The 72,089-nt window shown below is 45.2% G+C and overlaps 1 protein-coding gene and 1 long non-coding RNA gene across 2 annotated transcripts; both read right to left on the bottom strand.

Moving 5' to 3' along the window:
* Positions 1–12,250: 12,250 nt before the first annotated feature.
* LOC139543087 (uncharacterized) lies at positions 12,251–14,152 on the bottom strand. Its single transcript, XR_011668597.1, has 2 exons — positions 13,523–14,152; positions 12,251–13,357 (listed from the first exon to the last, which is right to left on the bottom strand). It is a non-coding gene; the product is annotated as an uncharacterized lncRNA (long non-coding RNA).
* A 4,404-nt stretch (positions 14,153–18,556) lies between these two features.
* Positions 18,557–63,938, bottom strand: LOC139543085 (sodium-dependent neutral amino acid transporter SLC6A17-like). The gene is made up of 12 exons (XM_071349237.1): positions 63,618–63,938; positions 50,744–51,160; positions 45,582–45,739; positions 36,732–36,861; positions 34,373–34,554; positions 28,970–29,080; positions 27,285–27,526; positions 23,795–23,987; positions 21,822–22,017; positions 21,450–21,609; positions 20,955–21,117; positions 18,557–19,595 (listed from the first exon to the last, which is right to left on the bottom strand). The coding sequence occupies exons 2-12, from the start codon at positions 51,039–51,041 to the stop codon at positions 19,221–19,223; spliced, it is 2,208 nt and encodes a 735-aa protein (XP_071205338.1). The 5' UTR covers positions 51,042–51,160; positions 63,618–63,938; the 3' UTR covers positions 18,557–19,220.
* Between the last annotated feature and the right edge of the window lie 8,151 nt (positions 63,939–72,089).

The raw sequence follows: 72,089 nt of genomic DNA, 5'->3' as shown, positions 1-72,089 counted from the left end.
TCAGGGAAGGAGCAGGATTATTTTCATTTCAACGGAAGTGGCCGTAGGCCAATGGCGGTTCTAGTGTTAAACCCCACTCCTAAATTTAACCAAAAACATGACCCGTTGTGTGTTCTCTGGAAATGGATGAGGCAATTTAATTATGGCTGTTTTGGAAGCAGTTATTGTCACATACAGGCTAATTTAGCCTCAGCAGATTCCCATTCAAAATCCTATTTTCCTTAACTCTAATTGTAACCCTAACCCTAAAGCTTAAAATAAAATGGTCCTTCTTGGGACCGGTGAAATGTCCCCGCTTGTTCAAATTTTTCTTGTTTTACTATGATTGTGAGGACTTCTGGTCCCCACAAGGACAATAAAAAACAAAAACCACACACTCACCCCACACACAGTCCTACATCCATCCATCGTAGAGCAGAGCTGTGTTATTATGTGGTGTTGTTGGACGGTGTCAGCAGCCATCCAATCTCCTGCTGCCTACTCACTTGTAGTAAGTGGCTGCTGGTTTACACAGGATCAGGAGGACACACACACACGCGCACACACATACATGCACGCAGGCACACATACACACACACACGCTCATGCACACACACACACACGCGCATGCACACACACACACACGCACACACGCACACACGCACACACACACACACACACACACACACACACACACACACACACACACACACACACACACACACACACACACACACACACACACACACACACACACACACACACACACACACACACGTACAGTATATACACACACACACTTAAATGACCTGATCTCGATATGATATGTAAACTAACAGCAGAGTACAACAAACCATATCAAGTATCTGTGAGGACAGAATCTGTCAGGTTGGAATAAGTCTGTGCCTCATGTGTCCTGTTGGCACTTTGAGTTATGAATTTAATCAAAACCTAACCTACACAATTTCCCCCTAGCAAGAGATGAGTCAACAGTGTGTGTGTGTTTTCTGTTATTGTGTAGATGTACGTAGAGTTCCTGCCAGAGCAGGAAGTGCTTCTGACACTGTTGACTTGGCAGACAGGTTGTGTGTGTAAATGTCAACAGTATTGTCCCCTCGTCGCTGCGTCACACTTCCATTCTTAATCCTCTGTGTTCCTCTGGGTCTTTGAACAGCAGCATGCCTCTTCTGGGGTTTCCATGTCAACAGAAATACTGACCTAACCATGACTGACACATACTACATGCACATACACACACCAGCGTACACATATATATACGCAGGCAGGCACACACACACTAATGGGATTCCCATCTTTATAGTTAATGATGGAGGACGATGTGCCGTCCTGCAGGTTCCAGTCCAGATCTTTATCTGGTCAGAGCACCAAGACAACACAATTACTGTGTGTGTGTGTGTGTGTGTCTGTGTGTATATATGTGTGTGTGTGTCTGTGTGTATGTGTGCCCGGAATACCAAGCCAAGAGGCCACTTCCCATCTTCCCAATGTCCGTCCACCTGACCTAGAATCTAGGAAGAGGCTCTTGGTAGTTACAAACATTTTTTTACACTCTTAGCCCCACTTCCTGTTAGGAAGGACAAGAAGACAGTGGATGTGGGGGTGGAAAGCCATCAGTCATATTCTCACGTCTGTTGCTGTTTCAATGTCAGCTAGCTTCCAGACCAAGGCCCCAGCTGGCCTCCAAGGCATAGTGATGCTGCTGTGTGCAGCAGAGTGTTACAGGGAAGTACTGACATCTCTCATTTCCCACACCTCACTTTGAATAGAAATCCCATTGTAGGATTTTAGATGAGGTTATTTTCTATAACATTGCATAAGTTTACGCATTAAAAGATTTTTTGAAAATCCTCAGAGCTAAAGCCTAGGTATCAGCAGAAGGAACTAAAGCCTAGGTATTAGCAGAAGGAGATAAAGCCTAGGTATTAGCAGAAGGAGATAAAGCCTAGGTATTAGCAGAAGGAGATAAAGCCTAGGTATTAGCAGAAGGAGCGAAAGCCTAGGTATTAGCAGAAGGAGATAAAGCCTAGGTATTAGCAGAAGGAGCTAAAGCCTAGGTATTAGCAGAAGGAGCTAAAGCCTGGGTATTAGCAGAAGGAGCTAAAGCCTAGGTATTAGCAGAAGGAGATAAAGCCTAGGTATTAGCAGAAGGAGTGAAAGCCTGGGTATTAGCAGAAGGAGCTAAAGCCTAGGTATTAGCAGAAGGAGCTAAAGCCTAGGTATTAGCGGAAGGAGATAAAGCCTAGGTATTAGCAGAAGGAGCTAAATCCTAGGTATTAGCAGAAGGAGATAAAGCCTAGGTATTAGCAGAAGGAGATAAAGCCTAGGTATTAGCAGAAGGAGATAAAGCCTAGGTATTAGCAGAAGGAGCTAAAGCAAGTTTTCAGGTCTCAGGCAAGGTTTCTCATTATGTCATCGTCATCAGTGAACAACCTCAGTTACAGAGATACAGTGTTTTCGGAAAGTATTCATGAAACTACACACAATACCCCATAATGACAAAGCAAAAACTGTTTTTTATTTTATTTTGCAAATGTATATAAAAACAACAACTGAAATATCACATTTACATAAGTATTCAGACCGTTTACTCAGTACTTTGTCGAAGCACTTTTGGCAGCAATTACAGTCTTGAGTCATCTTGGGTATAACGCTACAAGCTTGGCACACCTGTATTTGGGTATTGTGTGGTAGATTGATGAGGATTTTTTATTTATTTAATCCATTTTAGAACAAGGCTGTAACCTAACAAAATGTGTAAAAAGTCAAGGGGTCTGAATACTTTCTGAAAGCACTGTATGTGAAGAGTGAGAGACATAGGGTGAACTACAGGTACAGTAGAATAGGAAAGGAGATCCGGCTGCTATCCCTCAATCTTCTCCGGCTGCTATCCCTCAATCTGATCCGGCTGCTATCCCTCAATCTGATCCGGCTGCTATCCCTCAATCTGCTCCGGCTGCTATCCCTCAATCTGCTCTGGCTGCTATCCTTCAATCTTCTCCAGCTGCTATTCCTCAATCTTCTCCAGCTGCTATCCTTCAATCTTCTCTAGCTGCTATCCCTCAATCTGATCCAGCTGCTATCCCTCAATCTGATCCGGCTGCTATCCCTCAATCTGATCCGGCTGCAATCCCTCAATCTGTTCCGGCTGCTATCCCTCAATCTGATCCGGCTGCTATCCCTCAATCTGATCCGGCTGCTATCCCTCAATCTGATCCGGCTGCTATCCCTCAATCTGATCCGGCTGCTATCCCTCAATCTAATCCGGCTGCTATCCCTCAATCTGCTCCGGCTGCTATCCCTCAATCTCATCCGGCTGCTATCCCTCAATCTCATCCGGCTGCTATCCCTCAATCTGATCCGGCTGCTATCCCTCAATCTGCTCCGGCTGCTATCCTTCAATCTTCTCCAGCTGCTATTCCTCAATCTTCTCCAGCTGCTATCCTTCAATCTTCTCCAGCTGCTATCCCTCAATCTTCTCCGGCTGCTATCCCTCAATCTGATCCGGCTGCTATCCCTCAATCTCATCCGGCTGCTATCCCTCAATCTCATCCGGCTGCTATCCCTCAATCTCATCCGGCTGCTATCCCTCAATCTGCTCCGGCTGCTATCCCTCAATCTCATCCGGCTGCTATCCTACAATCTCATCCGGCTGCTATCCCTCAATCTCATCCGGCTGCTATCCCTCAATCTCATCCGGCTGCTATCCCTCAATCTCATCCGGCTGCTATCCTTCAATCTTCTCCGGCTGCTATCCTACAATCAGTTTTTTCAATCAGTGTTATGCATGACCCTTTTCTATAGGATGGTAGGAAATCTCTAGAGGACCTGGACCAATCGTCCGGTGATGAGTGGGTCAAACAATCCAGCAACTCATCCATTCTAATACAAAACATTTGTACTTAACATTTTATGGTTTTGCGATTAAAACCATCAGTGCATGTTGTCAACGCCAGTCAGACGAGGTCAACTCCAGTCAGACGAGGTTAACGCCAGTCAGACGAGATCAACTCCAGTCAGACGAGGTTAACGCCAGTCAGACGAGGTCAACTCCAGTCAGACGAGGTCAACTCCAGTCAGACGAGGTCAACTCCAGTCAGACGAGGTCAACTCCAGTCAGACGAGGTCAACTCCAGTCAGACGAAGTCAACTCCAGTCAGACGAGGTCAACTCCAGTCAGACGAGGTTAACTCCAGTCAGACGAAGTCAACTCCAGTCAGACGAGGTCAACTCCAGTCAGACGAGGTTAACACCAGTCAGACGAGGTCAACTCCAGTCAGACGAGGTTAACTCCAGTCAGACGAGGTTAACACCAGTCAGACGAGGTCAACTCCAGTCAGACGAGGTTAACGCCAGTCAGACGAGGTCAACTCCAGTCAGACGAGGTTAACTCCAGTCAGACGAGGTTAACTCCAGTCAGACGAGGTCAACTCCAGTCAGACGAGGTTAACTCCAGTCAGACGAGGTCAACTCCAGTCAGACGAGGTCAACTCCAGTCAGACGAGGTTAACTCCAGTCAGACGAGGTTAACTCCAGTCAGACGAGGTTAACTCCAGTCAGACGAGGTACCTCTCCAGTGTTTCTTTCAAAGGATGTAAATATTTAATGCCATGCACACACCTTGTCCCTGTCCCAATTCTCTGATGATTTTGTGTGAACACGCATGTATGTGTGAGTGCGTACATGGGTATTTACATGTGAGTCCCAAAGCCCTCTATATCGCTGCTGTGTCTTTCTGGTGGGCTTGTCAGTGACCTTTAACCCCAGTCAGTCAGCTGAGAGGAAAGGGATAATGGTTCTTTGTATGGTCCAAAGAAGAGGGTGGGTCTGTATGGTCCAGAGAAGAGGGTGGTCTGTGTACCCCAGAGGGTCCAGAGAAGAGGGTCATCATTAGGGTCGTATGTGGGTCAGATCTGGGCCAATTTGTGGCAGACCAGACCTGACCAGAGAGGTGTAACAATTAGCAATCAAGTAATAGCAAAATGATGGGATTTCTGAACAAACAACATTCTGATTTGATCTACCAACTAATCCTTATAACACTACTATATGCCATTCAGCAGATGTTTTCATCCTTACCGTCATGCACGCACACTTAGTATTGGTATGGGTAGCCCCAGCGGGAATCAAACCCACGATCCTGGGATTGGAAATGCTCTAGCAACTGAGACACACAGGACCATGAATCTGATATATAGTGAGCTGAAAGGGTGCGACATCTGTCTCAGACGGTGATGGGATGTGTTGAGTTATATTTCCACATCCAAGCATCACTGTTGTATCCACTTCTGTGAATCCAGGCATCCTTGACATCACTCAATAAAGCGGTAAATGTCCTAAGGGAACATCTCTCCCTACTGTAGCCTCGGCAAGGGAATAGAAAACCCCCAACAAGCTACTGTAGCTTCAGTTTCTGCTAGTTAACAAAACAGACATAGTGTTAGACTCCAAGTTGCTTGTTGACAGACAGATGACAGTGTTAGACTCCAAGCCATCTCTCTGCTGAAAAGATAAACAGAAAATGTGAATTCTACAACACTTTTCTTGAACCGATCAACATTCAGGGTAAGAGTCACTGTAACGATTGCGCTGAGAGTCAGGAAGCAAGTTCAGGAAGTGTTTTAATAAATAAACGCAACTAAATACAAAACAATAAACACAAACAGACATGACATTTACATTTACATTTAAGTCATTTAGCAGACGCTCTTATCCAGAGCGACTTACAAATTGGAACAGAAACAATAACGCCTGGGGAAGGAACCAACGGGAGTGACATATATAGGGAAGGTAATCAGGGAAGTGATGGGAGTCCAGGTGAGTCTGATGACGTGCAGATGCACGTAACGATGGTGACAGGTGTGCGCCATAACGAGCAGCCTGGTGACCTAGAGGCCGGAGAGGGAGAACACGTGACACTCCCATTCTAATGAAATAAAATGTATTAAAATAAATGACACTACCCACACACACTGTATAACGTGGTTCATAAAAGTGCTAACTTTTATTTCATTTTCCCTCAATATTTTGTCTAAGACAAAAAACATTGGTTGTTACAGTATTGATGCTCATGAATTCTCACACTATGTTATTCCATGTTCAAGTTGTAATTTCTGTGGAGAACAGAGAGTTGTCCCAAAGAGCAGCCGAAGAGACACAGAACACTTACACATTGCTTAAAGAAATCAGTGGCCCCAAGTCATTACAAGTGAGTCATATCTACTTGATTACAGTCAGTAAAGCTCACACAACACTGAAAGTGGAAATCAAGAAACACACAACACAGTTTTAACAATGACATCTACATGAACACAGAATCACACACTCATTCACACCAGACGTACACACACACACACACACACACACACACACACACACACACACACACACACACACACACACACACACACACACACACACACACACACACGTAAGCACACCACATACTCACTCACACACAAGAGCACGCACACAGACACACACACCAAAGTACAATCTCTCCAGTTATTTTGGATTGAAAACAACAATTTCACACTAATATCTTTTACGTCGTAAATCTACAGACACAATAAGGGTACATTACGTACAAAAATCGGAAATATCTCAAAATATACAATTATTATATACAGCTCAAGTATTCACCTTGTCACGTACACTATAGATATCTTCATTGTGAATTGACAGAATGTACATCGATGTCTACAGAGTAAATATACAGAGTAAAAGGGGGAGCTTCAGAAGTCTACACCTTGATGTTCCGTGGGGTTCCTCACCCTGAAAGTCATCTATGGGCCAGGAGAAACAGTTATCCATGGATCGGTTTTCTTCAAACAGCTAAACACAAACTACTACAGCTACTACTAGCTATAACACTCAATGGAAGTGAATGGGGCATAAAGACTACTTTCAAGGGTGAGCAATCCTCTAACATCTAAATGGTACATTCCTGAGCTTCCCCTGTAAGTACTGTAGTTTAGTTATTGATCAATCACAGAATAAAGCATTTTATCACTATTAAGTAAATTAATACACGATCGCTGTTATTTTGAGAGAAATCGGAGTTAGTCTACACATGATGAATTTATTGTACAAGGCAGTAATGAGACAGTGATAATACATACAGGCCATCTGGAGTTGACATTACATCATCTTAATAAGTGATTTAGGGAATTGAACGTCCTTTTAGGCAAATTGTCTAGTAAAAGCCATGGCCCCTATTTGGATTCACATCCGTGCTATTCACACACTACTCGTTTTGGGTGGAGATTGAATACATGAAGGAGCGTCTACAGATACATGCTATTCTGACCTTGACTTCATTCCCTCATCATTTCTACCACCTTTATGTGCAAGGAAACCATTCATAAAACGTGGGAAAAGTATCTCATAATTTTTTTTCTTCCCCAGATTGAAATAACACCAACTTGATAAGAGCTATCGACAAGAGTTAGGTATTTGAGTAATGCGTTTTTGGATTAGGAAAATGTCAATCTAATTGACGCTTGTTTTAGATCTATTGAACCATATAATTGCTGGAGACAAATGTGAAACCAGTCATATGGCAGCAATAAATAAATTAAGCATATCAATTTTCCCACAATAAATCTGTTGTGGTGGCAGGTAGCCTAGTGGTTAGAGTGTTGGACTAGTAACCAGCAGGTAGCCTAGTGGTTAGAGTGTTGGACTAGTAACCAGTAGGTAGCCTAGTGGTTAGAGTGTTGGACTAGTAACCAGTAGGTAGCCTAGTGGTTAGAGTGTTGGACTAGTAACCAGCAGGTAGCCTAGTGGTTAGAGTGTTGGACTAGTAACCAGCAGGTAGCCTAGTGGTTAGAGTGTTGGACTAGTAACCAGTAGGTAGCCTAGTGGTTAGAGTGTTGGACTAGTAACCAGCAGGTAGCCTAGTGGTTAGAGTGTTGGACTAGTAACCAGCAGGTAGCCTAGTGGTTAGAGTGTTGGACTAGTAACCAGCAGGTAGCCTAGTGGTTAGAGTGTTGGACTAGTAACCAGCAGGTAGCCTAGTGGTTAGAGTGTTGGACTAGTAACCAGCAGGTAGCCTAGTGGTTAGAGTGTTGGACTAGTAACCAGTAGGTAGCCTAGTGGTTAGAGTGTTGGACTAGTAACCAGCAGGTAGCCTAGTGGTTAGAGTGTTGGACTAGTAACCAGCAGGTAGCCTAGTGGTTAGAGTGTTGGACTAGTAACCAGCAGGTAGCCTAGTGGTTAGAGTGTTGGACTAGTAACCAGCAGGTAGCCTAGTGGTTAGAGTGTTGGACTAGTAACCAGCAGGTAGCCTAGTGGTTAGAGTGTTGGACTAGTAACCAGCAGGTAGCCTAGTGGTTAGAGTGTTGGACTAGTAACCAGCAGGTAGCCTAGTGGTTAGAGTGTTGGACTAGTAACCAGCAGGTAGCCTAGTGGTTAGAGTGTTGGACTAGTAACCAGCAGGTAGCCTAGTGGTTAGAGTGTTGGACTAGTAACCGGAAGGTTGCAAGATTGAATCCCTGAGCTGACAAGGAAAACATCTGTTGTTCCGTCCCTGAACAAGGCAGTTAACCCACTGTAGGCTGCCATTGAAAATAAGAATTTGTTTGTAACTGACTTGCCTAGTTAAATAAAGATAACATTTAAAAAAATACATTGTATGACATGCTGTGTCATTATGCAGGTTTGACATTGTACAGCCTTTTAACTTGCAGGTATGGGCACTCTGGAATGTTGTAATTGTAGGCTACCCCGACTTTCTCTGTCTCCTCGTTTCTATCATGTTAAAATACCACTGTCGACCGTCAGTAGGTCCTAATAACCACACATATTTAACTGCCAATTTAAACGGTTAGTTCCTTTCAGTTGGTGTAGCCTACATTATCATTCCATTTAATTACATTGTTTCATTTACCTTCATTTCCGTCCTCTGTAAACGCCGTCACGACCACGTCGTTGTTGCTGAGTATCATTAGTAATATATATATACAGTGGGGAGAACAAGTATTTGATACACTGCCGATTTTGCAGGTTTTCCTACTTACAAAGCATGTAGAGGTCTGTAATTTTTATCATAGGTACACTTCAACTGTGAGAGACGGAATCTAAAACAAAAATCCAGAAAATCACATTGTATGATTTTTAAGTAATTCATTTGCATTTTATTGCATGACATAAGTATTTGATCACCTACCAACCAGTAAGAATTCCGGCTCTCACAGACCTGTTAGTTTTTCTTTAAGAAGCCCTCCTGTTCTCCACTCATTACCTGTATTAACTGCACCTGTTTGAACTCGTTACCTGCATAAAAGACACCTGTCCACACACTCAATCAAACAGACTCCAACCTCTCCACAATGGCCAAGACCAGAGAGCTGTGTAAGGACATCAGGGATAAAATTGTAGACCTGCACAAGGCTGGGATGGGCTACAGGACAATAGGCAAGCAGCTTGGTGAGAAGGCAACAACTGTTGGCGCAATTATTAGAAAATAGAAGAAAATAGAAGAAGTTCAAGATGATGGTCAATCACCCTCGGTCTGGGGCTCCATGCAAGATCTCACCTCGTGGGGCATCAATGATCATGAGGAAGGTGAGGGATCAGCCCAGAACTACACGGCAGGACCTGGTCAATGACCTGAAGAGAGCTGGGACCACAGTCTCAAAGAAAACCATTAGTAACACACTACGCCGTCATGGATTAAAATCCTGCAGCGCACACAAGGTCCCCCTGCTCAAGCAGGCGCATGTCCAGGCCCGTCTGAAGTTTGCCAATGACCATCTGGATGATCCAGAGGAGGAATGGGAGAAGGTCATGTGGTCTGATGATTCAAAAATAGAGCTTTTTGGTCTAAACTCCACTCGCCGTGTTTGGAGGAAGAAGAAGGATGAGTACAACCCCAAGAACACCATCCCAACCGTGAAGCATGGAGGTGGAAACATCATTCTTTGGGGATGCTTTTCTGCAAAGGGGACAGGACGACTGCACCGTATTGAGGGGAGGATGGATGGGGCCATGTATTGCGAGATCTTAGCCAACAACCTCCTTCCCTCAGTAAGAGCATTGATGATGGGTCGTGGCTGGGTCTTCCAGCATGACAACGACCCGAAACACACAGCCAGGGCAACTAAGGAGTGGCTCCGTAAGAAGTATCTCAAGGTCCTGGAGTGGCCTAGCCAGTCTCCAGACCTGAACCCAATAGAAAATCTTTGGAGGGAGCTGAAAGTCCGTATTGCCCAGCGACAGCCCCGAAACCTGAAGGATCTGGAGAAGGTCTGTATGGAGGAGTGGGCCAAAATCCCTGCTGCAGTGTGTGCAAACCTGGTCAAGAACTACAGGAAACGTATGATCTCTGTAATTGCAAACAAAGGATTCAGTACCAAATATTAAGTTCTGCTTTTCTGATGTATCAAATACTTATGTCATGCAATAAAATGCTAATTAATTACTTAAAAATCATACAATGTGATTTTCGGGATTTTTGTTTTAGATTCCGTCTCTCACAGTTGAAGTGTACCTATGATAAAAATTACAGACCTCTACATGCTTTGTAAGTAGGAAAACCTGCAAAATCGGCAGTGTATCAAATACTTGTTCTCCCCACTGTATATATATATACAGTGGGGAGAACAAGTATTTGATACACTGCCGATTTTGCAGGTTTTCCTACTTACAAAGCATGTAGAGGTCTGTAATTTTTATCATAGGTACACTTCAACTGTGAGAGACGGAATCTAAAACAAAAATCCAGAAAATCACATTGTATGATTTTTAAGTAATTAATTTGCATTTTATTGCATGACATAAGTATTTGATCACCTACCAACCAGTAAGAATTCCGGCACTCACAGACCTGTTAGTTTTTCTTTAAGAAGCCCTCCTGTTCTCCACTCATTACCTGTATTAACTGCACCTGTTTGAACTCGTTACCTGTATAAAAGACACCTGTCCACAACCTCAATCAAACAGACTCCAACCTCTCCACAATGGCCAAGACCAGAGAGCTGTGTAAGGACATCAGGGATAAAATTGTAAACCTGCACAAGGCTGGGATGGGCTACAGGACAATAGGCAAGCAGCTTGGTGAGAAGGCAACAACTGTTGGCGCAATTATTAGAAAATGGAAGAAGTTCAAGATGATGGTCAATCACCCTCGGTCTGGGGCTCCATGCAAGATCTCACCTCGTGGGGCATCAATGATCATGAGGAAGGTGAGGGATCAGCCAGAACTACACGGCAGGACCTGGTCAATGACCTGAAGAGAGCTGGGACCACAGTCTCAAAGAAAACCATTAGTAACACACTACGCCGTCATGGATTAAAATCCTGCAGCGCACGCAAGGTCCCCCTGGCCCGTCTGAAGTTTGCCAATGACCATCTGGATGATCCAGAGGAGGAATGGGAGAAGGTCATGTGGTCTGTTGAGACAAAAATTGAGCTTTTTGGTCTAAACTTCACTCGCCGTGTTTGGAGGAAGAAGAAGGATGAGTACAACCCCAAGATCACCATCCCAACCGTGAAGCATGGAGGTGGAAACATCATTCTTTTGGGATGCTTTTCTGCAAAGGGGACAGGACGACTGCACCGTATTGAGGGGAAGATGGATGGGGCCATGTATCGCGAGATCTTGGCCAACAACCTCCTTCCCTCAGTAAGAGCATTGAAGATGGGTCGTGGCTGGGTCTTCCAGCATGACAACGACCCGAAACACACAGCCAGGGCAACTAAGGAGTGGCTCCGTAAGAAGCATCTCAAGGTCCTGGAGTGGCCTAGCCAGTCTCCAGACCTGAACCCAATAGAAAATCTTTGGAGGGAGCTGAAAGTCCATATTGCCCAGCGACAGCCCCGAAACCTGAAGGATCTGGAGAAGGTCTGTATGGAGGAGTGGGCCAAAATCCCTGCTGCAGTGTGTGCAAACCTGGTCAAGAACTACAGGAAACGTATGATCTCTGTAATTGCAAACAAAGGTTTCTGTACCAAATATTAAGTTCTGCTTTTCTGATGTATCAAATACTTACGTCATGCAATAAAATGCAAATTAATTACTTAAAAATCATACAATGTGATTTTCTGGATTTTTGTTTTAGATTCCGTCTCTCACAGTTGAAGTGTACCTATGATAAAAATTACAGACCTCTACATGCTTTGTAAGTAGGAAAACCTGCAAAATCGGCAGTGTATCAAATACTTGTTCTCCCCACTGTATATATATATATATATATATATATATATATATATATATATATATATATATATATATATAAATAAATAAAATACATTTTGCAATTTGACCCTGACACAGTGCAATACTTGGCTGTGTCATCACACAGTTCTATGGTTAGTAGAGGAGGATATAGCCTGCTATTGTACACTATTCTACCTATTATAATTCTATGTACACTAATCTTCCAACGTTAATCATTGGGTTGAAGAACTGAATGTGACACATTTCCACTGTATTTTTGATTTATCAATATATTATAGTACTTAGAGATCTCCAAACCTGTTTTTAATTATTAATACATACCTTCCTAACCCTAAAATGTGCCTAAATAATGAGAGCATTTTTTATTTTATTTTAAATCTACCACTTGGTGTTGAAACGGAGACAAATATGCAGATATTTTAGATGGCTTTTAAAAAAAAATGGATCCCTAATATTCTGAACCTGTTCTCCCTACGTATTCTAGTCTGTCGACCATATTCTAATTAACGGTACACCGTAAAGGGATGGCTTTGGATAAATGTACTGAGAACTCTATTGATTGAAAAATCTGTTGGCCAGCAAGTGAGAGAGGGTTTGTAAGTGGTTGAATTACATTTATTCAACGCCCGCAAGGGAGCCACGCCTGCAAAGCCAGTTATGCGTCTGCATAAGGTAAGTCTGAATACCAACTTCTGAGAAGTGCCTAGGAAAGGAATAAATTCATAAGTCGGAATCGGGCCCTTGTGCATAAACACCTTCTTGTCTCTCTCCTCTTGGGTAGCGTCAGACCAGACAGAGACAGAGAGCTCCTCCTGGGTAGTGTCAGACCAGACAGACAGCTCCTCCTGGGTAGTGTCAGACCAGACAGAGACAGAGAGCTCCTCCTGGGTAGTGTCAGACCAGACAGACAGCTCCTCCTGGGTAGTGTCAGACCAGACAGACACAGGACAGCTCCTCCTGGGTAGTGTCAGACCAGACAGAGATAGACAGCTCCTCCTGGGTAGTGTCAGACCAGACAGACACAGACAGCTCCTCCTGGGTAGTGTCAGACCAGACAGAGATAGACAGCTCCTCCTGGGTAGTGTCAGACCAGACAGAGATAGACAGCTCCTCCTGGGTAGTGTCAGACCAGACAGACACAGACAGCTCCTCCTGGGTAGTGTCAGACCAGACAGACAGCTCCTCCTGGGTAGTGTCAGACCAGACAGACAGCTCCTCCTGGGTAGTGTCAGACCAGACAGACAGCTCCTCCTGGGTAGTGTCAGACCAGACAGACAGCTCCTCCTGGGTAGTGTCAGACCAGACAGACAGCTCCTCCTGGGTAGTGTCAGACCAGACAGACACAGAGAGCTCCTCCTGGGTAGTGTCAGACCAGACAGACAGCTCCTCCCGGGTAGTGTCAAACCAGACAGACAGCTCCTCCTGGGTAGTGTCAGACCAGACAGACAGCTCCTCCTGGGTAGTGTCAGACCAGACAGAGACCACACTTTGGCAGAAGCTGCCTGGATGACATTAATGTTGGAGTCCAAGAGGATTCTAAACAGCTTCTACCCCCAAGCCATAAGACTCCTGAACATCTAATCAAATGGCTACCCAGGCTATTTGCTTTGCTGCCCCCCCCCCCCCCCCCCCCTCTTTTACACCGCTGCTATTCTCTGTTGTTATCATCTATGCATAGTCACTTTAATAACTCTACCTACATGTACATATTACCTCAACTTCCTCGACTAACTGGTACCCCCTGTATATAGTCTCGCTATTGTTATTTTATTGCTGCTCTTTAATTGCTTGTTACTGTTATTTCTTATTCTTATCCATATTTTTTTTAACTGCATTGTTGGTTAGGGGCTCGTAAGTAAGCATTTCACTGTAAGGTCTACTACACCTGTTGTATTAGGCGCATGTGACTAATCAAATGTGATTTGATTTGAGTACTGTATGATGGTTACTATTTTCTCTCTCTCTCTCTCCCCCTCACCCTCCCCCTCTCCCTCTCCCCCTCCACCTCCCCATCCACCTCACCTTCTCTCTCTCCCTCTCCCCCTCCACCTCTCCCTCCCCCTCTCCCTCTCCACCTCCCTCTCCATCTCTCCCTCCATCAATAATAGTTCAAGTGATTCTAGCTCTCTAATTGGTAATCCATAATTTACCTGTGGCTGCGATCTACAAGCGGTCCCTAGCATCCTGTGACTGAGATCCACAAGCAGTCCCGAGCAACATGTGGCTGTGATCCACAATCTAGAGGGCTTCTCTGTTTGTGCCTGCACTTTAGATCCTGTGCTATTTGTGTGCTGGGTATTCTGTATTGTGCGGCCATCATTACAGGTCTATCACTTCTAATAGTATAAAATTTAATAAAAATTTAATAAAACAAATTTAATGACAGCCCTGTTGTGACTACTGCTGCAGACAGACAAGACATGCTCTGTCGGTGGTTTTCTGTTCAATCAGTGTTTGATGTTCAACTCCAGGGTCTCTACCTGCTATAAAGTCACTGATGTTCAACTCCAGGGTCTCTACCTGCTATAAAGTCTCTGATGTTCAACTCCAGGGTCTCTACCTGCTATAAAGTCACTGATGTTCAACTCCAGGATCTCTATCTGCTATAAAGTCTCTGATGTTCAACTCCAGTGTCTCTATCTGCTATAAAGTCACTGATCTTCAACTCCAGGGTCTCTATCTGCTATAAAGTCACTGATCTTCAACTCCAGGGTCTCTATCTGCTATAAAGTCATTGATGTTCAACTCCAGTGTCTCTACCTGCTATAAAGTCTCTGATGTTCAACTCCAGGGTCTCTACCTGCTATAAAGTCACTGATGTTCAACTCCAGTGTCTCTACCTGCTATAAAGTCTCTGATGTTCAACTCCAGTGTCTCTACCTGCTATAAAGTCTCTGATGTTCAACTCCAGTGTCTCTACCTGCTATGAAGTCTCTGATGTTCAACTCCAGGGTCTCTACCTGCTATAAAGTCACTGATGTTCAACTCCAGGGTCTCTACCTGCTATAAAGTCTCTGATGTTCAACTCCAGGGTCTCTACCTTTCTATAAAGTCACTGATGTTCAACTCCAGGGTCTCTACCTGCTATAGTCACTGATGTTCAACTCCAGGGTCTCTACCTGCTATAAAGTCACTGATGTTCAACTCCAGGGTCTCTATCTGCTATAAAGTGCTGACGTGGCTGGGACTACAGACTACATAACAACACTATAGAATGTCTCCATAAAGACGACTTAAAAAAGGCTTAGCAGACAGACACAGATATGCTGTTCAGGTACCATCAACAGGTTGACCATAGCCTGTATCAACATTATAATCCATCAACAGGTTGACCATAGCCTGTATCAACATTATAATCCATCAACAGGTTGACCATAGGCTGTATCAACATTATAATCCATCAACAGGTTGACCATAGCCTGTATCAACATTAGAATCAAAGCATCTCTGGGCTGGCTGCCAGTAACAGCTTGGATGTATCTCATTCTCAATCTCTTAAAAATCCTCCCTCTCATAATTTCCCCCTCTTCATCTGCCAGGTTTGGAAAATATTTAACCTGGTCAGTTCTCGCAGATCAGTGCGATGAAGGAGAGGATGAATTTTTTAGAAAGAGCCACAGTGTGCTCTGTGTGTGTCATCACTGTCTTCATGAAGAGGCAGGAAACACACAGATAATGTCAGGTACTCCTCTGGTGGCCAACAGCGCCACCCTGTGGTTCAAGTCTTCTATTGCAACAACAAAAAACTAGTTTTGTACACTACAGTATTATAGACTACATTATCCACATAATTATTATTACACACTATCGTAGAAATATCTCAACCATTTAAATAAAAAGGCTTTTTTTTTTTTTACTTGACAATTCACATAAATAAATATATTATTAGTGCCATTGATTGATCAGAGTGCTTATCGAAGATCATGATTAGAGGAATGTACAATCACAATTAACCCTACATTTCCCATTGATCCATTTCTGAACATCGGTCAACAGAAATCAACATATATAATGGCTTGCGGCACACCTGGGTAGTGTTCAGTAGGTCACACATTTTGCAATGGAAAACTACAATCTGTGCTCAAATTTTCAGGTAGTACCTTAGTACACATTCAGGCTGTACCTCCCTGTTTCATTTGTTTTTTTTAACAGTTGTTTTCACTCTGCTTCTAAACGTTTTCCTCCCAAATGAACACAACCCGGCTTGATAACAGCTGGTTTCACTCTGCTTTTAAAAATGTTTTCCCTAATGAACACAACCCGGCTTGGTAACAGCTGGTTTCACTCTGCTTTTAAAAATGTTTTCCCTAATGAACACAACCCGGCTTGGTAACAGCTGGTTGACAAAGCGCAACAACGTGCCCTCTTGTGTGTGTGTGTATGCCCTCTTGTGTGTGTGTGTGCCTTCCTCCATGACATCACAAGAGGATTCATCACCATGGCACTGTGTTGCCGGGGCTGGTTGCCAACGTGGGTATCACAGTTCTATTTATAACACTAGGGGTCACCTGGACTGGCTGGGGAGCACTACGACACACACACACACACACACACACACACACACACACACACACACACACACACACACACACACACACACACACACGCTGCCTGATGATCAAACGCTAGCTGCTTGGCTTATCTGCGTTCAGATGAATCACCCCCTGCCTGCCTGCCTGCCTTCTAAGGCTGAATTCAAATGGGGGCCCTCCTTCTTCGTTTGTGCCTCTGAGTGATGTAGGACGAGGACTGCCATCAACATTGGTAGTGGCTCTGCTTAGGGCCTTGGTTTTGTTTGGATTAGGGGCGATGTGGGGAAGGTTGTTTTAGAATTGAATGAACGTGTGTTAAGGCTCAGAGATGTTCTATGTTATGGGGAGAGAGGGGGCTGTGCTTTACAGATATGTGAACAGTAGAGAGGGGGCTGTGCTTTACAGATATGTGAACAGTAGAGGGGGGGGCTGTGCTTTACAGATATGTGAACAGTAGAGGGGGGGGGGCTGTGCTTTACAGATATGTGAACAGTAGAGAGGGGGGCTGTGCTTTACAGATATGTGAACAGTAGAGAGGGGGCTGTGCTTTACAGATATGTGAACAGTAGAGGGGGGGGGCTGTGCTTTACAGATATGTGAACAGTAGAGGGGGGGGCTGTGCTTTACAGATATGTGAACAGTAGAGAGGGGGCTGTGCTTTACAAATATGTGAACAGTAGAGGGGGGGGGGGGGCTGTGCTTTACAGATATGTGAACAGTAGAGAGGGGGCTGTGCTTTACAGATATGTGAACAGTAGAGAGGGGGGCTGTGCTTTACAGATATGTGAACAGTAGAGAGGGGGCTGTGCTTTACAGATATGTGAACAGTAGAGAGGGGGGCTGTGCTTTACAGATATGTGAACAGTAGAGGGGGGGGGGCTTTGCTTTACAGCTAGGTGAACAGCAGAGCGAGGGGGGGCTTTGCTTTACAGCTAGGTGAACAGCAGAGAGAGGTGGGGCTTTGCTTTACAGCTAGGTGAACAGCAGAGAGAGGTGGGGCTTTGCTTTACAGCTAGGTGAACAGCAGAGAGAGGTGGGGCTTTGCTTTACAGCTAGGTGAACAGCAGAGAGAGGTGGGGCTTTGCTTTACAGCTAGGTGAACAGCAGAGAGAGGTGGGGCTTTGCTTTACAGCTAGGTGAACAGCAGAGAGAGGGGGGGCTTTGCTTTACAGATATGTGAACAGCAGAGAGAGGTGGGGCTTTGCTTTACAGCTAGGTGAACAGCAGAGAGAGGTGGGGCTTTGCTTTACAGCTAGGTGAACAGCAGAGAGAGGGGGGGCTTTTTACAGCTAGGTGAACAGCAGAGCGAGGGGGGGGCTTTGCTTTACAGCTAGGTGAACAGCAGAGAGAGGTGGGGCTTTGCTTTACAGCTAGGTGAACAGCAGAGCGAGGTGGGGCTTTGCTTTACAGCTAGGTGAACAGCAGAGAGAGGTGGGGCTTTGCTTTACAGCTAGGTGAACAGCAGAGAGAGGGGGGGCTTTGCTTTACAGCTAGGTGAACAGCAGAGAGAGGTGGGGCTTTGCTTTACAGCTAGGTGAACAGCAGAGAGAGGTGGGGCTTTGCTTTACAGCTAGGTGAACAGCAGAGAGAGGTGGGGCTTTGCTTTACAGCTAGGTGAACAGCAGAGAGAGGTGGGGCTTTGCTTTACAGCTAGGTGAACAGCAGAGAGAAGTGGGGCTTTGCTTTACAGCTAGGTGAACAGCAGAGAGAGGTGGGGCTTTGCTTTACAGCTAGGTGAACAGCAGAGAGAGGTGGGGCTTTGCTTTACAGCTAGGTGAACAGCAGAGAGAGGTGGGGCTTTGCTTTACAGCTAGGTGAACAGCAGAGAGAGGGGGGGCTTTGCTTTACAGCTAGGTGAACAGCAGAGAGGGGGGGGCTTTGCTTTACAGCTAGGTGAACAGCAGAGAGAGGTGGGGCTTTGCTTTACAGCTAGGTGAACAGCAGAGAGAGGGGGGGCTTTGCTTTACAGCTAGGTGAACAGCAGAGAGGGGGGGGCTTTGCTTTACAACTAGGTGAACAGCAGAGAGAGGTGGGGCTTTGCTTTATAGCTAGGTGAACAGCAGAGAGAGGTGGGGCTTTGCTTTACAGCTAGGTGAACAGCAGAGAGAGGGGGGGCTTTGCTTTACAGCTAGGTGAACAGCAGAGAGAGGGGGGACTTTGCTTTACAGCTAGGTGAACAGCAGAGAGAGGGGGGACTTTGCTTTACAGCTAGGTGAACAGCAGAGAGAGGTGGGGCTTTGCTTTACAGCTAGGTGAACAGCAGAGAGAGGGGGGGCTTTGCTTTACAGCTAGGTGAACAGCAGAGAGAGGTGGGGCTTTGCTTTACAGCTAGGTGAACAGCAGAGAGAGGTGGGGCTTTGCTTTACAGCTAGGTGAACAGCAGAGAGAGGTGGGGCTTTGCTTTACAGCTAGGTGAACAGCAGAGAGGGGGCTCTTTCTTTCTCTCTCTCTGGAGGGGTTGTGTTGGGTTTGATAGAAAGGGTTTCTTGTGCTTCAGTCAGTCAGATCGATCATAGTTCGGACTCTGGCGAATGAATATTCTGATAACCCGTCTTGGTCGGTGTCCCGGTACCATATCCAGCCGTGTTGGTCATCTCCTGGGCTCCGCCAGGCCCCAGGTAGGGGCGGTGAGAAGGCATGGGCGAGGGGCTGGGGCTGGGGGTGCCTTTACTGAGGATGAAGCGGGACTCGTTCTCCTCCTCTAGACCAGAGAGGTCCTTGGTCATACCTTTACGGTAGGAGACGGACAGCTTGTTGGAGCCGTCAGAGAGCAGGTTGAAGTGGCGGGCGATGAAGACGCAGGGGAGAGGAAGCATGGCGGCGATGATGAGGGAGTAGGCCACACCCAGAGCCCACGGAGGGTAGGAGAGGAACTTCTCCGACGCCTAGCAGAGGGAGAACGAGAGGGAGGACGAAGAAGAGGGGGGAGGAGGAGAGTGAAGAAACATTGAGATACAGATTCAGAAAAGCTTTTAATGTCCCAACTGCATCAAAACACAAGAAAGAAGTGTATATGACGTACAAACACACGATAAACTGATTGCACAGTAAATATAAAACATAGATGGAATATACAGTTCCTTCAGAAATTATTCACACCCCTTTGACGTTTTCCACATTTTGTTGTGTTATAAAGTGGGATTCAAATGGATTTAATTGTAATTTTTGGTAAAAAAATCTACACAAAATACTCTGCAATGTTAAAGTGGAAGACAAATTGGATAAGTATTCACCCCACTGAGTCAATACATGTTAGAATCCCCTTTGGCAGCGATTACAGCTGTGAGTCTTTCTGGGTAAGTCTCTAAGAGCCCTTCACACCTGGATTGTACAACATTTGTCCATTATTCTTTATTAAAATCTTCAAGCTCTGTCAAGTTGGTTGTTCATCATTGCTAGAAAGACATTTTCAAGACTTGGCATAGATTTTAAAGACGATTTAAGTCAAAATAGTAACTAGGCCACTCAGGAACATTCAATGTTAGATTACTTGTTAGATATTACTGCATTGTCGGAACTAGAAGCACAAGCATTTCGCTACACTCACATTAACATCTGCTAACCATGTGTATGCAACCAATAAAATTTGATTTGATTTGAATGTCATCTTGGTAACCAACTCCAGTGTAGATTTTACTCCCTAGTTCTTGCTGATGACAAGCATACCCATAACATGATGCAGCCAACACCATGCTTGAAAATATGAATGAGTGGTACTCAGTGATGTTGTTGTGTTGGATTTGCCCCAAGCATAACACATTGTATTCAGGACTAAAAAGTTCATTTTCTTTGCAATATTATTTTTTAGTGCCTTGTTGCAAACAGGATGCATGTTTTGGAATACTGTTATTCTTACTCTCTGGCAACTGAGTTAGACAGTTTTTTGATGTGGTTGTTACACATCTACCAATCGGGTGCCATTCAAAGTGCCATTCAAAGGGTGTGAATACTTCTAAAGACACTGTATATAAAGTGAAGCAGTCCGTGGCGAGGGAAGATGAGGGTGAGTCAACCATTGAACACGAGGAGATCATTTTAAAGGGAAAGTAAATGCATGTGTGAATACGAAGATGCTTCAAGGAGAACCATGTCGTACAAAACCCATCCGGGCTCGAAGGACCATGAAAAAGATTGTCACTTTGTAGTCACTGGACTAAGAGGGAGGTGCCGGTTAGGTGAAATGGACGGATCAGTACAAATGTGTTTGAGCTAAACTGGTGTAACAGAGGTACAGATTCACTGACCAGTTCCTCCACCCAGGCGTTGTACCCAGCAGGACTGACGGCCATCTCTATCACAGTGGCAATGATGAGCACGATGAGACAGGCAGGAGACACGTACTTCCACATGTAGAAATAGAAAGAGTAGGGTCTGAAACCCAACATGTCCTCTAGATCCTGCATGAACCTGAGAGAGAGAGAGAGAGAGAGAAGGAGAGAGAGAGAGAGAGAGAGAGAAAGGAGAGAGAGAGAGAGAGAGAGATAGAGAAGGAGAGAGAGAGAGAGAGAGAGAGAAGGAGAGAGAGAGAGAGAGAGAGAGAGAGAGAGAGAGAGAGAGAGAGAGAGAGAGAGAGAGAGAGAGAGAGAGAGAGAGAGAGAGAGAGAGAGAGAGAGAGAGAGAGAGAGAGATGGATGAACAAAAGCGAATTTTGAACACAATCAAATTTACAAAGCCATTTCTCCTAGGCACTGCTGTAAAGTAATATGTACGTTCCTTGTGTCATGTTATGCATCCAGTACCTCTTGGTGCCGTAGATCCAGGCCACAGATATATTCTCCAGTATAACCACCACAGTGAGAGGCAGGCCAGCTGAGTAGTCATCAAACATGGTCACAAAGTAGTTCCCTGAGCGCTGGACGAACAGCAGGCCACAGAAGAACGCCACAATGCAACAACCAACTGAGAAGGAAGGAGGAGGTAGAGGAGGAAGAGAGAAGGAGGAGGAAGCATTAATGATCATACATACAGACCACAGAAGAAGACTACGATGCAACTGCCCACTGAGAGAGGAGGACTAAGTAAGGCATACAACATATAGTCTCTTTCAACAGCCATTGGCTGACCTTTGACTTCTGACTGATAAAGAATAAATCAACCAATAGAAGACTTACCACAGAGGAACTCCTTGCGTATCTTGGGGAAGGCGTCCAGTACAGGTGTGGTGATCCCTGTCATGGTGCCGATCATGGACCCCAGCCCCAGGTTAATCAGCATGAAGAAGAACATGACAGACCAGAAGGGAGAAGCAGGGAAGTGGGTCATGGCCTCAGTGAAGGCGATGAAGGCCAGGCCTGTTCCCTGCACTGCCTAGAGAAAGAGAGAGGGAGGGAAAGAGCGAGGGAGGGGAAAGAGAGAGGGAGGGGAAAGAGAGAGGGAGGGGAAAGAGAGAGGGAGGGAAAGAGAGAGGGAGGGGAAAGAGAGAGGGAGGGAAAGAGAGAGGGAGGGGAAAGAGAGAGGGAGGGGAAAGAGAGAGGGAGGGAAAGAGAGAGGGAGGGGAAAGAGAGAGGGAGGGAAAGAGAGAGGGATGGGAAAGAGAGAGGGAGGGAAAGAGAGAGGGAGGGAAAGAGAGAGGGAGGGGAAAGAGAGAGGGAGGGGAAAGAGAGAGGGAGGGAAAGAGAGAGGGAGGGAAAGAGAGAGGGAGGGAAAGAGAGAGGGAGGGGAAAGAGAGAGGGAGGGGAAAGAGAGAGGGAGGGAAAGAGAGAGGGAAGGAAAGAGAGAGGGAGGGAAAGAGAGAGGGAGGGGAAAGAGAGAGGGAGGGGAAAGAGAGAGGGAGGGAAAGAGAGAGGGAGGGAAAGAGAGAGGGAGGGAAAGAGAGAGGGAGGGAAAGAGATGTTTTATCTTCACTATATTTCACTTCACATAATGAGACGCCTGTTTTCAATCTAAAAGTGGTTGTAGATGATGTTGGAAGTGCTTTGGGTGTTGATAAGAGTATGAAATCTCTACTTTATAGGCTAGTTTCAGAGACCGAAAGCAGTACTGGAAAAATCAGGACTATGGATTAACATGAAAGGCCACAAAAAGTTGCCTTTTTTGGTGTGAAAATGTAAAAAAAAAAAAAATACGATTTTCACCTCTAAACCAAATCAGACCAACATGCATTGTTGATTTCGTCGTCCAGTATATAGGGGTCCAGACCCAACATACCTTGTTGAGTTTTACCTCCAGTATATAGGGGTCCAGACCCAACATACCTTGTTGAGTTTTACCTCCAGTATATAGGGGTCCAGACCCAACATACCTTGTTGAGTTTTACCTCCAGTATATAGGGGTCCAGACCCAACATACCTTGTTGAGTTTTACCTCCAGTATATAGGGGTCCAGACCCAACATACCTTGTTGAGTTTTACCTCCAGTATATAGGGGTCCAGACCCAACATACCTTGTTGAGTTTTACCTCCAGTATATAGGGGTCCAGACCAAACATACCTTGTTGAGTTTTACCTCCAGTATATAGGGGTCCAGACCAAACATACCTTGTTGATTTCGTCCTCCAGTATACGGGGTCCAGACCCAACATACCTTGTTGAGTTTTACCTCCAGTATATAGGGGTCCAGACCCAACATACCTTGTTGAGTTTTACCTCCAGTATACAGGGGTCCAGGCCCAACATACCTTGTTGAGTTTTACCTCCAGTATATAGGGGTCCAGACCCAACATACCTTGTTGAGTTTACCTCCAGTATATAGGGGTCCAGACCCAACATACCTTGTTGAGTTTTACCTCCAGTATACAGGGGTCCAGACCCAACATACCTTGTTGAGTTTTACCTCCAGTATACAGGGGTCCAGGCCCAATATACCTTGTTGAGTTCATTATCCAGTATACAGGGGTCCAGACCCAACATACCTTGTTGAGTTTTACCTCCAGTATACAGGGGTCCAGTCCCAACATACCTTATTGAGTTCGTCTTCCAGTATACGGGGTCCAGACCCAACATACCTTGTTGAGTTTGTCCTCCAGTATACAGGGGTCCAGACCCAACATACCTTGTTGTTTTCGTCGTCCAGTATACAGGGGTCCAGACCCAACATACCTTGTTGAGTTTGTCCTCCAGTATACAGGGGTCCAGACCCAACATACCTTGTTGAGTTCGTCCTCCAGTAAACAGGGGTCCAGTCCAAGCTGACTGAAGCTGTCCTCCCTGACAGTCTTGATCACTCCATACATCTCCTGATAGTCCACAGCTGACAGGTGAGAGAAGTTGACGTGGGGAGGGATCAGATCATGGCTCAACACACCTGTGTTCAGGTAACCTAGGATCTTCTCCGCATTCCTGTAGAAAGAAGGAGAGAGGAGAGGAGGAAAGGGTTATTGTTAATTGTGAGATAGTGATTTAATATAGCTGCATTCATAGTAACGGGTAGTAAAGACAGAGTGAGTAGGGATAGTGCTGAAAGATATTGACTCTATTTTATAACGACAATGAGGTTGGTTAAGCTATTTGAGCTCGACAAAATTATTAGAGTTTGGCGCTTGATGGTTTTTGTGACTGCACTTGAAGAAAGGTTAAAAGTTCTTGAAATGTTCTGTATTGATTGACCTTCATGTCTTAAAGTAATGATGGACTGTCGTTTCTCTGCTTATTTGAGCTGTTCTTGCCATAATATGGACTTGTCACCAAATAGGGCTATCTTCTGCATACCACCCCTACCTTGTCACAACACAACTGATTTGCTTAAACACATTAAGAAGGAAAGAAATTCCACAAATTAACTTTTAACAAGGCACACCTGTTAATTGAACTGCATTCCAGGTGACTACCCCATGAAGCTGGTTGGGAGAATGCCAAGAGTGTGCAAAGCTGTCATCAAGGCAACGGGTGGTTACTTGGAAGAATCTCAAATATAAAATATATTTAAATTTGTTTAACACTTTTTTGGTTACTACATGATTCCATATGTGTTATTTCATAGTTTTGAAGTCTTCACTATTATTCTACAATGTAGAAATAAAGAAAAAACCCTTGAATGAGTAGGTGTACTAAAACCTTTGACCGGTAGTGTGTATATACACAGTTGAAGTCGGAAGTTTACATACACTTAGGTTGGAGTCATTAAAACTTGTTTTTCAACCACTCCACAAATTTCTTGTTAACAAACTGTAGTTTTGGCAAGTTGGTTAAGACAACTACTTCGTGCATGACACAAGTAATTTTACCAGCAATTGTTTACAGACAGATTATCTCACTTATAATTCACTGTATCACACTTCCAGTGGATCAGAAGTTTCCATACACTAAGTTGACTGTGGCTTTAAAAAGCTTGGAAAATTCCAGAAAATAATGTTATGGCTTTAGAAGCTTCTGATAGGCTAATTGACATCATTTGAGTACCTGTGGATGTATTTCAAGGGCTACCTTCAAACTCAGTGCCTCTTTGCTTGACATCATGGGAAAATCAAAAGAAATCAGCCAAGACCTCAGAAAAAAAATTGTAGACCTCCACAAGTCTGGTTCATCCTTGGGAGCAATTTCCAAATGCCTGAAGGTACCACGTTCATCTGTACAAACAATAGTACGCAAGTATAAACACCATGGGACCACGCAGCCGTCATACTGCTCAGGAAGGAGAAACGTTCTGTCTCCTAGAGATGAATGTACTTTGGTGCGAAAAGTGCAAACCAATCCCAGAATAACAGCAAAAGACCATGTGAAGATGCTGGAGGAAACAGGTACAAAAGTATCTACATCCACAGTAAAACGAGTCCTATATCGACATAACCTGAAAGGCCGCTCAGCAAGGAAGAAGCCTCTGCTCCAAAACCGCCATAAACAAGCCAGACTACGGTTTGCAACTGCACATGGAGAAAAGTCCTCTGGTCTGATGAAACAAAAATAGAACTGTTTGGCCATAATGACCATCGTTATGTTTGGAGGACAAAGGGGGAAGCTTGCAAGGTGAAGAACCCCATCCCAACCGTGAAGCACGGGGGTGGCAGCATCATGTTGTGGGGGTGCTTTGCTGCAGGAGGGACTGGTGCACTTCACAAAATAGATGGCATCATGAGGTAGGAAAATTAGGTGGATATATTGAGGCAACATCTCAAGACATCAGTCAGGAAGTTAAAGCTTGGTCGCAAATGGGTCTTCCAAATGGACAATGACCCCACCATACTTCCAACGTTGACAACAAAGTCAATGTATTGGTGTGGCCATCACAAAGCCCTGACTTCTATCCTATAGAAAATTTGTGGGCAGAACTGAAAAAGCGTGTGTGAGCAAGGAGGCCTACAAAACTGACTCAGTTACACCAGCTCTGTCAGGAGGAATGGGCCAACATTCACCCACCTTATTGAGGGAAGCTTGTGGAAGGCTACCTGAAACGTTTGACCCAAGTTAAACAATTTAAAGGCAATGCTACTAAATACTAATTGAGTGTATGTAAACTTCTGACCCACTGGGAATGTGACAAAAAAAAGCTGAAATAAATCATTCTCTCTACTATTATTCTGACATTTCAGATTCTTAAAATAAAGTGGTGATCCTAACTGACCTAAGACAGGGAATTTCTACTAGGATTAAATGTCAGGAATTGTGAAAAACTGACTTTAAATGCATTTAACTAAGGTGTATGTAAACGTTCGATTTCAACTGTATATTTATATATATATATATATAATTTATAAGTCAAAAAATTGATGTAGCAACTACAGATTGCCCCTTTAAGTTTATCAAAAGTGTACAAGTTTGAGCATGTGTCTATTAGGCCTTTTTATCAGCATGAATTAGATTGAGCAATAAAAGCCCCACTTTTATCCCACAGGATCTGCACTATGCAGCTGCCGCAAGATAGCATTTTTCACTGGCTGTCCACTGGTTTCAAAAACAATTAACGATAGGCAGCTTAAACTTCTTGAATTCAAACCATTATTGGGTTCAAATACACATTTAGATTTGTGAACCGCCATCCATACCAACCACAATCCATAAGGTGCAAATAGCTAAATGAGAGAGCAGCAGTGTGATTCACATCAATGCGCTATGTAGATATCAATAATAGTGATTTCAGTATTGCTGTAGACTACACCTCTGCTGTCATCCTGACCTCCAAGCGTTTATTCAAGTTGGATAATCTTTGGGTGCCGACAGCAGTCGTACCATTGAAGACGTAGCTTGGACTGTAGCCTACAAAAACCTATTTGTGCTCTTTTCCCATGATCCATCAAACACATTTGGTGTGTCATCATAGTGGTCTCTGACTTGTGGTCAGACTCGCTCAGGTGGAACAAACTTAAACTTGTTCCTTTTTTCAATGCTGATTTGAATGTCATTGAGAAAACAGAGAAGTATCAAAGATTTCTTTCCCCAAACATCCTTTCTGAATTTAAAAGTAATCCTCGAAGTAATCATCTAGTTTTTCAAAAGTATCTGTAATCTGATTAGAATATTTTTGCTGGTAACGTAACGGATTACAGTTACCGTTTTTTGGGGGGGTAATCCCTTACATGTAACAGATTACATGTAATCCATTACTCCCCAACCCTGCCAAAAAAACAGATCATATTAAGTCAGGATTCAAGAGGAACGACTCCAGAAGACAGCACAAACAGATCTGGGAGAAGATATACTCACTCCACAACACATTTCTCGTTCATGATGTTGGCCTTGAACCCCAGCACGGCGAACACCACCAGCGTAGCCAGGATGGAGGTGATGAAGTTGATGATGGAGACCAGCGCTGCGTCAAAGTGGCAGTTGTTGTCCCGCTTGTTGTAGCTGGAGAAGGCTATGACCCCTCCGAACCCAAGGCCCAGAGCGAAGAACACCTGGGTGGCTGCCTCCCTCCAAACCTGTGGCTCCAGCATCTTCTCCAACTGGGGTCAGAGGTCAGAGGTCAGGGGTCAGGGGCAACTATGTAATGTTCCACACAATCATGGACAATTCCTTTTGCACTTACCAAGAGAAGAAAGACATTATCTAGTGCGTGTATCTAAGTCAGCCATTGGAGGGAGACAACAACCACAATTTCACACTTTTAGTCTGACGTCACTCTAAGGATCCAGACATCCAGCACAGAGGCATTGAATACATGAATTATGGTTGTGTCCTTCAAAGAAAATGTTTCACTAAAACACTCTAACTATCTAAGGGTGAGGATCAACGTTCCTATCCCTGCAAAAAATGGGATGCAAGAATGAGGAACAAAAGACTGCAGGACAAACACGGCCCTGAGACTAGAGTTTCCCTACATAGAATCCAGTCCAGACAGACAAGCAGACAGTGCCCTGAGACTAATTTCCCTAAATAGAATTGAGTCCAGACAGACAAACAGAAACTGCCATATCAGGAAACCTTTCTCTCCTCTCAGAATGTGATGCTCTGCACCAATGCTCTCTAATCTGAGTGTGATGACAGCCACTCTCTAGTCTGAGTGTGATGACAGCCACTCTCTAGTCTGAGTGTGATGACAGCCACTCTCTAATCTGAGTGTGATGACAGCCACTCTCTAATCTGAGTGTGATGACAGCCACTCTCTAGTCTGAGTGTGATGACAGCCACTCTCTAGTCTAAGTGTGATGACAGCCACTCTCTAATCTGAGTGTGATGACAGCCACTCTCGAATCTGAGTGTGATGACAGCCACTCTCGAATCTGAGTGTGATGACAGCCACTCTCTAGTCTGAGTGTGATGACAGCCACTCTCTAACCTGAGTGTGATGACAGCCACTCTCTAGTCTGAGTGTGATAACAGCCATAGCCCTGTGTTTGAGAGGGAGTCGGAGATAGTGCTGGATGGCTGTGTTGGATGTCGGATGGCTGTGTCGGATGTCGGATGGCTGTGTCGGATGTCGGATGGCTGTGTCGGATGTCGGATGGCTGTGTCGGATGTCGGATGGCTGTGTCGGATGGCTGTGTCGGATGTCGGATGGCTGTGTCGGATGTAGGATGGCTGTGTCGGATGTAGGATGGCTGTGTCGGATGTAGGATGGCTGTGTCGATGTAGGATGGCTGTGTCGGATGTCGGATGGCTGTGTCGGATGTAGGATGGCTGTGTCGGATGTAGGATGGCTGTGTCGGATGTCGGATGGCTGTGTTGGATGTCGGATGGCTGTGTCGGATGTCGGATGGCTGTGTCGGATGTCAGATTGCTGTGTTGGATGTAGGATGGCTGTGTCGGATGTAGGATGGCTGGGTTGTACCTTGGATACACAACATGCAGGTGAGTTGAATCTGTGGTGCTTATGTGTTTACCTTTGGTGTGTATGTGTGTGTGTATGTGTCTGTATGTGTGTGTACATTTGGTGTGTGTGTGTTTACCTTTGGGGTGAACATGTGAGCGATACCGTCAACAGATCCTTTGAGCATCAGGCCTCTGACGAGGAAACAGATCAACACCACGTAGGGGAAGAGAGAGCTGAAGTACATCACCTGATGAAAAAATACACCACACACACACACACACACACACACACACACACACACACACACACACACACACACACAGTCATAAAATATATCACCTGAGAGGGGCGACAGACAGAGGACTGTACACACGTCACACTGTTACCATGGACACCAACACACTGTTACCATGGACACAACCACACTGTTACCATGGACACCACCACACCGTTACCATGGACACTACCACACTGCCTCAGTGTGATGCTTCGAACAGACAGAGACATGCATACACACGTGCATACAGAGGCATGAACGCACAAACACACACACACAGACTGACACACAGACTCACACACACACACACACACACACACACACACACACACACACACACACACACACACACACACACACACACACACACACACACACACACACACACACACACACACACACACACACACGTAGTTTACTAAAGTTACCGGACATCTTCAATAATTTGGGTAATTAACATAGAGTTTATGGCAATCTATCATAATTTTGGTAATTTATAGTTGACTAATAGCCCCATGTTAAAAGGCTGTATCCTTATACAGGGCATTACTTTAGACCATGGCCCCTGCTCTTTCCATGAGACTGACCAGGTGAATCCAGGTGAAAGCTATGATCCCTTATTGATGTCACTTGTTAAATCCCCTTCAAATCAGTGTAGATGAAGGGGAGGAGACAGGTAAAATACTGATTTTTAAGCCTTGAGACAATTGAGACATGGATTGTGTTACGTGTGCCATTCAGAGGTGATTGGGCAACACAAAAGATTTAAGTGGCTTTGAACGGGGTATGGTAGTAGGTGACAGGCGCACCGGTTTGTGTCAAGAACTGCAACGCTGCTGGGTTTTTCACGCTCAACAGTTTCCCGTGTGTATCAAGAATGGTCCACCACACAAAGGACATCCAGCCAACTTGACACAACTGTGGGAAGCGTTGAAGTCAACACGGGTGTTAATAATGTTTGGCATACTCAGTGTACAGGAAATAAGGTGCTATTTGGAATCCAGACAAACTGTCAGATCTTGTTATATATTTCTCTATTCCAAAATGTGGGTTGGATTGTTGTGTTGTGATCATGACTCATTGTTTGGACTGAGATGAAAGCACCTTGTTAGGCTGAATCCCAAATGGCACCCTATTCTCAACTTTGACCAAGGCTCTGGTTAAAAGTAGTGCACTATATAGGGAATACGCTACCATAGGGCTCTGGTTAAAAGTAGTGCACTATATAGGGAATACGCTACCATAGGGCTCTGGTTAAAAGTAGTGCACTATATAGGGAATACGCTACCATAGGGCTCTGGTTAAAAGTAGTGCCCTATATAGGGAATACGCTACCATAGGGCTCTGGTTAAAAGTAGTGCACTATATAGGGAATACGCTACCATAGGGCTCTGGTTAAAAGTAGTGCACTATATAGGGAATACGCTACCATAGGGCTCTGGTTAAAAGTAGTGCACTATATAGGGAATACGCTACCATAGGGCTCTGGTTAAAAGTAGTGCACTATATAAGGAACACGCTACCATAGGGCTCTGGTTAAAAGTAGTGCACTATATAGGGAATACGCTACCATAGGGCTCTGGTTAAAAGTAGTGCACTATATAGGGAATACGCTACCATAGGGCTCTGGTTAAAAGTAGTGCACTTTATAGGGAATACGCTACCATAGGGCTCTGGTTAAAAGTAGTGCACTATATAGGGAATACGCTACCATAGGGCTCTGGTTAAAAGTAGTGCACTATATAGGGAATACGCTACCATAGGGCTCTGGTTAAAAGTAGTGCACTTTATAGGGAATACGCTACCATAGGGCTCTGGTTAAAAGTAGTGCACTATATAGGGAATACGCTACCATAGGGCTCTGGTTAAAAGTAGTGCACTATATAGGGAATACGGTACCATAGGGCTCTGGTTAAAATAGTGCACTATATAGGGAATACGCTACCATAGGGCTCTGGTTAAAAGTAGTGCACTATATAGGGAATACGCTACCATAGGGCTCTGGTTAAAAGTAGTGCACTATATAGGGAACACGCTACCATAGGGCTCTGGTTAAAAGTAGTGCACTATATAGGGAATACGCTACCATAGGGCTCTGGTTAAAAGTAGTGCACTATATAGGGAATACGCTACCATAGGGCTCTGGTTAAAGGTAGTGCACTATATAGGGAACACGCTACCATAGGGCTCTGGTTAAAAGTAGTGCACTATATAGGGAATACGCAACCATAGGGCTCTGGTTAAAAGTAGTGCACTATATAGGGAATACGCTACCATAGGGCTCTGGTTAAAAGTAGTGCACTATATAGGGAATACGCTACCATAGGGTTCTGGTTAAAAGGTAGTGCACTATATAGGGAATACGCTACCATAGGGCTCTGGTTAAAAGTAGTGCACTATATAGGGAATACGCTACCATAGGGCTCTGGTTAAAAGTAGTGCACTTTATAGGGAATACGCTACCATAGGGCTCTGGTTAAAAGTAGTGCACTAAATAGGGAATAGTTCGCCATTTGGGATGTAGCCATGGAGTTGTTGGCCAGCCAACATATTATCGAACCACACTGTGCCTCCTAGACTCTTCAGACTAAGGTCATTCATTTTGCATGCTTCCTTCCCATAACACAAGATAATTCAAAGATAGTATTGTTTAACACAAGATAATACAAAGATAGTATTGTTTAACACAAGATAATACAAAGATAGTATTGTTTAACACAATATAATACAACGATAGAATTGTTTAACACAAGATAATACAAAGATAGTATTGTTTAACACAAGATAATACAAAGATAGTATGTTTAACACAAGATAATACAAAGATAGTATGTTTAACACAAGATAATACAAAGATAGTATGTTTAACACAAGATAATACAAAGATAGTATGTTTAACACAAGATAATACAAAGATAGAATTGTTTAACACAAGATAATACAAAGATAGTAATTGTTTAACACAAGACAATACAACGATAGAATTGTTTAACACAAGATAATACAAAGATAGTAACATTAGTAACACTTAGTAACACTTTAACATTTTAGCCTTTCTCACCATAGGCTATGTCACAGTTCAGGCAGTATAAAAATGCTCATGAAAGTTAATATACTTATACACGACGGGATGTGAATCTCCTCCTACTGTACAGTACACATAGAAAGTCCATAGGAAAATATCTGTATTTGAAAAAGTGAAACTCCAGCACACTTAATAATCTGTAATAACAACTGAATGGATCTCTTGAGCCTTCGAGAACAATTTCAACAACAGCAGTGTTTCTTTTTCATGTAACCCCTCCCCCACTGTCTTACCACAGATAGAATCATGTTACAACAGCATACAGTAGCTGTAGGGAAGACAATGCCCCCGGCCCTGTACCTTTCCAGTCATACAGTGGTGCACTTGGAAAGTATTCAGACCCCTTGACTTTTTCCACATTTTGTTACGTTTACAGCCTTATTCTAAAATTGATTAAATAAATTAAAGGTCCTCATCAATCTACACACAATACCCCATAATGACAAAGCGAAAACAGCTTTTTTTCTTTTGTGTGTGCAAATTTATAAAAAATAAAAAACAGTAATCAGAACCTTTGCTAAAAGACTCGAAAATGAGCTCAGTTACATCCCGTTTCCATTGATCATCCTTGAGATGTTTCTACAACTTGATTGGAGTCCAGCTGTGGTAAATTCAATTGATTTGACATGATTAGGTAAGCCACACACCTGTCTATATAAGGTCCCACAGTTGACAGTGCATGTCAGAGCAAAAACCAAGCCAAGAGGTCGAAGGATTTGTCCGTAGAGCTCCGAGACAAAACATTTCTGCAGCATTGAAGGTCCACAAGAACACAATGGTCTCAATAATTCTTAAATGGAAGAAGTTTGGAAACACCAAGACTCTTCCTAGAGCTGGCCGCCCAGCCAAACTGAGCAATCAGTGGAGAAGGACCTTGGTCAGGGAGGTGACTAAGAACATAATGGTCACTCTGAAAGCACCAGAATTCCTCTGTGGTAGATGGGAGAAACTTCCAGAAGGACAATCATTACATTTACATTTACATTTAAGTCATTTAGCAGACGCTCTTATCCAGAGCGACTTACAAATTGGTGCATTCACCTTATGACATCCAGTGGAACAGCCACTTTACAATAGTGCATCTAAATCTTTTAAGGGGGGGGGGGGGGTGAGAAGGATTACTTTATCCTATCCTAGGTATTCCTTAAAGAGGTGGGGTTTCAGGTGTCTCCGGAAGGTGGTGATTGACTCCGCTGTCCTCCGCTGTCCTCATCTCTGCAGCACTCCACCAATCAGGGCTTTATGGTAGAGTGGCCAGACGGAAGCCACTCCTCAGTAAAAGGCACATGACAGCACGCTTGGAGTTTGCCAAAAGGCACCTAAAGACTCTCAGACCATGAGAAACAACATTCTCTAGTCTGATGAAACCAAGATTGAACTCTTTGGCCTGAATGCCAAGCCTCAGGTCAGGAGGAAACCTGGGACTTTCCCTACAGTGAAGCATGGTGTTGGCAGCATCATGCTGTGGGAATGTTTTTCAGCGGCAGGGACTGGGAGACTAGTCAGGATTGAGGGATCAATGAACGGAGCAAAGTACAGAGATATCCTTGATGAAAATCTGCTTCAGAGCGCTCAGGACCTCAGACTGGGGCAAAGGTTCACCTTTCAACAGGACAATGACCCTAAGCACACAGCCAAGACAAATTAGGAGTGGTTTCGGGACAAGTCTCTGAATGTTCTTGAGTGGCCCAGCCAGAGCCCGGACTTGAACCCAATCAAACATCTCTGGAGAGAGCTGAAAATAGCTGTGCAGCAACTCTCCCCATCCAACCTAACAGAGCTTGAGAGGATCTGCAGAGAAGAATGGGAGAAACTCCCCAAATACAGGTGTGCCAAGCTTGTAGCTTCATACCCAAGAAGACTCGAGGCTGTAATCACTGCCAAAGGTGCTTCAACAAAGTACTGAGTAAAGGTTCTGGATACATACTATGTAAATGTGATATTTCAGTTTTTATTTTATATATACATTTTCGAAAATGTCTTTAAACCTTTCATTATGGGGTATTGTGTGTAGATTGATGAAGAAATGTAATCGATTTTATGAAAAAGTCTGAATACTTTCCGAATGCACTGTATACAGTCCCTTCAGATAGTATATATATACAGTACATATATATACACGTGTATACACACACACAGACACACACAGATCTATATAATAGCTCTCGGCCTGTTACCTTCCCAGATGACTGGATACCCTTGATCACTGCCAGACAGACGATGAGCCAGGCGGCGAACAGGGACAGGGTCATTCTCCAGTTGAGGCCTCCGCTGTCCTCGATGGTGCTGGTGATGTTCAGGGTCTGCCGGTACCAGAAGTAGGTGGTGGCAGAAGACTTTTCACACTCCGGCTCGATGACTAGAGGGAGGGACGGATGGAGGGAGGTGAGAAGGGAGACGGGGGAAGACAGGAGGGGAGAGGGAGAGAGGGAGATATGGGAGTGTGTAAAGAGGGGGGAGAAAGTAAGAAATATACAGCTGTGAAGTATACATAGCGGCCAATGGTTAATATCTGCATAGAGGTCGCTGTGGGAGCTCTAGACTAGCATGCTAACATAACGCTAACATAAGGTCAGTGTGGGACCTAAGACTAGCATGCTAACATAACGCTAACATAAGGTCAGTGTGGGACCTAAGACTAGCATGCTAACATAACGCTAACATAAGGTCAGTGTGGGAGCTCTAGACTAGCATGCTAACATAACGCTAACATAAGGTCAGTGTGGGACCTAAGACTAGCATGCTAACATAAGGTGAGTGGAGGAGCTAATGCGAGCTAATGCTGACGTAAGGTCCCTGACTCTGTCTGGATCGCTATGTGCTGCCTGCCGTCATCGCAGGGCATGCTGGGTACTCAGAGACTGGGCCATACCCCCTGACAGTATGCAGCACCACACCTACCCTCTTAGATCAGATTAAGTATAGGGCCATCCCAGCTCTGTTCTGACTGCATCCCACCTCATCCTCTCTCTGCTCAACCAGCATATTACCAGCTGTTCATTATATGTGACAGTAAAACATCGTATTATTTGATGTAATGTATTGTTGACTATACAGTACTGAGCAGGCACAGTGAACGGAAAACTACAGTAGGCCAATGTAGCAAAATGTAACGTAGTGTGGTGTATTCAGCTGTACTGCAGTGTTTGACATTTATGTACCATAATGTTATATGACGTGATGTGGTGTTATATGACGTGATGTGATGGTATATGACGTGATGTGATGGTATATGGCGTGATATGACGTGCTGTGACGTCATATGTCATGATGTGATGTCATATGACGTGCTGTGACGACATATGCCATGCTGTGATGACATATGACGTGATGTGATGTCATAGGACGTGCTGTGATGTCATATGACGTGATGTCATATGACGTCCTGTGATGTCATATGACGTGATGTGATGTCATATGATGTTCTGTGCTGTGGTGTTAAATGACGTGCTGTGATGTTAAATGACGTGCTGTGATGTTCGATGACGTGATGTGATGTCATATGACGTCCTGTGAGGTTATATGATGTTCTGTGACATGTCACATGACATCACAGGACATCACATGGTACATAAAATGGTACATGTGCTGTCATATGACGTGTTGTGATGTTATATGATGTTCTGTGATGTTATATGGCGTAATGTGATGTCATATGACATCCTGTGATGTCATTTGACATGCTGTGATGTTACATAATGTGCTGTGATGTTATATGATGTTCTGTGCTGTGGTGTTAAATGATGTGCTCTGATGTTATATGACTTGCTGTGATGTCATATGATGTCCTGTGATGTCATATGACGTGCTGTGATGTCATATGACTTGCTGTGATGTCATATGATGTGCTGTGATGTCATATGATGTGCTGTGATGTCATATGACGTGCTGTGATGTCATATGACGTGCTGTGATGTCATATGACGTGCTGTGATGTCATATGACGTGCCGTGATGTCATATGACGTGCCGTGATGTCATATGACGTGCTGTGATGTTATATGATGTGCTGTGATGTCATTTGACGTGCTGTGATGTCATATGATGTGCTGTGCTGTGGTGTTAAATGACGTGCTATGATGTCATATGACGTGCCGTGATGTCATATGACGTGCTGTGATGTTATATGATGTGCTGTATTGTGATGTCATATGACATGCTGGGATGTTATATGACATGATGTGATGTCATATGACGTGATGTCATATGACGTGCTGTGATGTTATATGACGTGATGTGTTGTCATATGACGTCCTGTGATGTCATATGACGTGATGTGATGTCATATAACGTGCTGTGATGTCATATAACGTGCTGTGATGTCATATGACGTGCTGTGATGTTATATGACGTGATGTGATGTTATATGACGTGATGTGATGTTATATGACGTGCTGTGATGTTATATGATGTGCTGTGATGTTATATGATGTGCTGTGATGTACTACAGGATGCTGTACTGTGTTGTACTACAGGATGCTATGCTGTGTTCTCCTTTGCTGTACTGTTCTAAACTGTGCTGCTTGTGTGAACTTACTGGCTTGGCTGCCGTTGACCACCCTGATGGGGCACTCTGCCCAGGGCAGCGGGTACTGGAAGGACTGGAAGAAGTAGAAGATACTCCAGCCGATAATCACGTTGTAGTACAGGCCCACGAAGCCACACACCTGGAGAGAGACAGGAGAGAGACAGGAGAGACAGAAAGAGACAGGAGAGAGACAGGAGAGAGACAGGAGAGAGACAGGAGAGAGACAGGAGAGAGACAGGAGAGAGACAGGAGAGAGACAGGAGACAGGAGAGAGACAGAAAGAGACAGGAGAGACAGGAGAGAGACAGGAGAGAGACAGGAGACAGGAGAGAGGTAGAACAATCCTTAGGTCTTCCAAGAAATGTCTGTCATTGCTCAACCTACACTTTTTTGTTTTGTGGTGTATTTTTATGTGATAGGGCTGTGTTTTGGGAAACCCATAGCATTTCAGAGTTTCCATCAACCAAACGGTGGTGTAGTCTAGCTGGTTACACATACATATGGCTTTCTTGGCCGACAACAGTAAGCTACACAGGACATGCTATCATATGAATCGGCTTTTCTCTGTGATTCACTCCCAGACACTCAGGCAGCCCACAGATGAAGTTTCTCTGAATAATTGAAGTCCTCTGTGTGTTCTAGGCCTCTATGTATTTATAGCTCGAGAGCAGAGCGGAGTTCCTGGTGCCACATCCAGCCTGCCTCAACCCTCACTGTCCCAGGTTACATCCAGCCTGCCTCAACCCTCACTGTCCCAGGTTACTTCCAGCCTGCCACAACCCTCACTGTCCCAGGTTACTTCCAGCCTGCCTCAACCCTCACTGTCCCAGGTTACTTCCAGCCTGCCTCAACCCTCACTGTCCCAGGTTACTTCCAGCCTGCCTCAACCCTCACTGTCCCAGGTTACATCCAGCCTGCCTCAACCCTCACTGTCCCAGGTTACATCCAGCCTATCTCAACCCTCACTGTCCCAGGTTACATCCAGCCTGCCTCAACCCTCACTGTCCCAGGTTACTTCCAGCCTGCCTCAACCCTCACTGTCCCAGGTTACTTCCAGCCTATCTCAACCCTCACTGTCCAAGGTTACATCCAGCCTGCCTCAACCCTCACTGTCCCAGGTTACTTCCAGCCTCCCTCAACCCTCACTGTCCTAGGTTACTTCCAGCCTGCCTCAACCCTCACTGTCCCAGGTTACTTCCAGCCTGCCTCAAACCTCACTGTCCCAGGTTACTTCCAGCCTGCCACAACCCTCACTGTCCCAGGTTACTTCCAGCCTGCCACAACCCTCACTGTCCCAGGTTACTTCCAGCCTGCCACAACCCTCACTGTCCCAGGTTACTTCCAGCCTGCCTCAAACCTCACTGTCCCAGGTTACTTCCAGCCTGCCTCAACCCTCACTGTCCCAGGTTACTTCCAGCCTGCCTCAACCCTCACTGTCCCAGGTTACTTCCAGCCTGCCCCAACCCTCACTGTCCCAGGTTACATCCAGCCTATCTCAACCCTCACTGTCCCAGGTTACATCCAGCCTGCCTCAACCCTCACTGTCCCAGGTTACATCCAGCCTCTCTCAACCCTCACTGTCCCAGGTTACTTCCAGCCTGCCTCAACCCTCACTGTCCCAGGTTACTTCCAGCCTGCCTCAACCCTCACTGTCCCAGGTTACTTCCAGCCTGCCTCAACCCTCACTGTCCCAGGTTACATCTAGCCTGCCTCAACCCTCACTGTCCAAGGTTACATCCAGCCTGCCTCAACCCTCACTGTCCCAGGCTACATCCCGCCAGCCTTAATCCAGCCAGCCTGCCTCAAACCTTATTGTCCCAGGCTACATGGGCCTGACTGACTGTCTATTTCCCTCTGCAGCAGGGCCTGACTGACTGTCTACCTGCCTCTGCAGTAGGGCCTGGCTGACTGTCTATTTCCCTCTGCAGCAGGGCCTGGCTGACTGTCTATTTCCCTCTGAAGCAGGGCCTGGCTGACTGTCTATCTATCTCTGCAGCAGGGCCTGGCTGACTGTCTATCTGCCTCTGCAGCAGGGCCTGGCTGACTGTCTATCTATTTGCCTCTGCAGCAGGGCCTGGCTGACTGTCTATCTATCTGCATCTGCAGCAGGGCCTGGCTGACTGTCTATCTGTCTCTGCAGCAGAGCCTGGCTGACTGTCTATCTATCTCTGCAGCAGGGCCTGGCTGACTGTCTATCTGCTTCTGCAGCAGGGCCTGGCTGACTGTCTATCTATCTCTGCAGCAGGGCCTGTCTGACTGTCTATCTGCCTCTGCAGCAGAGCCTGCTTGACTGTCTATCTGCCTCTGCAGCAGGGCCTGGTTGACTGTCTATCTGCCTCTGCAGCAGGGCCTGGCTGACTGTCTATCTGCCTCTGCAGCAGAGCCTGGCTGACTGTCTATCTGCCTCTGCAGCAGGGCCTGGCTGACTGTCTATCTATCTCTGCAGCAGGGCCTGGCTGACTGTCTATCTATCTCTGCAGCAGGGCCTGGCTGACTGTCTATCTGTCTCTGCAGCAGAGCCTGGCTGACTGTCTATCTGTCTCTGCAGCAGAGCCTGGCTGACTGTCTATCTGTCTCTGCAGCAGAGCCTGGCTGACTGTCTATCTGTCTCTGCAGCAGGGCCTGACTGACTGTCTATCTGTCTCTGCAGCAGGGCCTGACTGACTGTCTATCTGTCTCTGCAGCAGGGCCTGGCTGACTGTCTATCTGTCTCTGCAGCAGGGCCTGACTGACTGTCTATCTGCCTCTGCAGCAGGGCCTGGCTGACTGTCTATCTGTCTCTGCAGCAGGGCCTGGCTGACTGTCTATCTGTCTCTGCAGCAGACGGATTTATCGACTGCAGTGGTTACATTCTAATATCAGTAGGAGCATAATGGTGCCATTCTAAGTGGTAGGCTAGTATGAATATTGTTACAGAGCCATCCAGTCTGCCTAACCATCTCAGGGTCTGAGGGACTGACTGTAGTATACATACTGGCATTGCATATTATTTAGAATGCATGCTCAATACATTGCTTCTTTCTAAGTGGTATGCTAGTGTGGGTACATAAACATCCAGATCCATCCAGCCTGCCTGAAAACCTCACGCCTCACGTCTCAACCATCATGCCTGAAACCCTCACTGACTCATGCCTCACACCTCACGCCTCAACCCTCACGTCTCAACCATTACGCCTCAACCCTCACGCCTCAACCCTCACACCTCACTGCCTCACGCCCTCACGCCTCGACCCTCACACCTCAACCATCACGCCTCACGCCTCAACCCTCACGTCATTACGCCTCAACCCTCACGCCTCAACCCTCACACCTCACTGCCTCAAGCCTCACGCCTCGACCCTCACACCTCAACCATCACACCTCACTGCCTCAACCCCCACACCTCTCCAAAAGCTATAGTAGAATACTACTTAGAATGCATGCCAAATACAATGCTTCATTCTAAGATGCATGCCCAATACAATGCTTCATTCTAAGATTTATGCCAAATACAATGCTTCATTCTAAGATGCATGCCCAATACATTGCTTCATTGGTATGCTAGCTATTACATACTGACTGACTACAGACTGACTACAGACTGACTGTGTCACTGACTGACTGACTGACTGGCTGACTGGCTGACTACAGACTGACTGTGTCACTGACTGACTGACTGACTAAAATACTGACTGACTGGCTGTAGCAGATGTGAGCGTGGTGAGTAGCCTGAGATCTAAAGTCTGACTGACTGGCTGATTAACTTACTGACTGACTCGCTGAATGACTGACTTACTCACTGGCTGGCTGACTGACTGACTCACTGACTGATTGACTGTGTCACTGACTGACTGAGTGACTGACTTACTCACTGACTCACTGACTGATTGACCCAAGACTCACTGACTGACTCACTGAGTGACTCACTGACTGACTGACTAGCTGGCTGTAGCAGATGTGTGGTGAGTGCCCTGAGATCTAGTCTGACTGACTGACTGATTGACTCACTGACTGACTCACTGGCTGATTGACTCACTGGCTGACTGACTGTTTGGCTGACTCGCCGACTGACTGACTGGCTGACTACAGACTGACTGGCTGACTGACTCACTGACTGACTGGCTGACTACAGACTGACTGGCTGACTGACTCACTAGATGACTAACTCACTGACTGTTTGGCTGACTGGTTGACTGACTGGCTGACTACAGACTGACTGGCTGACTGACTCACTGACTGACTGGCTGACTACAGACTGACTGGCTGACTGACTCACTAGATGACTAACTCACTGACTGTTTGGCTGACTGGTTGACTGACTGGCTGACTACAGACTGACTGGCTGACTGACTCACTGACTGACTGGCTGACTACAGACTGACTGGCTGACTGACTCACTAGATGACTAACTCACTGACTGTTTGGCTGACTGGTTGACTGACTGGCTGACTACAGACTGACTGGCTGACTGACTCACTGACTGACTGGCTGACTACAGACTGACTGGCTGACTGACTCACTAGATGACTAACTCACTGACTGTTTGGCTGACTGACTCGCTGACTGACTGGCTGGCTGGCTGACTGACTGGCTGGCTGGCTCACTGGCTGACTGACTCACTAGATGACTAACTCGTTGGCTGACTCACTGACTGTTTGGCTGACTGACTCGCTGACTGACTGGCTGGCTGACTGACTGTAGACATAGCAGATGTGATTGTGGTGAGTGACCTGAGATCTAAAGTCAACATAGACATCCACAGCACACATCTTCTCCTGGACAGAAGCCTGAGAGTACTGAGGATGGAGGAGTGGGACATTTGACATCCACAGCACACATCTTCTCCTGGACAGAAGCCTGAGAGTACTGAGGATGGAGGAGTGTGACATTTGGCAGATGAAAGCGACTGGTAGTGCTGACGTCTGTATGTCAGTCCACTTTGAACTCTCTAGAGACACTAATGTGGGTAGGCCTTCTGAGGGACGCTGTGCAAAACGTTTCATCAGACCACACGTCTGTCAGGTAAACTGAGACAATGACATCAAAACTGTTGTTTCATGTCCTGGTTAATGGTGTATGTTTGGGACAGACTTGGCTGCTCATTGGAGAACAATAAACTATTCTATTCTTGTGTTGCCAGAAGGCATATTTGGCATTTTCTACTTATTAGGATCCCCATTAGCCGTACTCTTCTTGGGGTCCACATGAAACATGACATAATACATTGTACAGAACACTATTAGTCAAAGACTGAAATACATACATATCTAGGTATCTAGGTCTAATACATACATAATACAGGGAAAATTATAATAAAATATATATAAAATGGCAGTGTCTCTTCACAGTCCCCTTTGTGCAGTAAAATTGTATTTTATCTGGTTTTTAATCTGGTTGTATTGCTAGCTTGAGTTACCTGGGATGGCATTCTGTATACTTCTGGCCCTTCTTTGGACACTGTGTTAACAACCCTCCAGGCGAGCTTCAATGCCATACAACTCTCCTTCCGTGGCCTCCAACTGCTCTTTAATACAAGTAAAACTAAATGCATGCTATTCAACTGATCGTTGTCTGCACCTGCCCGCTCGTCCAGCATCACTACTCTGGACGGTTCTGACTTAGAATATGTGGACAATTACAAATACCTTGGTGTCTGGTTAGACTGTAAATTATCCTTCCAGACTCACATCAAACATCTCCAATCCAAAGTTAAATCTAGAATTGGCTTCCTATTTCGCAACAAAGCATCCTTCACTCATGCTGCCAAACATACCTTCGTAAAACTGACCATCCTACCGATCCTCGACTTCGGCGATGTCATTTACAAAATAGCCTCCAATACCCACCTCAATAAATTGAATGCAGTATATCACAGTGGCATCCAATTTGTCATCAAAGCCTTTGTTTTACTCCATGTAAAAATCAATTGACTTTGTTTTACTCCATGTGTAACTCTGTGTTGTTGTATGTGTCGAACTGCTTTGCTTTATCTTGGCCAGGTCGCAATTGTAAATGAGAACTTGTTCTCAACTGTCCTACCTGGTTAAATAAAGGTAAAGGTGAATAAAGGTGAAATATATATTTTTTTATAAAGTTCCATGTAGTCATGGATTTTTCAGCAATAGGTTATGAACAATAACATCAAAAGCTAACAAAAAAGCTATTCATGTCTTTCAGCCAATCAGTCATTTGTGTCAGTGCCGAGCATGTTGAGTGCCCTTCCCTATAAGCATGCTGAAAGTCTGTTGTTAATTTGTTTTCTGTAAAATAACTTTTTATTTCATCAAACACAATTTTTTCCAAAAGTTTGCTAAGCACTTGTAACAAGCTGATTGGTTGACTGTTTGAACCATTAAATGATGCTTTGCTATTCTTGGGTAGTGGAATGACCTTTGACCCCCTCCATGTCTGAGAGCACACACCGTTCTAAATGTAGGCTTAAAGTGAAGATGTGGTAAACAGGAGTCACAATGTATTCCGATACATACCTCAGCAATTTACAATCCAGGTTGTCGGTACCTGTAACGAAAGTCGTCGGGAGAAGGAGAGGAGGACCAAAGTGCAGTGTGGTACGTATCCATAATACTTTTAATCAAAAATGAATACACGAACAAAAACAACAAAACGACCAACGAACAGTTCTGACAGGTGCAACAAACACTAACCAGAAAATAACCACCCACAACCAAAATGGGGAAAACAGGCTACCTAAGTATGGCTCTCAATCAGAGACAACGATAGACAGCTGTCTCTGATTGAGAACCATACCAGGCCAAACACATAGAAACAGAAAACCTAGACCTACAACATAGAATACCCACCCACATCACACCCTGACCAAACTAAAAATAGAAACATACAAAGCAATCTACGGTCAGGGCGTGACAGTACCAGGTGGTTTGTCCTCATTTATAGACAGCTACAATTGTTTCACCTCTTCCACACCCACTTTATAGAACTCAAAACTACAGTGCTTGTCTTCATTATTTGATCCATTATGTATGAATATGAAGGCTTAGCATTTGTTGTTTGCATGTCAGGCCTACGTTTGCTAATCTTGTCAACAAAAAAGTTATTAAAGTGGTTGGCAATATCAAAGGGTTTTGTTAGGAACAAGCCATCTGCCTCAATGAAGGATGGAGCCGAGTTTTTTACCAAGAGTGTGCAAAGCTTTTATCAAGGCAAAGGGTGGCTACTTTGAAGAATCTAAAATCTAAAATATACTTTGATTTGTTTAACACTTTTTTTGGTTACTACATGATTCCATATGTGTTATTTCATAGTTTTGATGTCTTCACTATGATTCTTGTGAAAAACACTGGTTGACTTGGAAACATACAAGACAAACTGGCACAGAGAGACAGACATCCCTGATCTGTTTCACCTGTCCATGTGATTATCTCCACCCCCTCCAGGTGTCGCTGATTTTCCCCAGTGTATTTATCCCTGTGTTTCCTGTCTCTCTGTGCCAGTGTATTTATCCCTGTGTTTCCTGTCTCTCTGTACCAGTGTATTTATCCCTGTGTTTCCTGTCTCTCTGTGCCAGTTGGTCTTGTATGTTTCCAAGTCAACCAGTGTTTTTCACGTTCTCCTGCTTTTTGCATTTCTCCTTTTTCTAATCCTCCTGGTTTTGACCCTTGCCTGTTTCTGAACTTTGTGCCTGCCTGACCATTCTGCCTGCCTTGTCCACGAGCCTGCCTGCCACTCTGTACCTCTTGGACTCTGATCTGGTTTTGACCTTTTGCCTGTCCACGACCATTCTCTTGCCTACTCCTTTTGGATTAATAAACATTGTAAGACTCCAACCATCTGCCTCCTGTGTCTGCATCTGGGACTCGCCTTGTGTCATGATAATTCTACAATATAGTAAAAATAAAGAAACCCTTGAATGAGTAGCTGTGTCCAAACTTTTGACTGGTACTGTATATTAGTAGGCTATATTAAAGACCAGAATAAATTGAGAATAGTCTGATGGGTGAGAATATTATCAAGTGCTTGTCAAATTGTGATTGAGAGACTGATGAAGTGTGTGCAGCCTGCTCAATAAACAGGCCTTTCATCCTACTTTTTTCAAATCATTAAAATCGCATCATGCAACCTTAGAATGTCAAAACATATTGCATAAATAAATATGAGGACCCATTTCATTGTTAACCGTTCAATACAGAATAGCCAAATTGTTCTTACCTTTATTTAACTAAGCAAGTCCGTTAAGAACAGATTCTTATTTTCAATGACAGCCAAGGAACAGCAGGTTAACTGCCTTGTTCAGGGGCAGAACGACATATTTTTACCTTGTCAGCTCAGAGATTCGATCTTGCAATCTTTCGGTTACTAGTCCAACGATCTAACCACTAGGCTACCTGCCGCCCAATGAATGTGTGCATTCCCTCGGAAATCATTTGGGAAAAATATAATTTATATTTTATTCAACTATGTTCAATTGTATTCTTATTATTATAAAATAGTACCACAGGAATTATAAGCAAATCTTGTCTGCTAAGTTAACTAAAGTAGCCCACAGCCTATGGCATAGCCATAGATCAGGGCCTAACATAAGGTTGTCTCAGAATATGCTATTCTGTTCTTCTGAAATAGGTAACATTTTTTTCATATCATAAAATTTCTTTAAACCTGCCTAAAATAAATAATGGATTTATTGTGTGATGGTGTTGGCTATATTCAAATGGATGTATTAGACTTTTTGAAATGTAGATGTTCCATGTTCCGCATCAGTGGCTCAAAGCCTAGAGATGCTAAATGTGTTTATTTTAATTAAAGGTCAAGTACCATGAGACCAGCAGTTATTTGCATGACATTTACCGGCTGACAAAATTTCATGACCACCACTGTCCTTTAGTGTGTGTGCAAGCCTCTCACCATTAGACTGGAGACCCCGATGCCTCCTAGCTGAGGGTAAACGTAGTTCCACACCCCGATGCTGCCTCTCCTAATCCTTTGTCCCACCGCCAGTTCCAGGAAGAACAGAGGGATCCCGATGAGGATGAGGAGGATGAAGTACGGGACCAGGTACGCACCTGAGAGAGGAGGGGGGTGGGGGGAGGGGGTGGGGGAGGGGAAGAGCGAAAGGGAAGGAGAAGTGGAAGAAAGAGGAAGGAGAGGGAGAATGAAGAGAAAGAAGGTTAGTTACAAGTCAGTAAAGGTAAAATTGAAGCAGCCTTCTGGATGGAAAGAAAAGGCTAGCACACTATATTTCATATTGACAGAAATATCTCAAGCAAACCAAAGAAAGACAGACTGGTTTGTCATGGTCATGCCGTCCCTAGAAGGGGTGCGTCACTTGAGGGGGTTGAGTCGCTGACGTGGTCTTCCTGTCTGGGTTAGCGCCCCCCCCCCCCCCTTGGGTTGTGCCGTGGCGGAGATCTTTGTGGGCTATACTCGGCCTTGTCTCAGGATGGTAAGTTGGTGGTTGAAGATATCCCTCTAGTGGCGTGGGGGCTGTGCTTTGGCAAAGTGGGTGGGGTTATATCCTTCCTGTTTGGCCCTGTCCGGGGGTATCATCGGATGGGGCCACAGTGTCTCCTGACCCCTCCTGTTTCAGCCTCCAGTATTTATGCTGCAGTAGTTTATGTGTCGGGGGGCTAGGGTCAGTTGGTTATATCTGGAGTACTTCTCCTGTCTTATACGGTGTCCTGTGTGAACTTAAGTATGCTCTTTCTAATTCTAATTCTCTCTTTCTCTCTTTCTTTCTTTCTCTCTATCAGAGGACCTGAGCCCTAGGACCATGCCCCAGGACTACCTGGCATGATGACTCCTTGCTGTCCCCAGTTCACCTGGCCGTGCTACTGCTCCAGTTTCAACTGTTCTGCCTGCGGCTTTGGAACCTTGGCCTGTTCACCGGACGTGCTACCTGTCCCAGGCCTGCTGTTTTCAACTCTCTAGAGACCGCAGGAGCGGTAGAGATACTTTTAATGATCGGCTATGAAAAGCCAACTGACATTTACTCCTGAGGTGCTGACTTGCTGCACCCTCGACAACTACAGTGATTATTATTTTTTGACCATGCTGGTCATTTATGAACATTTGAACATCTTGGCCATGTTCTGTTATAATCTCCACCTGGCACAGCCAGAAGAGGACTGTCCACCCCTCATTGCCTGGTTCCTCTCTAGGTTTCTTTCTAGGTTTTGGCCTCTCTAGGGAGTTTTTCCTAGCCACAGTGCTTCTACACCTGCATTGCTTGCTGTTTGGGGTTTTAGGCTGGGTTTTCTGTACAGCACTTAGATGTCAGCTGATGTAAGAAGGGCTATATAAATAAATGTATTTGATTTTGATTTGATATTATCCTACCTCTGCAGCCTCACCACTTCCTGTCTCTCTCTGTCTTCTGCAGCCTCACCACTTCCTGTCTCTCTCTGTCTTCTGCAGCCTCACCACTTCCTGTCTCTCTCTGTCTTCTTTAGCTTCACCACTTCCTGTCTCTCTCGGTCTTCTGCAGCCTCACCACTTCCTGTCTCTCTCGGTCTTCTACAGCCTCACCACTTCCTGTCTCTCTCTGTCTTCTGCAGCCTCACCACTTCCTGTCTCTCTTGGTCTTCTGCAGCCTCACCACTTCCTATCTCCCTCTGTCTTGCACTAAACTGTACCTCTCTACTCTCCCTCTTTTAGCTCCACTGAGCACACATAGCATCATCATGCACTCACAAACAACACATTTTCCCCCTAATGAATACCCCAATCAACACAACCTTGGCTGCAAGCCAACTCTCACGTGCTGCTGCTATTCCAGGAGACCAGGTAGCAAATCCCAGTAATAACACACCTGGGACTAGGAGGCCTGGACTGGTTGTGCGGATGCAAACACAGCAGAGAGAAAAGCCCTTCAGGTTTATAATGCTCTTTTCTCTTTGGAACACAATTATTTTGATGGAGGGCTTATAATATAGTGGTGCTTTTTGCTGCTGTAATAGAGCACTGTAATATTGTAGCCTTTGTTCAATGTCCTCTCTACTGGCCTTTCATCAAAAGGAAATAGAATAGAGAGAACACAAAGGAGGAGGGAAAGGAGGAAGAGAGTGAGAGAGAGGGAGATATAGGGGAGAGAAATAGAGAGAGAGAGAGAGAGAGAGAGAGAGAGAGAGAGAGAGAGAGAGAGAGAGAGAGAGAGAGAGGAGAGAAATAGAGAGAGAGAGAAGAGAGGAGGAGAGAGGGGGATATAGGGGAGAGAGAGAGAGAGAGAGAGAGAGAGAGAGAAGAGAGGAAGAGAGAGAGAGAAGAGAGGAGGAGAGAGAGAGAGAGAGATAGAGAGCAAGAGAGAGCGAGAGAGAGAGAGAGAGCGGGGAGAGGAGAGGAAGAGAGAGGATACACACAAATAGGTTGTCAAGGAGCATCAGAATCAATCATCACTAGGACAAGCCTGGACTTGAGGTTACAGGTTACCATGGTGTCAGGTTTCACTGGGACACAACCGTTTAGAAATGGCATTCTACTATTATGACTTTCAAGAGTAAGTTGAACGCCAGAATGAGTTCCTTTAAAAAAAAGTATACATATATACACTACCGGTCAAAAGATTTAGAACACCTACTCATTTAAGGGTTTTTCTTTATTTTTACTATTTTCTACATTGTAGAATAATAGTGAAGACATCAAAACTAGGAAATAAAACACATGGAATCATGTAATACCAAAAGAGTGTTAAACAAATCAAAAGTATATATTCTATATTTGAGATTCTTCAAAGTAGCCACCCTTTTCCTTGATGACAGCTTTGCACACTCTTGGCAATGTCTCAACCAGCTTAATGATGTAGTCACCTGGAATGCATTTCAAATAACATGAATTTCTTTCCTTCTTAATGCATTTGAAGCTGCATTGAGTGTTGTGACAAGGTTGGGGTGATATACAAAATATAGCCTTATTTGGTAAAAGACCAAGTCCATATTCTGGCAAGAACAGCTCAAATAAGATAAGAGAAACGACAGTCCATCATTACTTTAAGACATGAAGGTCAGTCAATCCGGAACATTTCAAGAACTTTCAAAGTTTCTTCACGTGCAGTCGCAAAAACCATGAAGCGCTATGATGAAACTGGCTCTCACGAGGACCGCCACAGGAAAGGAAGACCCAGAGTTACCTCTGCTGCAGAGGATAAGTTAATTAGAGATAACTGCACCTCAGATTGGAGCCCAAATAAATGCTTCACAAATAAAATACACATCTCAACAACTGTTCAGAGAAGACTTCATGGCCAAATTGCTTCAAAGAAACCACTACTAAAGGACAACAATAAGAAAAACAGACTTGTTTTGGCCAAGAAACACGAAAAATGGACATTAGACCGGTGGAAATCTGTCCTTTTGTCTGATGTGTCCAAATTTGAGATTTTTAGTTCCAACCACTGTGTCTTTGTGAGACGCAGAGTAGGTGAACGGATGATCTACCCATGTATGGTTCCCACCATGAAGCATGGAGGAGGAGGTGTGATGGTGTGGGGGTGCTTTGCTGGTGACACTGTCTTGATTTATTTAGAATTCAAGGCATACTTAACCAGCATGGATACCACAGCATTTCACAGTGATACGCCATCCCATCTGGTTTGCGCTTAGTGGGACTATCATTTGTTTTTCAACAGGACAATGACCCAACACACCTCCAGGCTGTGTAAGGGCTATTTGACCAAGAAAGAGAGTGATCGAGTGCTGCATCAGATGACCTGGCCTCCACAATCACCCGACCTCAACACAATTGAGATGGTTTGGGATGAGTTGGACCGCAGAGTGAAGGAAAAGCAGCCAACAAGTGCTCAGCATATGTGGGAACTCCTTCAAGACTGTTGGAAAAGCATTCCAGGTGAAGCTGGTTGAGAGAATGCCAAGAGTGTGCAAATATGTCATCAAGGCAAAGGGTGGCTACTTTGAAGAATCTCAAAGATAAAATAAATGCAATTTTTTTTAAACACTTTTTGAATTACTACATGATTCCATATGTGTTATTTCATAGTTTTGATGTCTTCACTATTACTCTACAATGTAGAAAATAGTAAAAATAAAGAAAAACCCTTGAATGAGTAGGTGTGTCCAAACCTTTGACTGCTACTGTATGTATATACTGTATGTAACCCTAATATATATATATATATATATATATATTTATTTATTTATTTTAAGGGGGAGGGGGGACCGCACCCCCCTTCCAACCCCTCGCATTTTGGGAAACACTATACTAGGGGATACTAGGGTATTATAGTACTAGTATAGCCAAGGGCAGTATATCAGTGAAGGGAAATGTATTATAGTACTTCACCATGTTTATCCTTGTTGCAACAAGTGAACAAGATGCTCAGGGTCACCTATTGGATGTTCCCTGACTCAGCCTGTTACTACACCATAGAAATGTGAATAGTGACAGCTACAACTGCCTGTTATTTCACACCTGTCCAGTCTGCCAGAACAATGACCCTGTCTAGTCGAGAGATGTGATGCTCTTACCCCAATACCCCCCACCATTTATCCACCAGCCTGGGGTGACTGGTGACATCAAAACAAACTGCATTTTCTCAAGCCTTGTAAAGCTGTAAAGGATGAGCGTGTTCTGATACATACATAGTAAACACAGCATGGGTCTTCATGATCGTCATTATCATCATCATTATTATAACACAGTAACTGCTTCACAGAGTTCCCTAAATCCCCACTAGTAATTACAGTATGCAGATTGACTACAGTACCCAGAATCCCCGGTGACTACAATACCCAGCTCCTCCATTCTTCCGGCCTAGGTAGAGGAACCTCAATACGATGCCGGGGCCTATAGGGAAGCCCCCCCTTACCGAAAATACAGTAACCATAATCCCCACTAGTGACAACAGTATCCATATCCCCCCACTCCAAGAGTGATTACAATACCCAGAACCCACCTCCTCTGTTCTTGTGACACAGGTAGGGGAACCTCCAAATGTTTCCCAGCCCAATAGATAATCCTGACAAAGACTAAGGTACCCATATCCCCCCTGTGACTACACTATCCAGAATCCCCACCAGTAACTAAGTACAATACCGAGATTCTCCAGCGTTACCCACCTCCTCCGTTCTTCTGACACAGGTAGGGGAACCTCCAGACATTGCCCAGCCCCACAGAGAACCCAACCTGGGCCAGGATGTACTGCAGCTTGCTGTTCCAGGCTGGCCTCCCCTCCTCGTCCCCTGGAGAAGGTAGCAGTCCCTTGCCCATGGCCGGCTGGGCCCCGGGGCTGAGACCCATACTCATCCGGCTGCTCTTATAGTCCAGGGGCTCGGCCAGGGTCAGGAGGTCCGCCACTGACTCAGTGACGGGATCACTGTGAGGGAGTCCCAGGGTCACCTTGCTGTTTTTAGGCATGGTGGCGGTGGATGGTGAGGGGGGTCTACGGTCAGGGGTTAGATGTCAGAAGGGGTCAGAGATGGTCAAAAGGTAGATTCCACAGGCGTAAAGATGCGGGGTGGTTTTTTGTCTTGAACCTGTGAAGAGACAAGTTACGAGTTGGTTAGAGAAATCTGTCCATGTCCTAAACAATCCGATTTGGAAATACAACTTCTGTATATGCCTTAAAACACAGATCATTTACAGCGACATTTCTTATGCAACTAGACAAATACAGACACCCCATCCACAGCAGTCTCCTCCCCCCTCCTGTATGGGCTCTTTAAAACTCCAGTAGATTTGATCAAATAGCCCAACATTTCAGCATGATTCAGCTGTATTATGTCAGTCCCATTAATTATGCCAAGTCTAATGTAATAACTAAAGGAGATTTGTCTAGAAATTGAGTCTGAATGGAAATCGCCTGAGTTCACCGCATTGTGCAACTGAATGTAACTTTGTGGAGGGAGACTCTGTATAAAACCCTCTAATCCCTGGTGGTTGGTTGGTTGGCTGCTTGGGGTGGTCGGCTGACTGGCTGCTTGGGACTGTGGGCTGACTGGCTGCTTGACTAGTCAGTATCCCCTTTCCTGTCCCTTCCTCAGAGGGATGCTATGTTGTTGGTTTAGCCAGTGCATCTGATGGGGGGGGGGGTCTGTGCTATACAGTTGAAGTTGGAAGTTTACATAGACTTAGGTTGGAGTCATTAAAACTCGTTTTTCAACCACTCCACAAATTTCTTGTTAACAAACTATAGTTTTGGCAAGTCGGTTAGGACATCTACTTTCTGCATGACACAAGTCATTTTTCCAACAATTGTTTACAGACAGATTATTTCACTTATATTTCACTGTATCACAATTCCAGTGGGTCAGAAGTTTACATACTTACCTATACACCTATACACTAAGTTGACTGTGCCCTTAAACAGCTTGGAAACTTCCAGAAAATGATGTCATGGCTTTAGAAGCTTCTGATAGGCTAAATGACATCATTTGAGTCAATTGGAGGTGTACTTGTGGATGTATTTCAAGGCCCACCTTCAAACTTAGTGCCTCTTTGCTTGAGATCATGGGAAAATCAAAATAAATCAGCCAAGACCTAAGAAAAAAATTGTAGACCTCCACAAGTCTGGTTCATCCTTGGGAGCAATTTCCAAACGCCTGAAGGTACCACGTTCATCTGTACAAACAATAGTACGCAAGTATAAACACCATGGGACTATGCAGCCGTCATACTGCTCAGGAAGGAGCGTTCTGTCTCCTAGAGATGAACGTACTTTGGTGCGAGAAGTGCAAATCAATCCCAGAACAATAGCAAAGGACCTTGTGAAAATGCTTGAGGAAACAGGTACAAAAGTATCCGCCCACAACCGTAAGGCTCTCCAGAGGGTAGTGAGGTCTGCACAATGCATCACCATGGGCAAACTACCTGCCCTCCAGGACACCTACACCACCCGATGTCACGGGAAGGCCAAAAAGATAATCAAGGACAACAACGTCCCAAGCCACTGCCTGTTCACTCCGTTATCATCCAGAAGGCAAGGTCAGTACAGGTGCATCAAAGCTGGAACCGAGAGACTGAAAAACAGTTTCTATCTCAAGGCCATCAGTGTTCAACAGCCATCACTAACATTGAGCGGCTGCTGCCAACATACTGACTCAAATCTCTAGCCACTTTAATAATAATTTTTTTTGAGATAATAAACATATCTCTAGTCACTTGAAACAACGCCACTTTATATAATGTTTTCATACCCTACATTACTCATCTCATATGTACATGCTGTACTCTATATACCATCTACTGCATCTTGCCTATGCCGCTCGGCCAACGCTCATCCACATATTTATATGTACATATTCTTATTCATTTCTTTACACTTGAGTGTATAAGGTAGTTGTTGTGAAATTGTTAGATGACTTGTTAGATATTACTGCACGGTCAGAGCTAGAAGCTCAAGCATTTCGCTACACTTAACATCTGCTAACCATGTGTATGGGACCAATAACATTTGATTTGATTTGATTTATATCGACATAACCTGAAAGGCTGCTCAGCAAGGAAGAAGCCACTGCTCCAAAACCGCCATAATAAAGCCAGACTACAGTTTGCAACTGCACATGGGGACAAAGATCGTACTTTTTGGAGAAATGTCCTCTGGTCTGATGAAACAAAAATATAACTATTTGGCCATAATGACCACCGTTATGTTTGGAGGGAAAAGGGGGAGGCTTGCAAGCCGAAGAACACCATCCCAACCGTGAAGCACGGGGGTGGCAGCATCATGTTGTGGGGGTGCTTTGCTGCAGGAGGGACTGGTGCACTTCACAAAATAGATGGCATCATGAGGGATGAAAATTATGTGGGTATATTGAAGCAACATCTCAAGACATCAGTCAGGAAGTTAAAGCTTGGTCGCAAATGGGTCTTCCACATGGACAATGTCCCCAAGCATACTTCCGAAGTTGTGGAAAAATGGCTTAAGGACAACAAAGTTAAGGTATTAGAGTGGCCATCACAAAGCCCTGACCTTAATCCCATAGAAAATTTGTGGGTAGAACTGAAAAAGAGTGTGTGAGCAAGGAGGCCTAGAAACCTGACTCAGTTACACCAGCTCTGTCAGAAGGAATGGGCCAAAATTCACCCAACTTATTGTGGGAAGCTTTTGGAAGGCTACCTGAAACGTTTGACCCAAGTTAAACAATTTAAAGGCAATGCTACCAAATACTAACTGAGTGTATGCAAACTTCTGACCCACTGGGAATGTGATGAAAGAAATAAAAGCTGAAATAAATAATTCTCTCTACTTATATTCTGACATTTCACATTCTTAAAATAAAGTGGTGATCCTAACTGACCTAAAACAGGAATTTTTACTAGGATTAAATATCAGGAATTGTGAAAAACTGAGTTTAAATGTATTTGGCTAAGCTGTATGTAAACTTTCGACTTCAACTGTAGGTAGGGCTGGCAAAATTACAATATAACCGTGTAACCGATGGTTATGACTGAAGACTGTAATAACCGTTAAATTGTTTTGTGGTTGAACGAACAGCTGACTGAATGACCACAATGCAGCCGCAGCACACATAGAAAGAGAATGAATGAAACAGGCTTGTTTATAATCTCTAACCCTGGCAATTTGACTGGTAAACTCATGGGTACACTCACAATGGCTGCCTGGTATGGTGATGCAATCATTTCCATGGTAATGTAGAATGTTCATTCAAATGATACTAACTGATGTGGCTCATGCAATGGAATGGACTTTTTGCAATGTCAGTTGAGTTGAATCGTAGCACATATTTTAGCAATGGCCATCAGTCCATCCATTATGCCATCGTTGACTTGAATGGGGACACCCGTTCTATTCAAGTTACAATGTATATTCGCCACGTACGCAGGATACAACAGGTTTAAAATTATTATTCAATGTGCAGGGGTACTGGAGTGGTTGTATATACAGGTCAGTACCAGTACCTTATTCAATGTGCAGGGGTACTGGAGTGGTTGTATATACAGGTCAGTACCAGTACCTTATTCAATGTGCAGGGATACTGGAGTGGTTGTATATACAGGTCAGTACCAGTACCTTATTCAATGTGCAGGGGTACTGGAGTGGTTGTATATACAGGTCAGTACCTTATTCAATGTCCAGGGGTACTGGAGTGGTTGTATATACAGGTCAGTACCAGTACCTTATTCAATGTGCAGGGGTACTGGAGTGGTTGTATATACAGGTCAGTACCAGTACCTTATTCAATGTGCAGGGGTACTGGAGTGGTTGTATATACAGGTCAGTACCAGTACCTTATTCAATGTGCAGGGGTACTGGAGTGGTTGTATATACAGGTCAGTACCAGTACCTTATTCAATGTGCAGGGATACTGGAGTGGTTGTATATACAGGTCAGTACCTTATTCAATGTGCAGGGGTACTGGAGTGGTTGTATATACAGGTCAGTACCAGTACCTTATTCAATGTGCAGGGATACTGGAGTGGTTGTATATACAGGTCAGTACCTTATTCAATGTGCAGGGGTACTGGAGTGGTTGTATATACAGGTCAGTGTCAGTACCTTATTCAATGTGCAGGGGTACTGGAGTGGTTGTATATACAGGTCAGTACCAGTACCTTATTCAATGTGCAAGGGTACTGGAGTGGTTGTATATACAGGTCAGTACCTTATTCAATGTCCAGGGGTACTGGAGTGGTTGTATATACAGGTCAGTGCCAGTACCTTATTCAACATGCAGGGGTACTGGAGTGAGTGAGGTGGGTTTATAAATAAAAAAGTGACAGGTAGTAGGATATACAGGGCTGAAAATTGTCTGATAGTAGGAATATATATATACTTATGGTAATATTTTGTATTTTTTTAACTAGGCAATTCAGTTAAGAACAAATTCTCATTTACAATATCGGCCTACACCGGCCAAACCCGGGACGACGCTGGGCCAACTGTGCACCGCCCTATGGGACTCCCAATCACGGCCGGATGTGATTCAGCCTGGATTCAAACCAGGGAATGTAGTGACGCCTCTTGCACTGAGATGCAGTGCCTTAGACAGCTGCGCCACTCAGGAGCCTCAATATACAAACGGTAATATATACATGTAAAGGTAATGGATACTAATGGTAATGGAATTCAATAACCAATGGACAGCAGCGTGATGGAGTAATACAGCTAATCAATAATCATTTTAGCAGCAGCTTAGGTTGTGTCTGAGTGGGTAGTGACCTGTGGATGGACATAGAGTCAGTGTGGATAGTCTGTGGGAGAGGGAGAGCAGTAGTCGTTAAGCCATTTAACAGTCTTATGGCCAGGGGATAGAAGCTGTTTAGGAGTCTGTTGATCTGAGCCTTGATGCACCGGTACCGCCTGCCGGATGGAGAACAGTCCATGTCTCGGGTGGCTGGAGGCTTTGGCAATTTTTCGTGTCTTTCTCAAACACCGCCTGGCATGTACATCCTGTATGGCTGGGAGCTCGCTCCCAGTGATGCGCTGGGCCATCCGCACCAACCTCTGTAGGACCATCCGGTCGCAGGCGGTGCAGTTGCCATACCAGATGTTGATACAACCAGTCAGGATGCCCTCCAATCTGTAAAAGTTCCTGAGGATCTGACGGACCATGCCAAAGAAATTTCAGCCTCCTGAGGGAGAAGAGGCATTGCCGTGCATTCTTCACGACTGTTCTGGTGTGACAGGACCATGTGAGAACCGAGGAACTTAAAGCTCTTGACCCTCTCCACTGCTGACCTGTCGATGGGAGTGTGCACCCCAACTGTTTCCTGTAGTCCACGATCAGATCCTTGGTCTTGCTGAAGTTGAGGGAGAGGTTATTGTCCTGGCTCCACACTTCCAGTTCTCTGACCACCTCCCTGTAGGATGGCTCATCACCGTTGACGATTTAGGCCTACCACTGTCGTGTCGTCAGCAAACTTGATGATTGAGTTGGAGACATGCCTGGCCACACAGTCATGAGTAAACAGGGAGTACAGGATGGTGTTAAGCACACACCCCTGTGGGGCCACCCGTGTTGAGGGTTAGCATGGCGGAGGTGATGTTGCCTACTCTAACCACCTGGGGTTGGCCCGTCAGAAATTCCAGGAACCAGTGAACTGGAGTGGGTTCTGGGTGTCTGGAGTGGGTTCTGGGTGTCTGGGGTGGGTTCTGGGTGTCTGGGGTGGGTTCTGGGTGTCTGGGGTGGCTTCCGGGTGTCTGGAATGATGGAGGTCATGTGTGTCATGACCAGCCTTTCAAAGCACTTCATGATTCATTCATATTCATTATATTTACAATACATGGCAGCACATACAGTCAGAAGCGGGTGGAGAGGAGAAAATGTGTGTTTAAAAAAGAAGATAATAATTTGCTATTCAGTTGAGTTGAATCAGCAGATCTAAAATTCCCAGAATATCGCAGCCCTAGCTATAGTTAGGTCAACCAATAGAGGCCAAATATTTGAGTGCATGCATCCTCCAAAGATGGAGAGGGACAGCTCACGGCTTGATCAGAGGAAGGTGATTGGTTGATGGTCGATGACGAGTCTGGTGACGATCATGTACAGGGCTACTCTGGGAACCAGCCTGAGTGGTGTAGCCACTGCACTTCTCCTTCACAATGTGTAGTACCCACTTGGGTGAAGTAGTACCCACTTGGGTGACACCTCAGCAGCTCTGGGCGCCAGAAACCACACACAGTTCAGAGTAGTAGCCAGTCGTCTTCACGAGGAGTCCTCTGCCTCAGCAGATCTGGGCACCAGAAACTACCACACAGTTCAGAGTAGTAGCCAGTCGTCTTCACGAGGAGCCCTCTGCCTCAGCAGATCTGGGCACCAGAAACCACACACAGTTCAGAGTAGTAGCCAGTCGTCTTCACGAGGAGTCCTCTGCCTCAGCAGATCTGGGCACCAGAAACTACCACACAGTTCAGAGTAGTAGCCAGTCGTCTTCACGAGGAGTCCTCTGCCTCAGCAGATCTGGGCACCAGAAACTACCACACAGTTCAGAGTAGTAGCCAGTCGTCTTCACGAGGAGCCCTCTGCCTCAGCAGCTCTGCGCACCAGAAAGCTCACCACACACAGTTCAGAATATTAGCCAGTCGTCCTCACTATGAGCCCTCTGCCTCAGCAGCTCTGCGCACCAGAAAGCTCACCACACACAGTTCAGAATAGTAGCCAGTCATCCTCACTATGAGCCATCTGCCTCAGCATTGAATTCCTTTACTGCATCTCCCATTCCTCTCAGTTGACACTTCAATTGATATTTTCAAAAGATCAGGAATTAGCAGCCAGGTGAAACAAAAAAGCTGGCAGAGTGTCCAGATGCATCATTCGAACAAAACAATTTGCCATCTACTAGCTAGGTAGCTAGTTAGCCAAGCCGAAAAGAGTACTCGACACCAATAACCTCTTCCACTCAGTAGTACTCAACACCAATGACCTCTTCCACTCAGTAGTACTCAACACCAATGACCTCTTCCACTCATTAGTACTCGACACCAATAACCTCTTCCACTCAGTAGTACTCAACATCAATGACCTCTTCCACTCATTGGTACTCGACACCAATAACCTCTTCCACTCAGTAGTACTCAACACCAATGACCTCTTCCACTCAGTAGTACTCGACACCAATAACCTCTTCCACTCAGTAGTACTCAACACCAATGACCTCTTCCACTCAGTAGTACTCGACACCAATAACCTCTTCCACTCAGTAGTACTCAACACCAATGACCTCTTCCACTCATTAGTACTCGACACCAATAACCTCTTCCACTCAGTAGTACTCAACACCAATGACCTCTTCCACTCAGTAGTACTCAACACCAATGACCTCTTCCACTCATTAGTACTCAACACCAATGACCTCTTCCACTCATTAGTACTCGACACCAATAACCTCTTCCACTCAGTAGTACTCAACACCAATGACCTCTTCCTTTCATTAGTACTCAACACCAATGACCTCTTCCACTCAGTAGTACTCAACACCAATGACCTCTTCCACTCAGTAGTACTCGACACCAATAACATCTTCCACTCAGTAGTAGTCAACACCAATGACCTCTTCCACTCAGCAGTACTCAACACCAATGACCTCTTCCACTCAGTAGTACTCGACACCAATAACCTCTTCCACTCAGTAGTACTCAACACCAATGACCTCTTCCACTCAGTAGTACTCAACACCAATGACCTCTTCCACTCAGTAGTACTCAACACCAATGACCTCTTCCACTCAGTAGTACTCGACACCAATAACCTCTTCCACTCAGTAGTACTCGACACCAATAACCTCTTTCACTCAGTAGTACTCAACACCAATAACCTCTTCCACTCAGTAGTACTCAACACCAATGACCTCTTCCACTCAGTAGTACTCAACATCAATGACCTCTTCCATTTCTTCCACTTCTTCCACATAGCTACTATAGATAAATCAAAGACTTTGTCCCAAATGGCATCCTATTCGATATAGTGCACTACCTTTGACCAGGGCCCATGTAAAAGTAGTGCACTACATAAGGAATAGGATGCCATTTGGGACGCAAACATAGAGATACATCAACATGTTTCTCTGTAGTCCGCAACACTTCACCACATAATAAAATGAGTCATCACTGCAGCCTCTGCCTTACAGTAGAACAGGTCCAATTCTCCAATTCTCTGGTCATCCCTACTGCATCTGATCTGGCGGACTCACTAAACACAAATGCTTTGTTTGTAAATTATGTCTAAGTATTGGAGTGTGCCCCTGGCTATCCGTACATTTAAAAAAACAAGAAAATAGAGGTCTGGTTTGCTTGATATAAGGAATTTGAGAATTACTTTTAATACTTAAGTACATTTAAAACCTTAAGTATTTTACTGGGTGACTTTTACTTTTACTTGAGTCATTTTCTATTAAGGTATCTTTACTTTTACTCAAGTATGACAATTGGGTACATTTTCCACCACTGTATACAGTAAATTGTAATTGGAGTGAACATTTTTGGAGCGTATTGCATTTGTAAACAAACTACAGCCTACGTGTCAGACACTCAGGAGCAGTGTTGTGAATTCCAAATGGTACCATGTTCCCTATTTAAATCAATTCAAATCCATTTTTATTAGTCACATGCGCCGAATACAACAAGTGTAGACCATACAGTGAAATGCATACTTACGAGCCCTTAACTAACAATGCAGTTTAAAAAATATATATAAAATACGAATAAGAATAAGAAATAATAGTAACAACTAATTAAAGAGCAGCAGTAAATTAACAATAGCGAGACTATATACAGGGGGGTACCGGTAAAGAGTCAATGTGCAGGGGCACCGTTAGCTGAGGTAATTGAGGTAATATGTACATGTAGGTAGAGTAATTAAAATATGCATAGATGATAACCACAGAGAGTAGCAGTTGTGTAAAAGGTGGGGGGCAATGCAAACAGTCTGGGTAGCCATTTGATTAGATGTTCAGGAGTCTTATGGCTTGGGGGTAGAATCTGTTTAGAAGCCTCTTGGACCTAGACTTGGCACTACGGTACCTCTTGCCGTGCGGCAGCAGAGAGAACAGTCTATGACTAGGGCGGCCGGAGTCTTTGACAATTTTTAGGGCCTTCCTCTGACACCGCTTGGTATAGAGGTCCTGGATGGCAGGAAGCTTTGTCCCAGTGATGTACTGGGCTGTACGCACTACCCTCTGTAGTGCCTTGTGTTCGGAGGCCGAGCAGGTTCCATACCAGGCAGTGATGCAACCAGTCAGGATGCTCTCAATGGTGCAGCTGTAGAACCTTTTGAGGATCTTTTGAGGACCCATGACAAATCATTTCAGTCTCCTGAGGGGGAATAGGTTTTGTCGTGCCCTCTTCACGACTGTCTTGGTGTGCTTGGACCATGTTTGTTTGTTGGTGATGTGGACGCCAAGGAACTTGAAGCTCTCAACCTACTCCACTGCAGCCCCGTCGATGAGCATGCGCAGACATCTTTTTCCTGTAGTCCACAATCATCTCTTTTGTCTTGATCACGTTGAGGGAGAGGTTGTTGTCCTGGCACCACACGGACAGGTCTCTGACCTCCTCCCTATAGGCTGACTCGGCGTTGTCGGTGATCAGGCCTACCACTGTTGTGTCATCGGCAAACTTAATGATGGTGTTGGAGTCGTGCCTGGCCGTGCAGTCATGAGTGAACAGAGAGTACAGGAGGGGACTGCACCCCTAGAGCGTTGAGGACCAGCGTGGGGGATGTGTTGTTACCTACCCTTACCACCTGGGGAAGTCCATCAGGAAGTCCAGGATCCCGTTGCAGAGGGAGGTGTTTAGTCCCAGGGTCCTTAACTTTTTGATGAGCTTTGAGGGCACTATGGTGTTGAACGCTGAGCTGTAGTCAATGAAAGGCATTCTCACATAGGTGTTCCTTTTGTCTAGGGGGGAAAGGGCAGCGTGGAGTGCAATAGAGATTGCATCATCTGTGGATCTGTTAGGGCGGTATGTAAATTGGCGTGAGTCTAGGGTTTCTGGGATAATGGTGTTGATGTGAGCCATGATCAGCCTTTCAAAGCACTTCATGGCTACAGACGTGAGTGCTACGGGTTGGTAGTCATTTAGGCAGGTTACCTTAGTGTTCTTGGGCACAGGGACTATGGTGGTCTGCTTAAAACATGTTGGTATTACAGACTCAGACAGGGAGAGGTTGAAAATGTCAGTGAAGACACTTGCCAGTTGGTCAGCGCATGCTCGCAGTACATGTCCTGGTAATCCGTCTGGCCCTGCTGACCTGTATAAAGGTCTTACTCACATCGGCAGCGCAGAGCGTGATCACACAGTCTTCCGGAACAGCTGGTGCTCTCATGTATGCTTCAGTGTTATTTTCCTCGAAGCGAGTATAAAAGTAGTTTAGCTCGTCTGGTAGGCTCGTGTCACTGGGCAGCTCTCGGCTGTGCTTCCCGGAACATATTCCAGTCTGAGCTAGCAAAACAGTCTTGTAGCTTAGCCTCTGCTTCATCTGACCACTTTTTTATTGATCGAGTCACTGGTGCTTCCTGCTTTAATTTTTGCTTGAAAGCAGGGTTTGCCAAATGGAGAGCGAGGGGGAGCTTTGTATGCATCTCTGTGTGTGGAGTAAATGTGTTCCAAAGTTTTTTTCCATCTGGTTGCACATTAAATTAACATGGTGATAGAAATTTGGTAAGACCGATTTAAGTTTCCCTGCATTAAAGTCCCCGGCCACTAGGAGCGCCGCCTCTGGGTGAGCGTTTCACTGTTTGCTTTTGGCGGAATATAGCTCATTGAGTGCGATCTTAGTGCTAGCATCAGTCTGTGGTGTATGTAGACAGCAAAGGAAAAATACAGATGAAAACTCTCTAGGCTGATTGTGTGGTCTACAGCTTATCATGAGACACTCTACCTCAGGCGAGCAAAACCTTGAGTCTTACTTAGAGATCGTGCACCAGCTGTTATTTACATAAATACATAGAAACTACAAAATCTATTGAGTGATTCACTTCTCACGAGAGAGAGAGAGAGAGAGAGAGAGAGAGAGAGAGAGAGAGAGAGAGAGAGAGAGAGAGAGAGAGAGAGAGAGAGAGAGAGAGAGAGAGAGAGAGAGAGAGAGAGAGAGAGAGAGAGAGAGAGAGAATCCTGGGGCCCTCAGACCTGTCTGACTGTCTGTCACTTTAGCCTTGACCTTATCAACCAGACTGTTGTCGTGTCTGCTCATCAACTATGAATCATGGCATTTCTGTAGGCCAAATAACTGGATGGATTCCTTAATACATGTGGAGAGTAGTGACGCTACGTAACAAACCCTGTGTAAACAACACAAAATGAAGTTAAGAAGGGTATTTGGATAGTAGTAGATAGCTGACACCTGCAATCAGACCACCAGTAAGACCCCATCTCTCTAGGGAAGAGTTGTTGATTAAATCATAACAGTCCTGCTCCTTGTTGTGCCATTTCTGGAGGAGATGCTCCACTTTATCCAAATGGGGTTGCTAGGCAATGGTTCTTCCTATTAAATGTAAATTCCATCCCTGCAGCATCAGTGATACCCAACCTCTCCTCCTCTCACTATCTCATAGACTGTCACTGTCATCTCTTGAAGGACTGCTGCGAATCACATAGAGTTACTCTGACAAAATAGAAGTGAACTAGCCTTAAGCTGCCAGACATCACACCGTATTCACGACCGGGATCGAGGCTAGGAGTGAATGAAATATACCCAGGCCATGGTCCACTCATATTGAGTCTAATCACTTGTTCTTAGACAGTTTCAGTACATCCCATGTCAAACTCAAAACGATATTGTTGTATACTGGGGGAAATAATTGCCTTTTCTGAAGACAACAAATTATTATATTCTATAGAAACTATTCTATTCCATGTGGTTTTTAGAGGATTTGGGACTTTTTAAAAACTGAGTTGAAATCCCATAGCATCTTGACATCTAGCATCTTCCCACTTTAGGGGTGCGTCCTCCAGGCCCATCTCAACTGAGAGACACCATCATGTCATAGCCAATCGGCCTAATGTCCACAGGTACACTGTGTCGTGTCTGGCTCCTTGTGGGAAAAAAACGAAACATTATTGCTTCAAACAGCTGTAGGACACATTGCATGAATCGTCGCCAAGGTCAAGGCAAGAAAACCCCGGAATAAGATGTCCCATGCATCCAAAGACAGAGCACGGTAGCCTATTTCCTCCATAGGTGACCTGATCACTCAATACATGGTATACCTGAACGACATGGATGCTTATTGTAGGGCTTTATAACCGAACTAAATATTGTGGACAGCACCGCAACCTAGAGTGACCGCGCCAATGAGCGCTCAGCCTCAAATCGCACGGAAAAAAAGACGAACGCTTTCTATAGACAATGCAACAGTATGAAATAGCCTATGAAACAATCATGCAGATTTGAAAAAGGTGAGACATGACACTTATTTTCCATTGACTTTAACGATTATCCTATTATTAGCCTAGATATTTCATGATGCAATCGAGTAGCCTAATGCGTTGCTAGATGGAAAGAAAGGATTAAGAATCGTAAATGCCCTCCTTACCTTATTCAAAGTAGAACAGCAAAAGTATTTGTTCTCAAAACAATTCAAAATTCACACATTTAGTAAGGCAAAGCTTCATTCAGGCACAACCTCCGAAACCCAGCATCTATCTGCGCGCAGAGATGCAAAATCACCGCGAGTTCCTTGGTGGAAAATGACATGCTGTGATGCGCGTAAAGTCTGACGCAGACAGAGACAGACACCAATGGTTCTCATTGGCAAGTTTAACGGACAATAACGGTCACTTTTACACACGTTAACGACAATTTATTGTATTGCTTCATCAATCCAACACTGATATTGTCTATATTCTTTCTGAAAACGACTGTTAATAAGGTTCCTTCCACGTGGTTAATATTGGTAGGACAACTCCCTGTATTTAGAGTTAACTATGGTGAAGTTTTTTGTTCTCCCCACCAAGATGCCTGACGCTGGTTTGAGTCATCCTCTTTTTCTTACGTCAGCCGATGTTTATATACCTATTTTAAAGCATCTAGTATGTTTCTGTCAGAAAATAACAGTCGGGGGTGCTGCTATTAGTCCCTGAGTGAGGGCAGTTAAAGTGATGATGCATGTTGTTCAACACAACAAGGTACAGTTGAAGTCGGAAGTTTACATACACCTTAGCCAAATACATTTAAATGCAGTTTTTCACAATTCCTGACATTTAATCCTAGTAAAATTCCCTGTCTTATGTCAGTTAGGATCACCACTTTATTTTAAGAATGTGAAATGTCAGAATAATAGTAGGGAGAATTATTTATTTTAGATTTTTTTCCAACACATTTCCAGTGGGTCAGAAGTTTACATACACTGCATTAGTATTTGGTAGCATTGCCTTTAAATTGTTTAACTTGGGTCAAACATTTCGGGTAGCCTTCCACAAGCTTCCCACAATAAGTTGGGTGAATTTTGGCCCATTCCTCCTGACAGAGCTGGTGTAACTGAGTCAGGTTTGTAGGCCTCCTTGCTCGCACACGCTTTTTCAGTTGTGCGCACAAATTTTCTATAGGATTGATGTCAGGGCTTTGTGATGGTCACTCCAATACCTTGACTTTGTTGTCCTTAAGCCATTTTTCCACAACTTTGGGGGTATGCTTGGTGTCATTGTCCATTTGGAAGACCCATTTGCGACCAAGCTTTAACTTCCTGACTGATGTCTTGAGATGTTGCTTCAATATATCCACATAATTTTCATACCTTATGATGCCATCTATTTTGTGAAGTGCACCAGTCCTGAGCGGTATGACGGCTGTGTGGTCCCATGGTGTTTATACTGGCGTACTATTGTTTGTACAGATAAACGTGGTACCTTCAGGCGTTTGGAAATTGCTCCCAAGGATGAACCAGACTTGTGGAGGTCTACAATCTTTTTTCTGAGGTCTTGGCTGATTTCTTTTGATTTTCCCATGATCTTAAGCAAAGAGGCACTGAGTTTGAAGGTAGGCCTTGAAATACATCCACAAGTACACCTCGAATTGACTCAAATGATGTCAATTAGCCAATCAGAAGCTTCTAAAGCCATGACGTTGTTTTCTGGATTTTCCCAAGCTGTTTAAAGGCACAGTCAACTTTGTGTATGTAAAACTTCTGACCCACTGGAATTGTGATGCAGTGAATTATAAATGAAATAATCTGTCTGTAAAGAATTGTTGGAAAAATGACTTGTGCCATGCACAAAGTAGATGTGCTAACCGACTTGCCAAAACTATAGTTTGTTAACAAGAAATTTGTGGAGTGGTTGAAATAAGAGTTTTAATGACTCCAACCTAAGTGTATGTAAACTTCCATCTTCAACTGTAGGTAACAGATTGTTTTGCTGTTGTCACAAAGCTGAAATGAAATGAAGCAGGAGCCTCTTAAACTCACAGATACAGGTGTCAACACTTGGCTATAATAATGACACTAACTAGGTGTGGAATTTTGCACCCCTGTCAAACACGTTGACAAAAAATAAATGTCATGCTCAATTAGTGTGTGTTAATATGCACACAGAGTAGTTTGAATATTCAAATGTACAATTACACCTACTGCGTGCCATTATCTAATGTCCAAGAAACATTCAAATCAATGGAACAAAATACATTGTTTCTATCAGTATTATTACTCGTAACCGCACCTATGCGTATGATTACTGGATATTGTAACATGGCTGTGTGGCATGGCTTCATATGTTCTTCCAACAACGTCACAGTTCATTTCTGGCTGAGGACATGCGATCACAGATGGGCTATCTTCCAGACCATTTCTTTAATTGCCTCCATTGCCTTTTTGCTTCTACTGAAGGCCTGCTCTATTGAGAGTATACGACACATTATTGCATGTTTTTCAGGGACATCTTTGGATGCACAGTGCTTGTAATGTCTTTAGCAGCTGTGGACTATAAAGACATTTAAAGTGATCCACTTTGGAACAGCAACACATCGATGTGTTTTTTTAATAAGAACACACAGACCTACAGTAGTCAATTCCTAGACACAAAGGGTGGCATTTTGTTGTTGTACTTTAGTGTCATCTGAGTTGGTGTACAGATTGAAGAGTATCACTGAACACTTTAAAGCTAAATAGAGGATTTGGAACATGTGTTGCTCTTTGAAGGGATAGTTGGCAAACGGATCTTGTGAGGGATCCTCTTCCTTGAAATGGATCTTGTGAGGGATCCTCTTCCTTGACAGATACAATTATAAACACAAGTATTTGCCTTCTGTAGGGCAGACTAGAGATCCACTACCTCCCTGGGCATCCTCCCCCTACTCCCTGTGCATCCTACCCCCTACTCCCTGAGCATCCTACCTCCCTACTCCCTGGGCATCCTACCCACCACTCCCTGGGTACCCTACCCCTAACTCCCTGGGTACCCTACCCCCTACTCCCTGGGCATCCTACCCCCTACTCCCTGGGCATCCTACCCCCTACTCCCTGGGCATCCTACCCCCTACTCCCTGGGTACCCTACCCCCTACTCCCTGGGTACCCTACCCCCTACTCCCTGGGTACCCTACCCCCTACTCCCTGGGTACCCTACCCCCTACTCCCTGGGCACCCTACCCCCTACTCCCTGGGTATTCTAGCCCCTACTCCCTGGGTATCCTACCCCCTACTCCCTGGGTACCCTACCCCCTACTCCCTGGGTATCCTGCCCCATACTCCCTGGGTACCCTACCCCGTACTCCCTGGGCATCCTACCCCTACTCCCTGGGTATCCTACCCCCTACTCCCTGGGTACCCTACCCCCTACTCCCTGGGTATCCTGCCCCCTACTCCCTGGGTATCCTACCCCCTACTCCCTGGGTACCCTACCCCCTACTCCCTGGGTACCCTACCCCCTACTCCCTGGGTACCCTACCCCCTACTCCCTGGATATCCTGCCCCCTACTCCCTGGGTATCCTACCCACTACTCCCTGGGTATCCTGCCCCCTACTCCCTGGGTATTCTACCCCCTACTCCCTGGTTACCCTACCCCCTACTCCCTGGGTACCCTACCCCCTACTCCCTGGGTACCCTACCCCCTACTCCCTGGGTATCCTACCCACTACTCCCTGGGTATCCTGCCCCCTACTCCCTGGGTATTCTACCCCCTACTCCCTGGTTACCCTACCCCCTACTCCCTGGGTATCCTACCCCCTACTCCCTGGGTACCCTACCCCCTACTCCCTGGGTACCCTACCCCCTACTCCCTGGGTACCTTACCCCCTACTCCCTGGGTACCCTACCCCCTACTCCCTGGGTATCCTACCCCCTACTCCCTGGGTATCCTACCCCCTACTCCCTGGGTACCCTAAACCCCTACTCCCTGGGTACCCTACCCCCTACTCCCTGGGTACCTTACCCCCTACTCCCTGGGTACCCTACCCCCTACTCCCTGAGTATCCTACCCCCTACTCCCTGGGTATTCTACCCCCTACTCCCTGGGTACCCTACCCCCTACTCCCTGGGTACCCTACCCCCTACTCCCTGGGTACCTTACCCCCTACTCCCTGAGTATCCTACCCCCTACTCCCTGGGTATTCTACCCCCTACTCCCTGGGTACCCTACCCCCTACTCCCTGAGTATCCTACCCCCTACTCCCTGGGTATTCTACCCCCTACTCCCTGGGTATTCTACCCCCTACTCCCTGGGTATCCTACCCCCTACTCCCTGGGTACCCTACCCCCTACTCCCTGGGTACCCTACCCCGTACTCCCTGGGGATCCTACCCCTACTCCCTGGGTATCCTACCCCTACTCCCTGGGTATTCTACCCCCTACTCCCTGGGTACCCTACCCCCTACTCCCTGAGTATCCTACCCCCTACTCCCTGGGTATTCTACCCCCTACTCCCTGGGTATTCTACCCCCTACTCCCTGGGTATCCTACCCCCTACTCCCTGGGTACCCTACCCTGAGGCAGGCAGCAGTGTGTGAGACAGCAGTCCACAGAGGCCCAGCTATGTCTCAGATGCCTTTAGAACAACAAACAGTGAGGATATCCCAGTTTAGAACATTCAGGAGTGTGGCTGCTGTGTAGAATGACGCAAACAAGTTAAACTGGGCTGAAATAGTAGGGTTGTTAAGAGGTTAGGAATATGCTACTATTAGAACTGATGGTAAATCCTACAGGAAATGACTTAGGGAGAGAACACATTGCTACAATTCCCTTTAATGTTTTTAAAGGAATCTCTAAATAGACTACATTAAGCTGTTAAATTAGATGCTAAACTTAAGAGGATACGATCCCATTATTATGGAGGTTTTTCCAGGGTTTACAGCGGGAATGTCTGTGTGTAAAATATTCAGATTCTCAACGGTATTCCTCCATCCTCAGACAGCCAAACCATTGCGTTGCCAGAGGTCTAAACTAAAGGCTCTAGGTTATAGATGTTGCAATGTTGTATTTGTCCATCTGTCAGGATGAGAATGTCTGTGTGAAAATATGTTGTTGTTGTTTTTTTGTTGTGAAAGAGAAGACATGTTAATGATGCAGACCACCACTGACGATAGGATTGGCTTGTCCATGAGGTGCCCCCGCCCTTTATCCATCCATCCCTCCAGCTCCCTCTCTCCCTCTCTCTCCATCTCTCCCTCCCTCTGTTTGCCATGCTGCCACCCACAGTAACTACAGCTGGAGGCATGGTGGAGCATCCTCAGCTTATGGCTGTGCATGTTAGCCCCTTATTCTCCCCTGTGCATCATGAGGCAGATTGTGAATGAACACACACACACACACACACACAGACACACAGACACAGACACAGACACACACACACACACACACACACACACACACACACACACACACACACACACACACACACACACACACACACACACACACACACACACACACACACACACACACACACACACACACACACACACACACACACACACACACAGTGTGTACACAGTAAGCTTGCTGCAGCCCGCCCGCCCGCCCGCCTGCTTCCATTCTCTCATGTGACTCACTTTCCAAGGGCTCGACTGCTGGGATCAGTTGCTATGGCAACTGCAGATCATATGATAGTTACTCACTGTGTTCCAGCACCTTAGCAGCTTACGGACTGGGATTTATGCAGCGAGGCTGTGAATGAATGGCCAGGCTGGAGTATGTCCTGGAGTATTGAGAGCAACAATAAAAATTATATTGCAAGGAAATCATGTTAAAATGTGAGAACTAATAGATTGTAAATTGTTTTTAAAAAATGTATTCAGCAGCATAACAACCCACTGCTGGTGGGGGCTTATATTTCTCCTATTTTACACATGTAAAAGTGTGAAATGTTTTTTATTTTCTTCATATCCTAACTCTCCCTGAGACACCATTTAGAAAGTGACTTAGACTGCCATAATCAACAGCAACCCCGAAGCAATTATGATGAAGTGCCTTAAGTGTGTATAACGTTTCTCAGAGCAAAGATGTATTTTATTTTTTATTTTTTTTTAGAAATGCTAAAACATGAATAAAGAGTCAAATGTGATTAATAGATGTTAACGCTATCTTCAAAATATGATCAAATCTGCATAACATTTACTATTATAATACCATAAACACAGAGGACATCAGATTTCTAAAGCAACAGATTTGTCAGGAGGAAGAGCACAGGATGCGTCAATAATACAGTGATGGTCTTATTACAGCCCTTGATGGTCTGCACGGCTGTATTCTGGTTCAATAATACAGTGATGGTCTTATTACAGCCCTTGATGGTCTGCACGGCTGTATTCTGGTTCAATAATACAGTGATGGTCTTATTACAGCCCTTGATGGTCTGCACGGCTGTATTCTGGTTCAATAATACAGTGATGGTCTTATTACAGCCCTTGATGGTCTGCACGGCTGTATTCTGGTTCAATAATACAGTGATGGTCTTATTACAGCCCTTGATGGTCTGCACGGCTGTATTCTGGTTCAATAATACAGTGATGGTCTTATTACAGCCCTTGATGGTCTGCACGGCTGTATTCTGGTTCAATAATACAGTGATGGTCTTATTACAGCCCTTGATGGTCTGCACGGCTGTATTCTGGTTCAATAATACAGTGATGGTCTTATTACAGCCCTTGATGGTCTGCACGGCTGTATTCTGGTTCAATAATACAGTGATGGTCTTATTACAGCCCTTGATGGTCTGCACGGCTGTATTCTGGTTCAATAATACAGTGATGGTCTTATTACAGCCCTTGATGGTCTGCACGGCTGTATTCTGGTTCAATAATACAGTGATGGTCTTATTACAGCCCTTGATGGTCTGCACGGCTGTATTCTGGTTCAATAATACAGTGATGGTCTTATTACAGCCCTTGATGGTCTGCACGGCTGTATTCTGGTTTGACCTTGAAAACAAGATGACTGCCTGCTCTGCCTTACTGATGCAGTAAAAAAAAAAAGATCCTTTTATTCAAGCATATTACACACGAAATCCAATACAGTAAAAACAACAACACTAAAGCCATTGGAGGGAGTGTTTGTTTATACCATATTCCATATACCGGTTAAACTGTTATAGCAGAAACTGATGCTTGAACGTGATGACTTCTTGTAGTGCCCTACTGAGCCCTATCACATTAGATGTATAATAGGTTAATATTGACACAATGGCCCATTGGAGAGAGCGTTAACAGATGCAGAAGCATAGACCCAATTGGCACCCTATTCCCTTTATAGTGAACTACTTCAGACCAGGGCCCAAAAGGAAGAGGGGGCGCCATTTGGGACAAGCACATAGAGCAGGGAGCTGATTTACTACCACGCTATTACAGTAAAGACTTTGGATCTCAATCATTGGCATTTACAGCAGAAGAGGTTTGCTTGTTTACGAGCTGTTAAATAGAGGTGAGGGAAAGAGGAGGAGAAGAGGAGAGGAGGGTGAGGAGAGGTGCGGGGAAGAGGATGAGGAAGATAGAGGGGGGATGAGGAAAGGTGCGGGGAAGAGGATGAGGAAGGTAGAGGGGGGATGAGGAGAGGTGTGGGGAAGAGGATGAGGAAGGTAGAGGGGGGATGATGCGTGGGGAAGAGGATGAGGAAGGTAGAGGGGGATGAGGAGAGGTGTGGGGAAGAGGATGAGGAAGGTAGAGGGGGGGTGAGGAGAGGTGTGGGGAAGAGTATGAGGAAGGTAGAGGGGGGGTGAGGAGAGGTGTGGGGAAGAGGATGAGGAAGGTAGAGGGGGGATGAGGAGAGGTGTGGGGAAGAGGATGAGGAAGGTAGAGGGGGGGTGAGGAGAGGTGTGGGGAAGAGGATGAGGAAGGTAGAGGGGGGATGAGGAGAGGTGTGGGGAAGAGGATGAGGAAGGTAGAGGGGGGATGAGGAGAAGTGCGGGGAAGTGGATGAAGAAGGTAGAGGCGGATGAGGAGAGGTGTGGGGAAGAGGATGAGGAAGGTAGAGGGGGGATGAGGAGAGGTGTGGGGAAGGTAGAGGGGGGATGAGGAGAGGTGTGGGGAAGTGGATGAGGAAGATGGAGGGGGATGAGGAGAGGTGTGGGGAAGAGAATGAGGAAGGTAGAGGGGGGATGAGGAGAGGTGTGGGGAAGAGGATGAGGAAGGTAGAGGGGGGATGATGTGTGGGGAAGAGGATGAGAAAGGTAGAGGGGGGATGAGGAGAGGTGTGGGGAAGAGAATGAGGAAGGTAGAGGGAGGTTGAGGAGAGGTGTGGGGAGGAGGATGAGGAAGGTAGAGGGGGGATGAGGAGAGGTGTGGGGAAGAGGATGAGGAAGGTAGAGGGGGGATGAGGAGAAGTGCGGGGAAGTGGATGAGGAAGGTAGAGGGGCATGAGGAGAGGTGTGGGGAAGAGGATGAAGAAGGTAGAGGGGGGATGAGGAGAGGTGTGGGGAAGTGGATGAGGAAGATGGAGGGGGATGAGGAGAGGTGTGGGGAAGTGGATGAAGAAGGTAGAGGGGGGATGAGGAGAGGTGTGGGGAAGAGGATGAGGAAGTTGGAGGGGGGATGAGGAGAGGTGTGGGGAAGAGGATAAGGAAGTTGGAGGGGGGATGAGGTGAGG

Source organism: Salvelinus alpinus, chromosome 17 (assembly GCF_045679555.1).
Source record: "Salvelinus alpinus chromosome 17, SLU_Salpinus.1, whole genome shotgun sequence".
Lineage (NCBI taxonomy): Eukaryota > Metazoa > Chordata > Actinopteri > Salmoniformes > Salmonidae > Salvelinus > Salvelinus alpinus.
Note: the sequence above shows the minus strand (reverse complement) of the source record. Positions and strands in the feature narration are given on the sequence as shown.

Coding starts and splice junctions, on each gene's coding strand:
- LOC139543085 (XM_071349237.1), bottom strand. CDS start 51,041: ATGCCTAAAAACAGCAAGGTGACCCTGGGACTCCCTCACAGTGATCCC. Junction 34,555..36,731: donor GGTCAACGGCAGCCAAGCCA/GTAAGTTCACAC, acceptor CCCTCCCTCTAG/TCATCGAGCCGGAGTGTGAA. Junction 29,081..34,372: donor GTATCCAGTCATCTGGGAAG/GTAACAGGCCGA, acceptor TTTTTTCATCAG/GTGATGTACTTCAGCTCTCT.